At 35.0% G+C, this 72089-nt stretch overlaps 1 protein-coding gene across 2 annotated transcripts; it reads left to right on the forward strand.

Annotated features, from left to right (window-relative positions):
• The first annotated feature begins 30993 nt into the window (after positions 1-30993).
• LOC108452982 (probable acyl-activating enzyme 16, chloroplastic) lies at positions 30994-60643 on the forward strand. 2 transcript variants are annotated; one of them, XM_053028020.1, is made up of 18 exons: positions 30994-31487; positions 44447-44638; positions 44851-44965; positions 45860-45947; positions 46664-46875; positions 47139-47257; positions 47382-47531; positions 47714-47781; positions 49147-49252; positions 50253-50411; positions 50883-50936; positions 51022-51102; positions 56216-56317; positions 57447-57606; positions 59592-59671; positions 59803-59948; positions 60086-60143; positions 60226-60643. In XM_053028020.1, exons 1-18 carry the CDS (start codon positions 31257-31259, stop codon positions 60316-60318), a joined length of 2214 nt encoding a protein of 737 aa, XP_052883980.1. In that variant the 5' UTR covers positions 30994-31256; the 3' UTR covers positions 60319-60643. The 2 variants fall into 2 exon arrangements, with proteins under 2 accessions (XP_052883980.1, XP_017606317.1); XM_017750828.2 differs by having other exon boundaries at positions 30995-31487; positions 56216-56353.
• Positions 60644-72089: the final 11446 nt, after the last annotated feature.

Here is a 72089-nt window from a genome sequence, read left to right on the forward strand (position 1 = left end):
CACAACAAATTCCTTCAACTCAAGAATACCCACTAACACTCTAATATCGTCATTAAGTCCGTCTTCAAACCTTCAACATATTTTATCTTCGGAAGATACACACTCCCGAGCATATTTGCTGAGTCGTACAAACTCTCTTTCGTGCTCAGTAACTGACTTGCGGCCTTTTTTCAAATCAAGAAATTCCTTACACTTTTGATCGATGAATCGCTCACTAATGTATTTTTTTCGGAACTCCTCTTGAAAGTATTCTCATGTGACCCTTTCCTTTGGAACCACTGAAACTAGTGTCTTCCACCAATGATATGCCGTGTCTCTCAACAAGGAAATAGCACACTTAAAACATTCTTCAAGTGTGCATGATAGTTCATTGAATACTCGAATAGAATTCTCAAGTCAAAATTTTGATTTCTTGGGGTCATCATCGGTAGTAGCCCTAAATTTCTCGGCTCCTTGCTTTCGAATTTTATCAACTGGGGTTCTATGAAATCTCATAAAATCCATACCTTATGGCACTTGGGGTACGGGTTGAGGATTTTAAGGGGGTGGAGGAGGTTGAGCGTTCTGATTCGTTTGAACGAACTCCGTGTACCAAGCATCCATCATATGGAGAAAGGCTTCCCTGCCTCCTTCTCCTCTACTAACAGTTATGGGTCTACTATCAGATGGCACAGTTCCTTCAGCAGGAGCAGGCGCGTTACTTTTAACATCATCCGCCACTACTCTATCGGGATTCATTTACTATATGAAAACACATTTATAAATCGTCAGGAGTCATCACACTATCATAATATATGTATGGCATGTATAGTTAGACTCGTACACGTGCTATGTTAGTCTGAGAACTGACTAAATCGTAGCTCTAATACCATTAAATGTAACACCCCTTCACCATGTCTAACGCCGGGATGGGATACGAGGTATTACCAGACTTCATCACAAGCAAACATACAAAATCAGGCCGTAAAATATTGTTCAAATCCATTCCATTCATACATAAGCAAATTATCCCTTATATGGGCCTACGAGGCCCAAAACATACATCAGAAGTAGTTCGGGACTAAACTGAGTACTTTACAAAAACTTAGAAATTTTTTTCTGAAACAAGGTCATACACCCGTATGGGTAGGCCGTGTGGTCACACACACCCGTGTAGCTTGGAACATGCCTATGTCCTCAGCCCATGTAACTCTCTGATTATGACATCATCAACTCAATTAGGGTCACATGGCCAAGTCTGTAATATCCTAAATTAGGGCTTAATCGGAATAGTGGTTTCGTGACCACAAATCCGAGATAGAAATAATTATTTTACAATGATTTTGATGTTTATGATATGATTGCATGATTGTGTGAAAATTTCGTGATGAAATTCTATGCCTAAAGTGCTTAAATTGAAAGTAGGGACTAAATCGAATAAGTTGCAAAACTTGCATTCTAGAAGTTTTTAGTATGAAATTGTTTTGGAATATTAATGAGGAGGTCTTAAATATCAATTTTACCAATTTTAAGTTCATGGACAAAATTAGGACATGGAAGGAATTTTGGAAAGTTTAGCGAGAAGGGTATTTTGGTCATTTAGTTATTAAAATGAATTAAAAACAAAATTAAAAGCCAATTTTGTCCATCTTCTTCATTAGGCCGAAATTTAAAGGGTTCTCCATAGCTAGGGTTTGTTTCAAGCTTCCAAGCTCCATAGTAAGTGATTCCAAGCCCGCTTTTAATGATTTTTACGTTTTGAGATCCCAGAACTCGATAAAGCTTATGTTAGCAATAATTTAACCTAGGGTTTATATTTGGAAAAATACCCATAGGTGAAATTTGTGTATTTTGATGTTTTATGATAGAATATGAAGTTTTAAATTATGTTAGACAACTTGTACTACTCTATTTTAAGCAAAAACGAGTAAAAGGGCTTAATCGGTAAAAATACCTAATAGTCACAAGTACATGTTAGAGTGAGAATTTGATGTTTCCATAGAAGAGAAAAGTGATCAGCATGTTGTAAAACATAAGAATAAGGAATAAAGTTTAATCCAGAGCCTAGGGGCAAAAATGTAAATATGCAAAAGTTTAGGGTAAAATTGTAATTTTGCCAAAATTTGAGTTAAGGATTAATTTGATAATGTGAGTATTAAATAAGCTAAATGTGTTATTTTAGATCAAGAAAGATGTGGAATCGACCTCAATCGAGGAAAAGAAAAGATTGTGGACTAAATTGCAAAATCTTTGTATTTTGGTACCAAGGTAAGTTCATGTGTAAATAATGTAGCATAATTGTTATTTTTAAGTTATTGATATTAATTATGTGTTATGCTGAATTTTATTATGAAATGTATGCTTTGTGGTTAATTTCAAATAATATGTAAATTATGTGAACTACTTGTTAAATATAATTGTTACTGAGTATTGATTTCGGCATTCTACGGAAGACGGCAAGGATAAGTGTTCGAGGAAAAGCCCGTTTGAACCTTAGGAATAGATTAGGATACAAGTGACATGTCACTAGGATGGTTGAGCATCCGAACTCGTTGAGTTGAGTCCGAGTTCACTTATGGATGCGAATGTCCGAACTCGTTGAGTTGAGTCCGAGTTCGTGAGATGTAACTAGGCATCCAAACTCGTTGAGTTGAGTCCGAGTTCACTTATGGATGCGAACGCCCGAGCTCGTTGAGTTGAGTCCGAGTTCGCTTATGGGCGGGTTACATGATTGCTTGATTGAATATGTGGCACTTATGTGCAAGTTATCCATGTATCCAATTATATTCGATGTGTTCAACGGGTAAAGTTCTACTCAAATGGAGGAAAATTTCGAGATGTAAAGAGACGTATTGGTAAGTGATATGAAATGGATATTTTGGACAGGTATGTATTTAACCCTCGGGTTGAGTATTGATACAACCACGATAAGGTAATAAGATGATGAAGAATGATTAAAATGTGATATGTGTTTTAGTGATGTATGCTAATGTTGATGGTATAACTGTTTGTTATGTTACTTATTATTTGCATATGAACTTACTAAGCATTTATGCTTACTCCTCCTTCTTACTCATTGTAGTTTTGGACAAGCCACTCAGAGTCGAGATAGGTCGAAGGCTCACCACACTATCCGAAGATTTTTGGTAAATGGCTTGTAAATTTAAGTATGGCATGTATAGCAATATACCCATTTTGTGTAAATGATCTTATGGTATGGTTGTGAAATGGTTGAGGAAATGCTTGATAATGACAAATTATGAAAATGGTTAGTTTAGATTATGTTTGATGTTAAGGAAAACTATTAAGATACTTAGTGCATAAAAACTCATAAAAGGATGAAATTTACCATAAAAGAATACATGCAGCAACACTAACGCGAGTTTGAAAATTTACTAAAATCATAGAAATTGAATTTGGTGGTGAAATACATATCAAATTGAAGCTTATTATGTCTAGTTTCACATGAAACAAATGAAACAAGTAAAGGAAGTATATATTAGAAGATATTTTAATTTTAGTGAAATAGAGTCATAGCAGTTTCTGAATCCCCTGTTCCTAATTTAGAAATTCACCATAAATTGTAAAGATATAATTAGGTGGTGTATTTTATATACTCAGAATCCTTATTGAGTCTAGTTTTAGTATAAACAAACCTCATAGTAATATGAATTTTGTACAGAGAGAAATGTGGTTCGTAGTAAACAGAGGTCAGACCAATCGAGTCTTGAAACAGGGGTAACTTTAACTGATAAACTGTACTAATTGGCCTAACCAAAAATTCTAGAAAAAAATTAGTAGATAGTTTTATGAGTCTAGATTCAGGGAAAATTTACGGATCTTAATTTCGAGTTTCGTAACTTGAGATATGATTTTTCTTGTGACTGTGACGCAAGTAGCTTAAAAGCTGTGAATGTAGAAACAAATAATTCAAAGTTCTAAAAATGTTAAACTAAGCTTAGTAACACCTCATACTCGACTCCGGCGACGGTCTCGGGTGTGGGGGCGTTACAAAGTCACACGCCCATGTGCTTAGGCCATGTGGCGAATTAAATTCCAAAAATTAAGTGCAGACTTCACAGGGCCTGGGCACACGCCTATGTCCTGAGGCCATGTTCTTCACACAGCCATGTTTTTGCCCATGTATTTACCACTGGGCATTCTGTTTCACCTAATTAGGGTGTAGGGGAAACACGGTCGAATCACATGCCCATGGGGCAGACCGTGTGTCACACACGGCCTAGACACATGCCTGTGTGTTTACCCGTGTGGACAACTTTCAGGCTATTTTCCAAGTTATTTGTCAACCTTAAATGCTCACTCACTCATACATTTTTGATGGCATGCAACATAGTATATTTAGTCACTCAAATACTCATAAACATGATTAATCCATGACTTTGTAATGTCAACATATCACCTAATCAAACCATCATTCTTTCATATGGCATTCCACATCAATTTCATATTTATTCATCATGATAAACCTACTTTTACTCAATAATACCATAACTTTGGTCATACTTATTAGCCACAATTCATTCATTAAGCATATATGTCATTCATCTCACATATCATCCACAAGCATAACACATTGCATGCATGCATAATTAATTAGGGTTACAACCCAAATAATCAATATAAGCCATATCACATGGCCATATACAAAATGAATCAAATATTACCATAATCCAACACATTTGGCTATACCAATATGACATATAACAAAAAAGACCAAGTCCCTATATATGCCATACTCAAAATATTGAGACTAACTATACCCAATTTTCCAATTGATAGTGTGATCGAAAACTCTGACGTCCTCTGATCCCCGAGCTAGCTTGGCGACACTATGAGAAAAGGGAAAGGAAAGGGGGTAAGCTTTAAAGCTTAGTAAGCTCACATGCAAATAAAATGCAATTTAAACAAGCAGTAATCATACATTTAACATAATGAACATAATCTTGCATTTTATTATCAAATCACATAAATTTATTCTTCATATATATATATATATATATATATATATATATATATATATTCTTACCACAAGTTCATCATATCCCATGGTATTCTCATGAGTTCAATGTACATACCTGTGCCCACTTGCACATAGTAACTTATTTTTTCGTCTTTCACGTATTCATTAAGATTACCCATTGAAATTCTCTTTGGACTACCCTTTGAACACTTGGAATTCCATCGGATGCATCGGAATCTTGCACCTAAGTGCCCCATATGTAGCCATCGCTACCTCATATCACATATCACATGTTGCTTGCTTTCGAGCTACTCACGAGTTTGCTCACTCGAGCTATCGGTCAGGATGTAGCTACACGGGCTGCTCATACAAGCTGTCAGGTATCCGCAACAGGACTACCCAGCCACGGGTAGAACATACAAGACCAGCACCCGGAACCCCATAACATGTGTCACATATATCATGAGCTCAGATCGCATAGTCCCTAGTGACATGTCACTTGTATCCTAAACTATTCCTAAGGTTCAAACGGGATTCTTCGATACCACATTTCCGTCAAATTTACTCGTAATGTCGATTTCAATATCCATAACACCAATTGCATACTCATGGAATAATCAAAGCATAATTCATAATAAATTTAAGCATTAAACACATGATACAACATCACATTAATTATATATGTACTTAACATACATGCAATATTAAAACATTAAAAATATGGTACATATTGCATAATTTGCATATGAACTTACATCGGTACAAAACGATAGAAATGAGCCTAATCCTCATAAACCTTGTATTTCCCCCGATCAAGACCCGAATCACGTTTTCTTGATCTATAATACCAAATTTAGCTTGTTCAATACACAAATTGTTTGAATTGACCCATAATTCATACTTTGGTAAAATTACCTTTTTACCCTTAACTTTTCATTTAATTACACTTTAGTCCCTAGGCTCGTAAAATGAAATGCATGCATTTTCTTGGTTACCCAAGCCTAGCTGATTCATATTCTAACTCGTATCAGCCCGCATTTCTCATTAAATCACATTTCTACTACCCATTTCTACATCTTTTACAAGTAAGTCCTTTTTAGGTGTTTTCACTAAAAATCACATAGTAAAAGATGTTACACTCACATCAAACTTGCACATTCTTTCATTAAGCATCAAAATACAAGCATGTCACACATGGGTCAAATTCCAAACATGAACCCTAGCTCAAATAAATGGTAGAAATGGCTAGATCGGTTGATAACAACTTCAAAAATACAAAGAACATTAAAAACGGGGCTAGGATGCACTTACTATTGAGTTTGAAAAGTTGGAAAACCCTAGCTATGGAACCCCTGCAAAATTTGGCTAGCACTTGGAGAAGATGAGCAAATTTTTACTTGTTTTTCCCTTTTTATTCTTTTATTAACCAAATGACCAAAATGCCATTTTTACTAAACTTTAAATTTTTGCCCATGCATGTCTATTTTTGTCCAAAATAATAGAAATTGGTCAAATTTCTATTTAAGACCTTCTAATTTATAATCCATAGCAATTTCATGCTAAAACTTCTAGAACTCATATTTTGCACCTTATTCAATTTTTTTCCTAACTTCAAATTGGACACTTTAGGCATAAAATTTCTTCATGAAAATTTCACACAAACTTGCAATCACATCATGGACCATCAAATGATCATAAAATAATTATTTCTACTTCGAATTTATGGTCTCGAAACCACTGTTCTGACTAGATCCTAATTCAGGATGTTACAGATTCATTAATCCGTCAATTCTTATCGAGGTTACCCCTTAGGGTCCTTAACCAGGGAACACACTCTCGAGCCATAAGTCGTATAATAGGATTACCAGTCCAAGCTAAATCCTTTATATAGGGTATGCTTAAAAGAGCTCGATTAGTATTACCAGTCCAGGCTAAACCCTAATCGTAACGTATACTCTAGAGGTATTATATCAAGATTACCTATCTGGGCTAAATCCTTCCTATAACAAGGTCAATAAGGTTACTCGTCCGAGCTAAATCCCGTCCGCAACAAATGCAGAACCTTATTAGTTTCAGGAAAGTGCATAAAATCATCGGAATTCACATTCAATCGAGACTTAACCCTTTATCACCATTTCAAGCATATATCAATTTTCCATCATAACATACAAATAAGGCACATTAGCATAAATCACATTACATACAAACACAACATTCAATTAACATAACTACATGCCTGGTTAAGTTATACAAACTTACCTCGACACTTGTCCGCGTTATAATCTACTAATCTGAAATCTTTTCTTTCCTCGATCTAGCCTCGAGTTTGTGTTTTTTTGATCTATATAAATGAATTTAGCCATCAATTTCACACATTTTGTATTTAAATTGACTCAATTTATGTCCTAGGCAAAATTACCATTTTGCCCCTAACTTTTCCATAAATTCTGATTTTGTCCGTAGGCCCGGAAAATGAAACTTGTGCAAATTACTCCCTATTCCAAGCCTAACCAAAGCCCCATTACAAATTTTCCAGAACATGTATTCATAAAATTTCAGAATTTTTCATCAAATTTTACAACTTTTCATTTTAGTCCCTAAATCATGTTTTCATCAAAAATCACTTTGTAAAAGTTGTTTATCTATCAACAATCTTCCATTTTCTACCATAAATTTCTAATTTCCAGCATATACATCCATGACTCCTTTTCATATCTTGATAACTTTTCAAATTAATACCTCAAATAGAGAGATTAAGCTATCCCAGTTTCATACCAAAATTACTAAAAACGGGACAAGAGAACTTACCTAATTAGGCCTTGAAAGTTTCTTTTCTCTCTCCTAGGGTTTCCATGTGTTTTAGGTTGAAGATGACATAAATTAAGATGATTTCTTTTATCATCATTTTAATTAATTAAGTATTTTGGTATTTCCAATTTAGTCCTTACCCTTTTTCTATAATTTCATGGATGAGTCACTGAGAAAAATCTACATACTTTTCTTAATGGTCTAATTACCATATAAGGAGCTTAAGTTTTGAATTCCATAGTTATTTGATCCTTATAGCTACTGGACTTCAACTTTCGTATTTTATGTGATTTAGCCCTTCTTGTAATTAAGCACTTAATCTATAAAATTTTCGTGTCAAAATTTTCACACAACATGCCTATTATAATATGGACCATATAATGAAATGAAAATAAACCTTATTTTCGGATCGAATTCATGGCCCCAAAACCACTGTTCCGATTTCACTAAAAATGGGCTATTACAACACTCCCCACTTTAGGGATTTTCGTCTCAAAAATCTTACCAGTAAAAAGATTCGGGTATTGCTTCCTCATAGTATCCTCAGGCTTCCAGGTAGCCTCTTCAATACCGTATCGTTGCCAAAGAACTTTTACTAATGCTACCTTTTAATTTCTTAACTCTTTTATTTCCCGAGCTAAGATTTTGATTGGTTCTTCACTATAAGTCATATCTTGCTAAATCTCTACCTCTGCAAGAGAAATAACGTGTGAAGGATCGGATTAGTACCATCGCAAGATAGACACATAAAAAACATTACGAATTCGACCAAGCTCTGGTGGTAAAGTTAACCGATATGCAATCGGTCCAATTCTTTCATTAATCTCATAAGGTCCAATGAACCGTGGACTCAATTTTCCTTTACGACCAAATCGGAGAACTTTCTTCCAGGGTGACACTTTCAAGAATACTTTGTCACTGACCTGAAATTCTATTTCTTTTCACTTCAAATCAGAATAAGACTTTTGACGATTGGAAGCTGCTTTCAAGCTGTCTCAAATTACTTTCCCTTTTTCCTCGATCTCCCAGACTAAGTCGATTTCGTATAACTTTTTCTCACTGAGTTCTGTGCAATACAATGGAATTTTATGTAACACCCCTTACCCTGTCCGACGCTGAAATAGGGTACCAGTCATTACCGGACTTAATCATTCACAAACATGTAAAAAGCGGGCTATAAAATTTCATTCGTATCAAAACTTTTCATACACATGCATAATGTCCCATACACGGGCCTACAAAGCCCTAAACATGCATTGAAAGTAGTTAGAGACTAAATTGAGAACCTTAGAGAGTTTTGGGAAAACTTAGAAAATTTTTCCATGACATAAGGTCACACGCCCGTATCCTCAAGCTATGTAACTCTCTGACTATGACATCAGCAAATAATTTGAACCACACGGCCAAGCCACACGCCAGTGTTCTAAGGCCATTTTCCCCATACGATTGAGACACACAGCTATGTCTCAGCCCGTATGGCCAACACTTAGACTATTTTCCAAGCCTTATGTTACCCTTAATCTTTCACATCTATATACACACTAAGGACATATATCATGACATCATTTTAATGATTTAGCATCCCATAATAAGACACATTCACAAGCATTAGAACATAACATAGATAGATATGTTCACAACAATAATCCATTGAGCCACACCTCTTGGCCATATACAAATAACTCAATATAGACCAATACATTCGGGTAATCATAATTATACATATTACAAAAACTAAGCCCCTATACATGCTACTCAATTGAAAACGCTTAATATGTATATATCAATATTCCAAAGGTGATGGTTTGATAGTGTGGTACTGCCACCCACGATCTCCAACCCCGAGCTAACCTATCAACACTAAAGAAAAGGAAAAGAAGGAAGTAAGCTTTGTAGCTTAGTAAGACCGTATGAAAATAATAAGCAATTTATCAACTTGCCTCTCAAGGTAATACAACCATATTTCCACTTTTACATATGTTTAGGTCAAGCTATTTTCTCGAGTCACAATCATTAAATTATTTATATCTTGAGCTACGGGATTCCAAATCAAGATCTGCTAATTTTTCCTGAAACTAGACTCACATATCTTCTTGCAATAAAATTTTTAGAATTTTTGGTCTAGCCAATAAGTACAGTTTATTCTTTAAAGTCACCCCTATTTCGCTGTCCAATAGTTCCTACCCCTCTTCCCTAAAAATTAATTATCTCCCCATACGAGATTCAGATGATGTTCCCATTTGTCTCTTTGAAAATATACTCATTAAAGATTATAATAATATAAATTATAACCCATAATTATTTTTTTACAATTTTTAATAATTTTCCCAAATCAGAACAGGGGATTTCGAAATCATTCTGACTCTGTCTCACAACAATTCAAATATCTCATAATATGAAGTTCTTTTGCTTACATCGTTTCTTCTATATGAAACTAGACTCAATAAGATTTAATTTTATATTTTATTCAGCCTCTAATTCAATTTCCATAATTTTTGGTGGATTTTCAAAGTTGGACTGCTGCTATCCAAAACTATTTCAATGCTAATTTTACCCTTTCATAATTATATTTAAATAGGCTTTCATACCAATCAATTTCTCTTTTCATATTTATTAAGCCACGAGGTGAAGGGATAAACATATCATGTCTTAATTTAATTTAACCTAAAAGCATCACACATAATTATCCATCAAATTTACCACATAATTATACACCATAGGTATCGACCTAATATTTACAAGGTCGTCACAAAGTCATTCTCATAGGTATGACTTACTCATTTACATTCTTACCAAAAGTCCAATATACATCGAGCTCATCACTCATGAATATTTAGTACATACCTGTACCCTTTCAACATGATCATAAACATAGCTTACTCATTTTCATTCCTTATTAATCATACAACATACATTGAGCACGCAATTCATGAATTTCATGTAAATACCTGAATCACTCACATTATGGTCATAACCTCTCTTATTCTGACATAAACCGTAAATTTCCCGTTGAACCATTTGGAATACTACAGGATATTCAGTAAGCCTTAAGCATAGGGTAAGATGCTGACGCCATGTCCCGGACATGGTCTTACACTAGCTCACATGTCGAGGATGATGCCATGTCCTAGACATGGTCTTACACTAGCTCTCATCTCCATGTCAATGCCATGTCCAACATGGTCTTACATTGGCTTACAATCAACGCTGATGCCACGTCCAACATGGTCTTACACTGGCTCTCAATCAATGCCGATGCCATGTCCAACATGTTCTTACACTGGCTCTCAATCAACGCCGATGTCATGTCCAACATAGTCTTACACTGGCTCTCAAACAACGCTGATGCCATGTCCAAGATGGTCTTACACTGGCTCTTATAATTGTCAATGCCATGTTCCAAACATGGTCTTACACTGGCAGACGAAATGTAGTCGATGCCATATCCTAGACATGGTCTTACACTAGCGCACATAACACCCTAATACCATGGCATGAATACCCGACCTATTCCTACGGTTCAACCGGGGATTTCCCCGTATCAATTTTCATTATACATTGTTCATAGTCACATTCAAACATTTTCTACGATATCAATCATTCAATGCATAATAACAGTAAAGTTGTAATATTTACTCACAAATTACTCGTTTCAATGGAATATCATATTCCATCAAATTTCCAATGTATTCAATCATTACATAAATGTTATTAACATTTGGCATCACTTTCTCATACTCAATATCATCAACATATAAATCAATATAATCATAGCAAGATAGATTTCAAGAATATTAACAATAACATGGATAACATGCTTATTTAGTCACACGGACTTACCTCAAATGCAAAAACGGCTAATTATTCCCTTCCTGTCCTAAAGCACGTACTTTATCGATTTAAGCTCGAATCTTGATTTTTTTAATCTAAAATAATAAAATTTACTCATTTAATCATCACATTAAATTAAGCGTTTGACAATTCATACTTTGGAAAAATGACCATTTTGCCCCTAGACTTTCACAAAAATTACGATTTTTCCCTTAGGCTTGTAAAACAATTTTTATCAAATTTCCTCACTAACCAAGCCTAGCCCGACCTTTATTACTCTTCTAGAAACTCAAAATTCCAATTATTTCACACAATTCTCATCCATTTAACAAACTTTACAAAATGGTCCCTATTAGGTGTTTTCATGAAAATCCTTTCACAAAAGTTGTTTATTTAACAACCAAGATTCATTTTCTTCCAAAAAAATTCAGAAAAAAACATGAACACTCTCATGAAAAACCCTATACTTTCAACCATTTTGCAAATTAGCCCCCTCATTAGCTAGATTATGCTACAAGGGTCTCAAAAGTACAAAAACTATCAAAAATAATCATCTAAATCACTTACTCGCAAGGGTGAAGAATGGCTGCAAATTTCAAGCTTTCAAAACCTCTATTTTTCTGGTATTTTCGGTGGAGAGGAGGAAGGTGAAAAGATGATATCACTTTCTCTTTATTTTATTTTATTTCTAGTCAAATTAATCATCAACATTTTACCTAACTTTGACCCTACAATATTTTTGTCTCCTTGATCAGCCACTAACATATTTATGGTTTATTTACTCAATAAAGACCCCTAATTATGGTTCTCTAGATATTTAACACATTTAGCTACCAAAATAAAACTTTTTTGCTTTATGCAATTTAGTCCTTTTTCGCAATTAAGCTTGAAATCGCTAAAATTACTTCACCAAAATTTTTATGCACTCATATAAATATGCTATAACACATAAAATAATATTAAAAATAATTTCTCTCACCTCGGTTTAGTGGTCCTGAAACCACCGACTAGGCCCAAAATTGGGCTATTACATTCTACATTTACGACCATACAAGGCTTCATACTGTATCATTTTGATACTGAACTGATCACTGTTATTATAAGCAAATTCAACCGAAGGCAAATACCTTTCCCAGTTACCTTCAAACTCAAGTGTACAACATCGAAGCATATCTTCCAAGATCTGTATTAGCCATTCAGATTGACTATCTATCTGGGGATGAAATGTTGCGCTAAAATGTAAATGGGTACCCAAAGCTTCTTGTAATTTGCTCCAGAATCGAGATGTAAACAAAGGATCCCTATCTGAAATAATGGAGATAGGTACTGATGCAATCCGACAATATCAGAAACATACAATTCAGCCAATCTATCTAAGGAATAATCCATACGTACTGGAATAAAGTGTGCAGACTTTGTCGATCGATCAACAATTACCCAAATGGCATCTTTCTTCCATGGAGATAAGGGTAATCCCGTTTATAAAGTCCATGGTAATTCTTTCCCATTTCCATTCTGGTATCATAACCGACTGTTCAGCTTTTACTTGCTGACATATCAAACACCTAGATACGAACTCAGAAATATCTCGTTTCATTCCTGGCCACTAGTACATCTTTTTAAAATCATTATACATTTTATTACTATCAGGATATATAGACATGTAACCACTGTGAGCTTCATTCAAAATCTTCTATACTAGTTCTGAACCTTTCGGTACACATTCGCTGCCTCTGAATAACAAACAATCATCGGTCCCGATCTAAAATTCTGAATCAGAAGACGGTTCACTTTGTACCTGTTTGACTTACAACTTACTATCATTTTTCTAAGCTTCAGAGATCTGTCACAAAAACATTGGTTTAGCTTTTAACTCAGCTATGATTAAACCATCATCAGATAATGATAATCGAGTATTCATTGCTCGCATAGTATACAAGGATTTTTTGCTCAAAGCATCTGCCACTACATTGGCTTTCCTCGTATAGTAGTCAATAACAAGATCATAATCTTTCAAAAACTCAAGCCATCTGCGCTTCTCAAATTCAAATCTTTTTGTGACATCAAGTATTTCAGACTTTTATGATCAGTGAACATGTGACATTTTTCGCCAACCAAGTAATGTCACTATATTTTTAATGCAAACACTATGGCTGCCAATTCAAGGTCATGTGTCGGGTAGTTCTTTTTATGTGCCTTTAGCTGTCTTGAAGAACAAGCTACTACTTTACCATCTTACATTAAAACACAACCTAAACCATTCAATGACACATCACTATAAACTGTAAATTCCTTACCCGATTCTGGCTAAACTAACACTGGTGCTTCTATCAATAAGGCTTTTAATTTATCAAAACTCTGTTGGCATTTATCTGTCCACTCAAACTTTACATCTTTCTGTAGTAAACGAGTCATCGGAGAAGCTATCATTGAAAAACTTTTTACAAATCTCTGATAATAACCAGCTAGTCCTAGAAAACTTCAGACTTCAGACACATTCTTTGGTGGCTTTCAATTAACAATAGATGAAATTTTATTCAAGTCTACTCTGACACCTTCAGCAGACACAATATGCTTAATGAAACTAACTTCTCGTAGCCAAAAATTACTGAATCTGGCATACAATTGTTTCTCTCGTAGGGTTTGCAACACTATACTTAAATATTCAGCATGTTCATTTTCATTCCGAAAGTAAACCAAAATATCATCTATAAATACCACCACAAACTGGTCTAAATACGGGCTAAAAATTCTATTCATCAAATCCATTAACACTCCAGGTGCATTTGCTAAGTCGAATGGCATCACAAGAAACTCAGTATCCATACCTGGTTCTAAAAGCTGTCTTTGGCACATCCGATTCTTTTACCTGTAGTTGATAGTAACCAAAACAGTGATAAACAAAGTAATTCTTCTGGGAATACATCAGAAAACTTACATACAACCGGCACTGACTAAATCTTTGACTCAGACACCTTAGTATCCAACACATACGCAAGACAAGTATTATATCCCTTTCATTAGGTAGTCCATCTAGTTTATCAGATTCAACACGATGCGATTCACCATTCTGACATTTCAATACAATATATTTCTATTTATAATTAACCACTACATTATATCGGGCTAACTAATCCATTCCCAAGATCACATCAAATTCATCATATGGCAATAACATCAAGTTATCCGGAAAGAAATAACCTTTTACCATCAATGGACTGTTCTTACAGACTTTATCCACCATAACACACTGGCCCAGGAGGTTTGAAACTTTAACCATAAATTCAGTGAATTCAACAGGTAAATTTTTAACAGACACTAGGTTCGTGAATTTGTGTTAATGTGTGGAACCAGGATCAATCAATGCAGTAATATCAGTATCTAGTAGAGAAAATGTACTAGTAATAATATCTGGTACAGAGGCATCCTCTTTGGCACAAATAGCATATATTCTTGCAAGTGCTCGTGCCTCTGATCTAACTGTTATATCATTGGTAATACGTTGACTACCACCAACATTGCTGGGATGGCGGGGTGGTCTGCCCCTCAAGGCAGGATTACTCGGCTTTGGAGCTGGTTCTATTTCCTTTTTAACTCTTTCGGGATTATCCTTGAGAAAATGGTCAAGTGAACTACATCCGAAACAAGCTCCACTTCTAGACCGACATTCTCCATGATGAAAATTATTACAATGTTTACATTTTTGTTTGGGATCATCGACACTACCCATACTAGTCACGGATGGAGATGAAGACCTCAGGTTAGAATGCTAAAAGCCCCACTCTCTTCTAGAATATCCCATAGAAGTGGTCACACGATCATAATACTTCGTTAATTTCTTAAAAGTGAATAATTGTGACTTACTCATAGTCCTTTTCCCAGAAACATGAGTCTCTCTTAAGATTTGTTTCTTTTCTTTACTCAGTTCATCAGCTTTGTGTGCTCGACCGGCTAGCACCGTAAATTCTCTTATTTCGAGAATCCCAATCAATAACTTGATATCTTCATTTAGGCCCTCTTCAAAGCATTTACACATTTGAGCCTCGGCTAAAACCTATTATATGGCATACTTACTTAGTCGAACAAATTCTAATTCATATTCGGATACAGTCATGTTTCCTTATTTGAGCTCTACAAATTCATTCTTTTTCTGACCCATAAATCTCTGACTCACATACTTCTTCCTGAATTTAACTTGGAAGAATTCCCATGTGACATTCTCCCTCGATACTATTGAAGTTATGGTATTCCACCAATGATAAGTTGTATCTTTCAATAAGGATACTGCACATTTCAGACATTTAGTAGGTGTGCGGGATAGTTTATCAAAAACTCGTATAGTATTTTCTAACCAAAACTCAGCCCTTTCCGGATCATCATCTGCAGTAGCTCTAAATTTTTTCGCCCCATGCTTGTGGATTTTATCTATCGGAGGCTTACCAATTCTAATAGGTTCGGCATCCTGTGCTACCTCAGGAATCGGTTGGGGTGCAGGTGGGGGAGGTCGTTGTACAGTAGGGTTTATTCTCAGATACTGAGTAAACCATCCATTCATCATTTGGAAGAAGACTTGTTTTGCCTCCTCACTTCAGCCCTCAGACACGGGTCTTTCACTACCAAACGCAGATGCAACTCTTTGAATTGAAGCTGAAGCACTACTCTTAGCTTCCTCGAATTCAGCTCTAGCTCAGTTGAATGACATTACTATATGAAAAACACATTTAAAATGATCATGACTCATCACACTCTCACAATTTATATAATAGCATGTATAGCTAAACTCGTGCTTGCTACGTCAAATCTGATAATTGACTAAATCATAGCTCTGATACCACTAAATGTAACACTCTTAACCCGTATCCATCACCAGAACAAAGTTACGGAGCATTACCGAAACATTCAAAAACATTTACAAATAATTCATGTAAATTACTATTCATTTACCAAGATCATTCATAACGTCCCTTGATTGGGATTAAAATCGAGTCAGGACTTAATCGAGACCTCTAAAAATTTTTCACGACTTTTCAAAATTTTTCCAAGGTGCAGGGCTCATACGCCCATATGGTCCAAGGGACATGCCCTGTGACATAAGGACACGCCCGTGTTAGAGGCTGTGTTTAACCCTGTGAGATAAACCGATTTAGCTTCGGGCCATGCATATCAACTAATTTGGCTTCGGACCATGATATCAATATTTTAGATAAGATAACTTGATTTGGCTTTGGGTCATGGTATAGGTACTTATCGTGTAAGACCCTTGAGTATCTGACTTTTATTCCGAATGGTTCAACAGGTAAATGAAAGACGAGAACGTATATGAGATTGGTACGACATGGTACAGGTATGTGAATAAACCATTTTAGATTTGAATCGAAGAAATGATTATGAGAGTATATAGTTTTGTGAATGAGTACTTGAAAGGTTTGATAGTTAATGAATGTTACATATTGATTTATGTTTATGTGATTGCATTAAGTTTATCTCATACAACCCTATTAAGCTTAAAAGCTTACTTCGTGTTATTTTTTTATGTTTTATAGTGAATCAAGGCTAGCTCAGATCCGGGAGTCGTCGGGAACATCATCGTACTATCAAATGTCTAAGTTGGTAGTTTTGAATTATACAATTATGGTACATGGCATGTATAGGCTAGATATGGTATTTTGGTTGTGATTATAGCCATGAGATTTGACTTGTAAATGATGTTAATATTGATGTGTGTTTGGCTATTAGAAATGGCTTGTAAATGTATATGTTTTGATTTGTATATATAGCCATGAGTGATGGCTTATTTTGGTATGTTTTGGTATGAATGTGGTAATGGTTTTGTAGTTGCTCAAATGGTTAATTGATTTCTGAAGTATAAATGCTTGAGAAATGCCTTGATGAGCTATGATTTTAAATGTTGTGTTGGTTATTTATAAGGTCAGTGTATGTGTAAATTATGGTAAAGAGCCATATTGTTTGATATTGTTTTGGCATGTATTTGGTTAAGTAAATGGTAGTGATTTAAGAATTGGAATAGATGAAATTATAATGGTATGAATTCTGCATTTGGTTGACAATTTTAGCTGTCTAACTGTATAATGAAATAGTACCATTTTGCCTTATGTAGGTACTTTGAAGTTGGGGTGGCAAATTGGCCTTGCGAATGGCCTATTTTTGTCATGGTCATGTTATACGATCGTGTTTCCCCTGGTGTTGAAATTGAATTGAAGTCAGTATGCTCCACACGGTCTCACACACGGACGTGTTATTGGCCGTGTGGTACAAGACAGTATACCCCTTAATTGGCACACGGCCTAGCGCACGGGAGTGTGACTTGGCCGTATTGCATAAGTCAGTATACCTTACAGATTTGGCACGGCCTAGACACATGGGTGTGCGGTCGGCCTTGTGACCCAAGTTAGTATGTATGCCCTGTTTCCACACGGCCTGATACACGGACGTGTCTGAAGCCATGTGAGGCACACGGCCTGTTCACAAGGGCATGTGACCCCTGTATGGTTGAAAATTTTCTAAGTTTCCAAAACTTTCATATGTTATCAATTTAGTCCTGAACCACTTCTAAAGCATGTTTAAGGCCTCGTAGGCCCTTATAAAGGACAATGTCATTGTGTTGAATGATTTATGAAAATGAATGCTTATGTTTGATACATGTATACTATATGTTGTGAATTGATCGGTAATACCTCGTAACCTTACTCCGACGACAGATACAGGTTAGGGGTGTTACATTTTATTGGTATCAGAGCTACGATTTAGTCAATTATAGGACTAACATAGTGTGTGTGTGTGTGTGTGTGAGCCTAGCTGTACATGCCATATATACTCTGCGATAGTGTGATGATTTCTGACAACTTAAATTGTGTTTTTGTATAGTAATGAATCCTAATCGAGCTATAGCCGATGAGGTTGAAAGTAATGCCCCTGCTCCAACTCAAGGGACCGCGCCATCTAACTCTAGACCTATAACAGGCAGTTAGGAAGGAGAGGCTAAAGAAGCCTTTTTTCAAATGATGAACGAATGGTTCACTCAATACATTTGTATAAACCCGGCTGCTCAGTAACCTTCACCCCCACCTATTCCTCAACAAATTCCTATTATTCATCAAGTTATAGATCTGATATGTTTGAATAAGCCTTCAGTTGACAAGATTCATAAACACGGGGCTAAAGAATTCAGAGCTAATGTTGATGATGATCTTAAAAGAGTAGAATTTTGGCTTGAGAATACGATTTGGGTATTTGATGAATTGTCGTGTACTCTAGCTAAATGTTTAAAATGTGCTATATCACTATTGAGGGACACCGCATACCAGTGGTGAAATACGTTAGTATCAGTGGTGCCGAGAGAGAGAGTCACCAGGGAGTTCTTTCAGACCGAATTTTGAAAGAAATACATCAGTCAAAGATTTCTCGATCAAAAGCACAAAGTGTTTCAAGAATTAAAACAAGGTTGAATGACTATAACAGAATATGAAAGAGAATTAGTACGGTTGAGCAAGTATGCTCGGGAGTATGTTCCTATCGAAGAAATTATGTGTAAGGATTTTTCGACAGGTTGAACGAAGATATTATTCTTCTGGTCGAGATATTAGATTTAAAGGAATTTGTTGTGTTAGTTGATCGAGCTTGTAAAGCTGAAGACTTTAGCCTAAAAAAGAAGAAAGCTGATTAAGAGGCTAGAGATTCGATAAAAAGACCGATGAATAAACCTTATCATTCTTCATTAAAGAAATTTCGAGATTCATATAGTCGATCGAATGCATCTGTAGGGTACCAGAATAGAGATCATGGAAATCAACTTGCAAATTATAAAGCTCAAGCTACTTCTGTTTCAAGTGTTGGTAGTATGACAAAAAACAAACCTGAGTGTCAACAGTGCAAGAGAAGACATTTTGGTGAATGCTGGAATAAGAGTGCTAAAGCTTGTTTCAAATATGGTTCACCGGATCATTTTACTAAAGACTGTCCTGAGATGATTAAAAAAGATAGACCTCAGAATGTGAGATCAAGTATTATGTCGACTAGAGGAAGACCAACAAGAAATGTTGGAAATGTGAGTGGTAGTCGAGGGGCAACAAAGGACTCCGCTATGAGATTTGAGGCCAGAGCATCTGCTAGAGCCTACACTATTCACGATCACAAAGAATTGTCATATCCAGATGTTATCACAGGTATTTTCACTCTCTATGATACTAATATGATTGCATTGATAGATCCAGGATCAACTCATTATTATATACGTATGAATTTAGTATCTAGTAAGACTTTACCTATAGAGTCTACTGAATTTGTGATTAGAGTATCGAACCACTTAGGCAAATGTGTTTTAGTTGACAAAGTCTATAAGAATTGTCCATTACTGAATCGTGATTTCTGTTTTTTGGCTAATCTGATGTTGTTTCCATTCGATGAATTTGATGTAATTTTGGGTATGGATTGATTAACGATGCATGATGCTATAGTGAATTGTAGATGAAAGACAATTGAACTGAAATGTTAAAATAATGAGACTATTAGAATTGAATCTAATAATCTAAATAGTTTGCCAGTTGTGATCTTGTCTATGTTAGCTCAGAGATTTGTAATAAAGGGGTGTGAAGCTTATCTTACTTATGTACTTGATACGAAAGTGACAGAAACAAAGATTGAATTAGTACCGGTTGTGTGCGAGTATCCAGATGTATTTCCCAAAAAGTTACCGGGTTTACCACCTATCAGAGAGGTTGAGTTTGGTATTGAATTAGTACCGGGAACAACACCGATATCGATAGCTCTGTACAGAATGGGTTCGACAAAGTTAAAAGAATTGAAAGCTCAGTTGCAAGAGTTAATAGAAAGAGGTTTTGCTAGACTGAGTTTCTCTCCCTAGGGTGCACCAGTGTTAATTGTGAAAAAGAAAGATGGCACGATGAGAATGTGTATAGACTATCGACAACTCAACAAAGTGATGATCAAGAATAAATACCCATTGCCACGAATAGATGATTTGTTTGATCAATTAAAAGGGGCAACAGTGTTTTCAAAAATTGATTTGAGACCGGGTTATTACCAGTTGTGAGTTAAAAACTCAGATGTGTCGAGGACTGCATTTAGAACAAGGTATGAACATTATGAATTTCTTGTTATGCGTTTTGGACTAACAAATACACCTACCAATTTTATGGATTTGATGAACCGAATTTTCAGGCTGTACTTAGACCGATTCGTAGTTGTGCTTATTTATGATATTTTGATTTACTCTCATGATTAATCTGAGTATGCCGAGCATTTAAGAATCATGTTACAAACTTTGAGAGATAAACAGTTGTTTGCAAAGTTCAGTAAATGTGAGTTTTGGCTACAAGAGGTTGGTTCTCTGGGACATATAGTTTCAGCTGCAAGTATTCGAGTTGAACCAAGAAAAATTTCTACGATTATAGATTGGAAATCTCTGAGAAACGTATCCAAAGTCCATAGTTTTTTAGGACTAGCTAGTTATTATAGATGAATTATGAAAGGCTTATCGATGGTTGCGACTCCGATGACAAGATTGCTTCAAAAAGATGTTAAATTTGAGTGGTCAGAAAAGTGTCAGCAGAACTTCGAACAATTGAAAGCATTATTGACATGGGCACTAGTGTTAGTTCAGCCTGAGTCGGGTAAAGAATTCGTAGTTTTCAGTGATGCATCGTTAAATGGCCTGGGTTGTGTTTTGATGTAGGAAGGCAAAGTTGTAGCTTATGCCTCGAGACAGTTGAAGCCGCACAAAAAGAATTATCCACCGCACAATCTAGAGTTAGCCGTGATAGGTTCGCATTGAAGATTTGGCGTCATTACTTGTTTGATGAGAAATTCCATATTTATACCAACCACAAAAGCTTGAAATATCTGATGACTCAAAAATATTTGAATTTGTGACAACGGAGATGGTTATAATTGTTAAAAGACTATGAATTAGTGATTGACTATCATTTGGGGAAAGCGAACGTAGTTGCTGATGCTTTGTGCTGAAAGTCCTTATTTACTTTATGTGCTTTGAACACACAATTAGCTTTGTTTGACGACAGTTCGATAGTAGATGAGTTGAAAGCGAGACCATTATTTCTATAGCAGATTTGTGAGGCTCAAAAATTTAATAATGAATTGCAAGCAAAACGAGCTCAGTGTGAGTCGACTTCTGATTCAGATTTTCGAATAGGGCCTGATGAATGTTTGATGTTTTGTGATAGAATATGTGTACCAAGAAATTCTAAGCTCATTCGGAAGATTATAAATGAAGCAGACAGTAGTTGTTTATCAATACATTCGGGAAGCACAAAAATGTATAACAATTTGAAACAGCTTTATTGGTAGCACATCATGAAATGAGATATCTCAGAATTTGTTTTGAAATATTTGATTTGTTAGCAAGTCAAAGCTGAGCATCAAGTGTCAGGTTTACTACAACCTATTATGATTCCTGAGTGGAAGTAAGATAGAGTAACAATGGATTTCGTATCGGGTTTACCCTTATCTCCGAAAAAGAAAGATGCGATCTAGGTTGTTGTTGACAGATTGATGAAATCAGCTCATTTCATTTCAGTATGTACAGATTACTCGCTTGATAAATTAACTGAGTTGTATATTTCTAAAATTGTGAGATTACATGGTGTTCCCCTATCTATTGTTTCGGATAGAGATCCAAGATTGACTTCACGATTTTGGAAGAAATTGCAAGAAGCTTTAGGTTCAAAGCTGCATTTTAGCATTGCATTTCACCCATAAACGGATGATCAATCTGAACTAGTTATTCAGATACTTGAGGATATGTTACGTTGTTGCATTCTAGAGTTTGAAGGTAGCTGGGAGAAATATCTACCGCTGATTGAATTTTCTTACAATAATAGCTTCCAATCAAGTATAAAGATGGCACTGTACAAAGCTCTATACAGTTGTAAATGTTGAACACTGTTATACTGGAGTGAGCTCAGCGAAAATAAGATTCACAGGGTTGATCTAATCAGAGAGACTGAAAAAAAAGTGAAAGTAATTCGTGATAGTTTGAAAGCAGCTTTGGATAGACAAAAATTGTACGCAGACTTGAAACGGAAAGATATGGAGTTCCAAATCAGGGATAAAGTGTTTTTGAAAGTGTCGTGGTGGAAAAAGGTATTGCGGTTTGGTCAAAAAGGGAAATTGAGTCTTCGATTCATCAGGTCGTATGAGATTACTGAGCGAGTTGGGCCAGTGGCATATCGACTATCTTTACCATTTGGGTTAGAGAAAATACATAATGTATTTCATGTGTCGATGCTTCGATGATACCGATCCAACCCTTCTCACGTTATTTCTCTAACTAAAGCTGAGATACAGTCAGATTTATCATACAGTGAAGAACCAATTCAAATTTTAGCTCATGAGATCAAAGAGCTGAGAAATAAGAGAATCATATTAGTGAAAGTATTATGGCATCGACACGAGGTTGAAAAAGCTACATGGGAACCCAAGGATGCTATGAGAAAAAAATACCCCTAACCTATTCACTGGTAAGATTTTCAGGGACGAAAATCCCTAAGGGGGGAGAGTTGTAACAACCCGATTTTGGCTAAATCGAAACAGTGGTTTTAGAACCACAAATCTGATGTTGAAAAATTATTTTAATATTGTTTTATGTGTTTACAGTATGATAGCATGTATGTGTGAAAGTTTCATAAAGAAATTTTATTGTTTGAATGCTTAATTCGATAAAAATGACTAAATCGCGTAAAATACAAAAGTGTTGTTCTATTAGTTAAAGGTGTCAAATAGCTTTGGCTTTTAATTATGGTGCCCTTAAATGGTAATTAGACCATTTTAAATGTTAGTGGACTTTTATGGACTTCATTTAAGTGATTTTAAATGTTATAATTTAAGGTTAATATTGGTATTTGATAAATAATGTTAATATTAATAAAACAAAGTTAATTAAAGCTTCATTATCATTTTCATGCACCGAAATTAAAGAACAACAAGAAGAAAAATAGGATTCTTCATTCGGCTAAGAATAATTTAAGCAATTAGATCAAGAAAGGAGAAATATAGATTTGGATCGGGGAAAAGATAAAGTTATCAACTAATCGACTCGATTCGCTGATTTAACATCTGAGGTAAGTTCGTATGTTATATATTTATTTCAAATGTATTTTATGTGCTTTGATATAGCATAAATTGTGATTATGTGATTATGGACAAGTTCAGAAATGATTCAACGAAGATTCGACAGTTAGAATCCCGGTTGAACCTTAGGAATAGTTTAGGATGCTAGTGACATGTCATTAGGGATACCTTAAGTTGGCTTCGGGCCATGATTCAGCACTTCGGGTGCGAAATACACTGATTTGGCTTCGATCCATGCATATCGGTTGATTTGGCTTCGGGCCATGATATCAGTTTTTCGGATAAGATACCTTGATTTGGCTTCGGGCCATGGTATAGGTACTTATCGTGTAAGACCCTTGATTATTTGACTTCTATTCCGAACGATTCAACGGGTAAATGAAAGACGAGAACGTATATGAGATTGGTACGACATGGTACAGGTATGTGAATAAACCATTTTAGATTTGAATCGAAGAAATGATTATGAGAGTATATAGTTTTGTGAATGAGTACTTGAAAGGTTTGATAGTTAATGAATGTTACATATTGATTTATGTTTATGTGATTGTATTAAGTTTATCTCATACAACCCTATTAAGCTTAAAAGCTTACTTCGTGTTATTTTTCTATATTTTATAGTGAATCAAGGCTAGCTCGGATCCGGGAGTCGTCGGGAACATCATCGCACTATCAAATATCTAAGTTGGTACTTTTGAATTATACAATTATATGGCATGTATAGGCTAGATGTGGTATTTTGGTTGTGATTATAGCCATGAGTGATGGCTTATTTTAGTATGTTTTGGTATGAATGTGGTGATGGTTTTATAGTTGCTCAAATGGTTAATTGATTTGTGGAGTATAAATTCTTGAGAAATACCTTGATGAAATATGATTTTAGATGTTGTGTTGGTTATTTATAAGGTAAGTTGTGTATGTCTAAATTATGGTAAATAAGCCATATTGTTTGATATTGTTTTGGCATGTTTTTGGCTAAGTAAATGGTAGTGATTTGAGAATTGGAATAGATGAAATTATAATGGTATGAATTCTGCATTTAATTGATGATTTTGGTTGTCTAATTGTATAATGAAATAGTACTATTTTGCCTTGTGTAGGTACTTTGAAGTTGGGGTGGCAAATTGGCCTTACGAATGGCCTATTTTTGTCCACACAGATAGAGACACGAGCGTATGTCTCAGTCGTGTGTGACACACGGTCATGTTATACGGTCATATGTCCCCTGGTGTTGAAATTGAATTGAAGTCTCTATGCTCCACACGGTCTCACACACGGGCCGTGTGGTACAAGTTAGTATACCCCCTAATTGGTACACGACCTAGCACACGGGCGTATGACTTGGCCGTGTTGCATAAGTCAATATACCCTACAGATTTGGCACGGCCTAGACACACGAGTGTGTGGTTGGCCGTATGACCGAAGTCAGTATATATGCCCTGTTTCCGCATGGCCTGAGACACAGGTGTGTCTGGAGCCATGTGAGGCACACGACCTATTCAAATGGGCTTATGACCCCTATATGGTTGAAATTTTTCTAAATTTCCAAAATTTTCATATGTTATCAGTTTAGTCCCGAACCACTTTTAAAGCATGTTTAAGGCCTCGTAGGCCCTTATAAGGGACAATGTGATTATGTTGAATGATTTATGAAAATGAATGCTAATGTTTGATAAATGTATGCTATATGTTGTGAATTGATCGGTAATACCTCGTAACCCAACTCTGGCGACGGATACGGATTAGGGGTGTTACACAGGCTAAACTTTTATATAGCGTGTGCTCAAAAGAGCTCCATTAAGATTACCAGTCCAGGCTAAACCCTAATCGTAACGTATACTTGAAAGATATTATATCAGGATTACCTACTCGGGCTAAATCCTTTCTATAAATAGGTCAATAGGATTACTTGTCCGAGCTAAATCCCATCCGCAACAAATGAAGAACCTTATTAGTTTTGGGAAAGCGCATATAATCATCGAAATTCACATTTAATTGGGACTTAGCCCTTTATCACCATTCAAGCATATATCAATTTTCCATCATAGCATACAAGTAAAGCACATCAATATAAATCACATTACATGCAAACACAACATTCAATTAACATAATTACATGCCCGATTAAGTTATACGAACTTATCTCGACACTTGTCCGCATAATAATCTACTAATCCAAAATCTTTTCTTTCCCTCGATCTAGCCTCGAGTTTGTGTTTTTTGGATCTATATAAATTAATTTAGCCATCAATTTCACACATTTCGTATTTAAATAGACTCAATTTACGTCTTAGGTAAAATTACCATTTTACTCTTAACTTTTCCATAAATTCTGATTTTGTCCCTAGGCCCAGAAAATGAAACTTGTGCAAATTACTCCCTTTTTCAAGCCTAACCAAAGCCCCATTACAAATTTTCCAGCACATGTATTCATAAAATTTCAGAATTTTTCATCAAATTTTACAACTTTTCATTTTAGTCCCTAAATCATGTTTTCATCAAAAATCACTTTGTAAAAGTTGTTTACCTATCAATAATCTTCCATTTTACACCATAAAGTTCTAATTTTCAGCATATACATCCATGAACCATTTTCATACCTTGATAGCTTTTTAAATTAATCCCTCAAATAGAGAGATTAAGCTATCCCGGTTTCAAAAATACCAAAATTACTAAAAATGGGACAAGAGAACTTACTCAATTAGGCCTTGAAAGTTTATTTTCTCTCTCATGGGGTTTCCATGTGTTTTAGGTTGAAGATGACATAAATAAGATGATTTCTTTTATCATTTTTTTAATTAATTAAGTATTTTTCTATTTTTTCTATAATTCCATGGATGAATCACCAAGAAAAATCTAAATACTTTTCTTAATGGTCTAATTACCATATAAGGACCTTAAGTTTTGAATTACATAGCTATTTGATCCTTATAGCTGCTAGAATTCAACTTTCGTAGTTTATGCGATTTAGTCCTTCTCATAATTAAACACTTAATCGATAAAATTTTCATGTCAAAATTTTCACACGACATGCCTATTATAATACGGACCATATAATGAAATAAAAATAAGCCTTATTTTCAGATCAAATTTATGGCATCGAACCCACTGTTCCGATTTCACCAAAAAATGGGTTGTTACATATTCAGAATCACAGGTTAACTCCCAAGCGATAATGAGTCTACGATGAGGTATAAAGTCGTACATATGGTTCCAAATGTTGATATATTGCGCATAGAATGTAAACTAATTTTCATCGGTTCTCCCCCGCAAGTTGATATTGTGTAGATCTTTGATGTCTTGAGATGCTGGTGAAATCGTTTGTCTAAACTCAAATTGTAACACCCTAAACCCGACTCGATTGATAGGTTTGGTTACAAGATGTCACATCATACTTACATGACTAACTTGACAATTTACTACTAAGTTGCAAAACTAACATGACTAAAACTACTAAATATACTTTTATTAATCAAACTTAACTTAGTTCGCATATTGTCACGCTTAGTTAGTTGAATTGCCAATTGAAAATGCAATTATCAACTTCAAAATCAAAAGACTTAATAAGCGGGCTTAAGGAAAATTAACAATAACAATTTTAATATTTGAAACGTTTTCTCTTCACTATAAATATAAATCTACAATTCATACTTAGTTACAAAAGAAAATCTTGATCCCGAGGCTCAACCTTGATGTCGCCTCACTATATGCATTTTACAGTTAAAAACATAAGTTCGCCCAATCTTGATCGAATTTTGGCTTGATCCCTCTTCGGCTCCTCAAATAAGCTATTATACCTGGAAAAACATAACAAAAACTAAGTTCGTTCAAATGAACTTAGTGAGTTTCTAATATAACATATTGTTTATGACACTATAAATTAGAACTTCATGGGTTTGATCTCCTTTCTAACTGTAACAGACTGTTTTTCAATAGTGTGAGAAACAATGGTTTCGGGACCACAATTTCGACTCGTGAATTAGTAAATATTATTTATTTAATATTTATGAAGTTATATAAGTGTCGTATTAAGGTTTGGTCTAATAATTTTGTCATTTGAATAGTTAATTAAGAAAAAAAAGACTAAATCGTAAAAGTTGTAAAAATCTATCACCGTTGAATTTTAGGTGTTAAAAGGGTCAATTATTATAAATTCAAGGATCAAAGTGGAGATTTCACCAAAATTTAATGTTAGTGGACGATTTTGATGATAATTATGATATAAAATATGTTAATTAAAACTAAAATATGATTATACGTACACTAGTTAAAAAAATAAAAGAAACAAAAGTTAAAGAAACATTTTATAATTTATTAAGTTAATCATTTTCATCAACTTTAAACCCATACTAAAGGGAGAAGAAAACCTAGCTCACGGCTAGCTTTATCTTGCAAATTGGTAACCCGTTTTTGATTTGTTTATTGTAATTTTTATGTTTTTGGAATCCTAGGAGTTTGATTTAGCTAAATTAAGGACTATTTTGTAAAATTTTAAAATTTTTTTAAAGTTTCCATTGATGTTTAGAAAATAGATTCATGTTTACTATAATATGAGTACATTTCCTAACGCACTCACTGTATGAAAGATGGAATGTGTATGTGGGTTCCAATTAACACCTTCTACCCATATGGACCATGTGCAAAAATCTTGCATCTCTCAAGCATGGTTCGATTAAAGACGATGGAAGAAAGAATATATTGTGAATATATGTCTCCAAAATTTGATCTTCTGGCTAATTATAAAAAAAAAATACAAAATCTTAAATTTCAATATACCAACAAAATAATTAAATTAAATTATATTTAAAATAAAAATTTCTTACCATTTGCAATTGAACGATTGAAATATGCTTGTGATCCAAACGAATAAGAGAATTTCCCATTAATAATTTTAATAAATATGAATAAAATTGTAATACAAAATTAATTAAAATACTTACTACAATTTTAATAAAAAAATTGAGTGAACTGAGAGAATTGAATGAGAATAAAGAGAGGATTGAGAATGAATTGAGAGATAGTTGAGAGTGAATTGAAAAAGTGGGAAATTTGGGGTTTAAATAGCAAAAAAAAGTTAAAGTTGGAATTTAGCCGCTGAGGGTAGCATTTGCGAGGTAGTTGCGTCCAGTTTAACGCACTTTGCTGACTGAGTAGGAAAGCATGTCTTGCTGGATGCTTTTTTCCTTCTCTCTCTTCAAAATCGGCTTAATTCACTAATTTTCAAAAAAATCGATCTAATCTAATAATTTTTATAAAAGGAATAAATTATATTAGTATCCTAAAATGCATAGTTTTTAGGTATCAATAAAATAGTATCACGTCATTAAATTTTAAAGATAACAAAGTATTATTATATACTCATCTATATCTAATATTTTCTCCAACTTAATTTAACTTTAGTTTAAATTACTTAAAATAATTAATTTTTAAATTATAAACAAACATCTTCTCTTCTTTTACAAATTTTAATCATTTTGTTTTTTCATAAGTTAATATTTTTTATTTTTGTGCAACAAAATTAGTAATTTTGTGAAATTTTTTCATATCATTGACACATAATTTTGATAATTATTTTACCATGAATCTTGAGCCTTGAACCTTGGACTCGAACCTTGAAACTTAAACCTTGAACCTTGAACCCTAAACCCCGAGGTTCAAAGTTTGGATTTGAGATTTAAGGTTTAGGTTTAATGTTTAAAGGTTTGAGGTTACGAGTTTACGATTTAGGGTTTAAGGATTTAATATTACAGGTTACGAGTTTGAAGTTTAAGATTCGGGTTTAAAGTTCAACGGTTCAGGGTTATGAGTTTAAGTTCTATATTTTGGATTTAAGGTTTAAGATTCTAGATTCATAATTTTGATTTGGGGTTCGATAGAAAAAATTGTTAAAATGTTGTTAAATAATTGAAAAAGATCATGAATAATATGATGGAAAGTATGTATAAAATAATTTCATATTTTTAAAATTTGACGATTGACTAAATTTTATTGATACCTGAAACCCTTAATTTTTAGAATTATTCTAATTTAAATTATTTCGTTTATAAAAAATCAATATTTTCATAGTAATTCACCCGTTGTTTATTGGCTTTTTTACTTAAGCAATAAAAAAATAAAATTAATAACTGAAATGGCATGCCCATTAGATTATTTACTAAAATAGTATGGTTTTACTGGTGCCGCCTGTCAAATTAGCGGCACTGGACTGAAATGTAATGATCTAAAGTATTCAAGGACTTGATATGAAATTTACCATTTTAAGTGGCTACTAAAAAAAAAAAGTGAAAGGGCGGTGCCTAATAGTGTGGCGGCACCAAACCTTAAATGTGGTTAATTGTCTTGTAAGCCCTCCTTATTTATTATTTTCTTTTTATTCCCTTTTAACTCACTACATTGTGTTTAAACAAGCCCTTTACCTATTTTTGTAGTTAAATAAACCCTTAACTTATGATTTTAATATTAAAGTAAATATATCAAAGTAAAGCTATTTTTAAAAATAAACTAATTAGCATTTTATTTTGATGTGAATTTGATGAGAATAGTTTATTAAATAAAAGATAAAATTTAAAAATTTTTGAGAGCACTTATATACATGATATTTTTAACTACTCTTTTAAAATTTTGATTACTTTTTAGATTTTATATTGATGTTAAAGTGTATAAAATTTTTATTGCATAAACAAAAAATTAAGATAAGAGCTTGAAATTTAAAATATATTTACTTTAATATTAAAATAAAGGGCTTTTATGAGTAAAAATCATAGGTTAAGAGCTTATTTAACTACAAAAACATTGAGGTTTAGAGTTTAGGTTCGAGATTTAAGATTCAAGATTCGAGTTTAGAGTTTAAGATTTAAGTCTAATGTTTAAAGGTTTGGGGTTATGAATTTATAGTTTAGGTTCAAGGGTTTGGGGTTAGAGTTTGAGATTCTATGTTTTCATGTTAGAGTTCGAGATTCTAGATTTAAGGATTTTAGTTTGGAGTTCAAATAGAAAAAATTATATAAATATTATTAAATAATTAAAAAATTATGAATAATGTGTATAAAATAATTTCTCTATAAATAAATATATAATAATAATTTTATATTTTTAAAATTCGATGATTGGCTAAATTTTATTGAACCTTAATTTTGTATCCCTTTATGAAGAATCGATAATTTTAAAGTAATTCACCAGCTGTTTATAACTTTAAAATTATTTTTAAACTTAAAAACACTCTAAAAAAAAGCACTGCTTAAATAATCAAATACTAATAATAATGTCCGGCAAGCAAGCTGGGTTTGAAAGATAAAAATAATGTGAAATACTTGATATTATAACTGCAAATGTCAGTGTCAGTAGTATAAGTAAGTGGGCCGTTTTGTCGTGTATATAATTTTTAATTTGTTTGCATCGTCTCAATTCCCTATCATTCCCATATATCACGTTAATGTTTCTTCTTCAAGATACTTCGTGATCCCCTGCACTTGCTCCTCTCACCTACCACCGCCACATCACTTCACTTCCTTTGCTTTCGCTTTTTTCAAAAATGTTGGGGGCTCCGATCAAAATATCTTCTTCGCCTTCTTGCTGTTCTTCTTCTGAAAATAGAAAGGCGATCATGTTGTCGCCGGTTTGTTTAGATAAATCGAGGTCTTTTCAGTTTCTTTTCTCGGGTTCTAAATTGCGGTGCTCCAAAACTTTGGATACCAAGCAGCTCTCCAGCGCCAAGTTCAAGGTCTCCCGAGGATCGAAATTTCGAGTTTTCTGTGACTCCAAGGTGAGTTTCTTTGGAATTCTGTACTTTATTTTTATGGGATCATCGGGGATCTGTGATGGGTTGGGTTTTTGGATGTGTTCAACTGTTCATTCAATGTTCTTCTCCTGCAAGTTGGCTTTATTTTATTTTTGGTATTATATATATTTTAGTCAAATAGTTTTGGAATTGACGATATTGTTTGTCTGGTAATGAGTAATAGTAGTTCGTAGTAGAGTTAATTGGTTGGACGGTAGGGCTCAGAAAAAGACCGATAAAGCATTACAACTATACCATTCGGCTCGGTTTTGGTCTAAATTTATTAGTTTTGGTCTGTTAAGTTTTTAATTTTTGGCTTATTAGGAAGATAGACCATCAAACTTTAAAAAAAAAAAAATCAATTATACTTTTCTAATTTTTTACACCCACAATTTTAATCAATGAGATCTTTGATGAAGGTTGACCGTTAGAAACAAACAGCAACGTCAACATGATAGTTAAAAAATTCCACACCAGCAAAAATAAAGAAAATTCTATTTTAAAAATAAGTTAGTCACTGAACTTGGATATGGATAAATAGTTGTCTTTTATTTGAATTTGTTAGTGATAAACCCGACTAAGTAATGAATAAAGTGAAGAAAATAATAATAAAAAAGATCAATATGGAAATTTACTTGGAAAAATTCCTCAATTAAGGATAAAAAATTACGGGTAAAAAAATATTCCACTACAATAAATAATGACTACAAGAGACAGAATCAAAGGAAAATCTGAAACCCACAAGAACAAACCTTTCAAAAACAAAATTCTCTCAATCTCAATATTTTGTTGTATGTCTAACCTAGAGTAATTGTGACCTATTTATAACTTAGAATTCATAGTATAATATGACTAGAATGTCTCTAGATTAATCAGAGTTTAAATGGGAAACTGAAACAAAGTTTAACTAAAAATAATAAAGTCGAAAGCTTGGACTGGACGTCGCGTCGTTGTGACTCTGCTTCTCTGCTCGTCGGGACGTTAAGACAATTGCATCGTTGGGATGAGTCTTTGTTCCTCGTCGGGACAAGATTCACTATTTGGGCGAATAGAGGCATTCTCCCACAAAATTTGAACAATCATTTATACATATTCATTCTAGAATTATAAAGAACATAAAAATTATAAAAAATTATTAAAATTATTAAAATTTATAAAATTATTAAAAATTAATTAATGACCATAAAATTTATAAAAATATTTGATTAGAAATCATAAAAAATTATAAAAATCTTAGACATTAATCTAAAACCATAAATTTTATAAAAAATAATTTTTATATAAAAAATGCTTCCTCATATTTGATTAAATAATTAGACTAATATAACTTGCACAAATTAAAAAAAAATGAGAGGAAAAATATAACAAAAAGTTGTTGATACTGATTTTATGATATAAGTTGTTGATGTTTGTTTATAAATTATTTTTTATAAATTTTATAAATTTTAATTAATTTCTAATAATATTTATAATTAATTTCATGACTTTTTCTTATTTTTTAATTTTTTATTATTCTAAATGTATCTGGGCAAGGCAGCTATGCATGTGGATTCCTTGTGCACTTATTTTTAAAATAATTTAAAAATATTTTCTAATATTTTTGAAACTTTTTATTTTTATTGATGTGTCACTGCCATGTCAGCCATCAACATTGATGTTGCATCTATGGATAGTCACGTTAGTGTTACCGTTAGTTTTTAACTGTCAACTTTTGTTAAAAGGTCTTATTGGTCAAAATTGTGAGTTCTTGAGCTTTAGTTGGTGCACAAAGTTAGAGAGATTTAATTGATTTTTTTGAAAAAATTTGAAGGCTTATTTCCTTAACTTTTAAGTTAAAAGATTTGTAATTATCTAATTTTATTTTTAGGTTTAAAATAAGCCTTAAATTTTAAGCGAAAAGATTTGCCATTATCTAATTTTATTTTTAGGCTTAATATGCACTTTTGTCATTAAAGTATAATGTTTTTCCATTTTAGTTCTTAAAATTTTTTTGCCTACTATCAAATGTTTTCAGTTTACTCTTTTAGATGTTAAAAACTAACGAATGAGGTATCCAACCAATCATATGTTGTCTCGTGTCATATAATGTCGTCACAGCGATGTCATCATTAGAAAAGAAACTAAAATTCTTTAAAAATGTTAAAATTATTAAAATTATAAAAATTAAAATATAAAAAATTTACTAAAATTTTAAAAATATTAGATATTTTAATATTTTAATAATTTTTAAATTACATTTACTAGAACTTGAACATTCCTGACTCTTAGAATGATACCACATGCAATAATTGACTTATAATTCAATAATCGAAATTTATAATTAATAGATATTTTTAGGTGATAAATTTGGACTCGTTAAAATTTTCAAATTATTAAAATAATAGAATTAATGTTATTTCAATTATATAATATTTTAATTATTTCAATTATTTTTAGACAAATTATTTACATCTAAATCAATATCTTAAATCACAAATAAAATTTTTTAAAAGAGAAGTGGATATCTAAAAGTTAAGATGGGCATATATTGCTTTAAAATATTTGAATTTAATCTTTAATATTTATGGTCACAACTACAATCAAATGTGGCAAATATCTTAATATACTATTGTTCTCCTAAACCCACCACTATTATTGTTGAGTATTTTCTTCTCTAAAGAACTTTTGTATAATTTTTATGAAGATTGATTATATTTTTTTAATATTTTAAATGTGATTAGTGAATAAATGTCAGTCATCCTAATATAAGTATTAGGCTATATTTCCTTGATAAAATAAGAATTTTTCCTTCACCAAAACTTCTCAATATCTATGCTCCAACTTTAGGAGGAATGTTACAGATTGTATATAAGTTGATTTGTTGGGATTAGATGGGCTGATTAGATAGTTGATATGTAGGTTAAATAATAGGAATTAAAGTGCTGGTTTATTGTAATTTATATAGGGTATTTTACTTCATATTATAAGATTTCTATAATGCTACATATACCCTTACTATTGATAAATAAAATACAAAAATTCATTCTTTTCTTCTGAAATTTACAATATTTTTCACCCACATTGTGGGTGTGCTGTAATCTAATAATTTCTTTAAACAAATTTATAATCCTATTGTGCATTGTTTAGATAATTGTTTTATCCTTGCAAAATGTAAAACGTTATTGGTTTCCTTGTATGTTCAAGACTCCCTTTATTAAGAATTTACATTTCAACCCGTTATTCTAGGAAAGATAATAGGACAATCCCATAAAGTTAGGAATCTTAATAAATTAGGAAAGCAACTATTTAGGAATAAATTAATGACTTATACTATATTTCTTAGAAAATTAAATAATAAAGCCTAATCTACCAGATTACAGCCATTGAGTAATTTCTACTAATTCGGCTCCTTTCTACACTCCTCCTCAAGCTAGGGTGTATATGTTTTACAATCCCATCTTGGAGTTGAATTCATCGAAGCTGACTCTTGGAAGAGCTTGGTGAGAAAGTTGCAGTTGAATAGGGGTATAACTTAGTTAGAGTGTTACATTGTTGATCTTTTCTGAAATGAAATATCTGTCAATTTCCACATGTTTGGTCTTGTTGTGGTGTACTGGATTTTTAGCAATGCTCATGGCGAATTGACTGTCACTGTATATTTTTATTTGGTCCTTAAAATCGACTTTCAATTCCCTTAGTAATCTCTAAATCCACATTCCTTCGCAAATGCCCAAAGCAAGAGCACTATATTCTGGCTTTGCACTACTTCTTGACACCACAGGCTGCTTTTTGCTTCTCCATGTAACAAGATTGCCCCAAACAAAGGTGTAGTAACCACTTGTGGATCTTATTTCAGTCAATTCTCCAGCCCAACTTGCGTTGGTGTAAACCTTTACTCACGAATTTCACTCCTTTTGAAGAGTAAACCGTGACCTGGTGTCATCTTTAAGTATCTGAGAATCTGATTCACAACTTCTAAATGTTCCTCACGCGTATTATTCATGTGCTGGCTAACAACACTTACTAAGAATGCAATGTCTGGCCTTGTGTATGAGAGATAGATCAGCTTGCCCACTAGTCTTTGATACTGCCCTTTATCCACTGGTATACTCTCATTTTTCCTTAACTTTAGGTTAGGGTCCATAGGCGTCTCTGTAGGTTGCACCCAAGCATGCCTAGGAAATATTTGAGTGCTAAGATCTTTAATTTCAAACTCTGTAGCAAGTAATCTTTTGAGTTTGATAGTTTCCTTTGAGTCATCTCTAGTTAGAATGATGTCGTTGACGTTGACAATGAGAATAACAATTCTACCTTTTGATGAGGATTCCACAAATAAGGAATGATCTGCCTGGCATTTATTGTATCCATTTGTGACTACTGTTTTGGAAAACCTGTCAAACCAGACTCGAGGTGATTGTTTTAGCCCATACAATGACTTCTTTAGCTTGCACACTTGATGGCTGTTTGAGGAGGTTTCTAAACCTAGAGGTATTTCCATGTAAACGTTGTCTTCAAGATCTCTGTTCAAAAAGGAATTTTTGATGTCTAGTTGGTACAAGGGCCAATCTTTATCTACTGCTAGTGACAACAGTACTCGAATCGTGTTTACCTCGGCAACAGATGCAAAGGTTTGCTGATAATCGGTATCATATGACTGAGTAAAGCCGTTTGTCACCAGCCTGGCTTTAAACCTCTTGATACTTCCATATGCTTTATACTTAACTGTAAATATCCACTTGTAAGCCAGTGGCTTCTTCCCTTGAGGTAACTCTGTAAGAGTTTAGTTTCTATTTAGAGCTCTGATTTCTTTCTCGATAGCCTTCTTCCATGTTGGATTTTTCAAAGCTTCTTGAATTGAATTTGGTATTTGTATACTGTCAATAACTGAAATATATGAATCCATACCCGTGTGAAATTCTGAAGCAAGAGGCTCCGGTTCAAGTTCTTGACCATCTCTGATTTGAGTGTCGTTCTCTAGATTTTCAGCAGGTCATCTCCTCTCAGAATAGACACGAAGTTCCTTATGATTTACACCAAGTTGTGGTTGAGTGGACTCATGGAACTGAGACTCGGATGGTGTGTTGTTTGGACTTGATGTGGAATTGGGATTCGAATTTTGAAGACTCAGAAGAAATAAGATATTTGAGAGCTTGAAAGAGGGTAAGGATGCTAGATTGACACTTTGGGGTGAAATATAAACGGATTGCTTGAAGAATGTCCCAAAGCTGAAATTCACTCAAGTTCTCCCCCTAAATTTCAGATTTGGAAAAATAGGATTGGTGTTCAAAAAAAGTGACATCCATGGAATTGTACATCTTTCGAGTAAGATGTGAGTAACACTTGTACCCTTTTTTATTAGAAGAATATCCTAGGAAAATGAATTTTATTGATTTGGGATCAAGTTTGATTCGATGTTGTTGGTGTACGTGAACAAATGTTGAACAACCAAAGACTCTAAGTGGAAGATCAAAAGAAAAGGATTTAGCATGAGGGAAGACTTGTAGGAGGACTTCACGTGGTCTCTAAAATTGTAGCACTCGACTAGGAATTCTATTGATGAGATAGGTGACAGTAAGGATGGTTTCACCCCAGAAGTGTTGAAGTACATGATTAGTAAACATGAGTGATCTAGCTAGCTAAAGTAAGTGTTTATTTTTTCTCTCACCTATTCCATTTTGTTGAGGGGTGTCAACACAAGAACTCACATGAATAATTCCTTATGTTATGAAATGAATACCCAAGGCTGATGTAAAATACTCCCTGCCATTATCGGTATTAAGAATCTAAATTTTGCTTTTGAACTGGGTGTGAATCATGGAATAAAAAGACTTGTAAGTGATTCTAGTATGATCATCTATGAAAGATTTCCTCATTAATATTTTTCACTCGTGAGGGTTCCCAAATGTCACTATGAATTATAGAGAATGGATGTGAAGGCTTATATTGAATGCTAGGAGAGGTTTTGCAAGTTGACATATTTCACAATGAAAAAACTTTGAATTTTTATTGATGAATAAATGAGGAAGCAATTTTTCAAGGTATACAAAATTTGGGTGACCAAAGCGGGAGTGCCATAACATGACTTGATTCTCATTTGAAACAGAAACATAATTAGAGAAAGAGTTGGAAACAGACTCAGAAACACAACTTGAATAAACTTGTCCATATAGTGGAGAGTTCTTTTGGAGCAGGTAGAGACCACCACACATTTCAACACTACCAATCACGTTCCCCGAATTCGTTGCCTGAATTTCACAAAGATTTGGATAAAATTTAGTTACACAGTTTAAGTCACGATTGAGTTTACTAATAGAAATCAGATTGCAAACTAATTTTGGAACATAAAGGACAGACGAGAGAAGATTGCCACTTTTGAGATTGATCCATCTGCTATTTGTACTGTAAAGGGGCTTGAATATGGACTGAACTTGTGGAAGACATTGATATCTTCGGTCATGTGATCCGAAGCTTCAAAATCAACTATCCATGGTCTTAATTTTCTAGTTGCTACAATATGAGCAGAAGAAAATGTACCTTGATGTATTTGATGATATTGGTTGAGAAATTTTCATAGTTTTGGCTGAGGAATTTTGCTTGGGTTTGGAATTGACTTCTGAGGAGGAGATGGTTTGTGTATCCACGCCGAATTAGGGTTTAGAGTCTTGCTCTGATGTCATGAGAAATTTTGGTGAAGTAAAAAATTCTTATTCTATCAAGGAAATACAACCTAATGCTTATATTAGGATGACTGACATTTCAATCCATTATTTTAGGAAAGATAATAGGACAATCTCACAAAACTAGAAATCTTAACAAACTAGGAAAGCAACTAATTAGGAATCAATTAATGACTGATTCTATATTTCTTAGGAAACTGAATAATAAATCCTAATTTACTAGATTACATTCTATGAGTTGTTTCCTAATATAGACAAACTAATTCGGCTCCTTCCTACTTGTATTAATCATGCCTAACTTGTTACATATATAATCAATCTGGACCCTGTTAAAAGCTTTTGTGACTATATCACCTAAGTGTTCTCTAATTTTCACATAACCTGTAGTAATCAAACCCTGTTGAATCTTTTCACTAATGAAATGACAATCAATCTTAATATGTTTCGTTCGTTCATGAGACTGGATTGGAAGCAATATAAACTGCAGCTTGATTATCACACCATAGCTTTGCAGGTACTGAGACCTTAATTCCTACTTCTTTGAGGAGCTAATATACCCACATGACTTCACACACAGACTTGGCTATAGCTCTGTATTCAGCTTCTGCATCCGATCGTGATACTACGTTCTGTTTCTTACTCTTCTATGAAATCAAATTTCCCCCAACAAACACACAATATCCTAAAGTAGATCTCCTATCTTCCTTACATCCTGCCCAATCAGAATCTGAAAAACATTAGATCCTAGTATGAGCATGATTTTCATATAGGATTCCACGTTCAGGAGCACCTTTTAAATAACTTGTTCTACCGCCTTCCAATAATCAACAGTTGGTGATGACATATATTGACTCAGCACACTCACCGAATAAGCAATATCAGGATGCGTCACAGTAAGATAATTCAACTTTCCAATAAGTCTTCTGTACCTCTCAAGATTTGCAAATAATTCACCTTCTTTGGTTAATTGTAAATTAGGAACCATTGAAGTACTACATGGTTTAGCATCCAATTTTCCCGACTCCGACAATAAATCAAGCACATACTTCCTTTGAGATGGGAAGATTCCTTTCTTACTCCTGCTAACTTCAACTCCCAAGAAATACTTTAACATCCCAAGTCTTTGGTATGAAATTGAGTATGAAGAAAGGGCTTCAGAGATGAAATTCCTCTAGAGTCGCTACTAGTGATTACAATATCATCCACATATACAACTAACAGTATAATGCCTCCATCAGACTGTCCATAGAAAACAGAATGATCTGACTTGCTCTTCTGCATCCCAAACTTCTCAACAGCCTTGTTAAAATTTTCAAACCAAGCCTGAATACATTATTTCAAGCCATATAGGGATTTTTGCAGACAACATACTTTCCCATACTCCCCCCCTGAGCAACAAAACCAGGTGGTTGCTTTGTATATACCTCCTCCTGAAGATCACCATGAAGAAAGGCATTGTCTAATTGTTGCAGAGGCCAGTCAGAAGTTGTTGCAAAGGAGATAAATAACCTGATAGAAACAAGTTTAGCAACAGGAGAAAATGTATCATGATAGTCCACTCCATAAGCCTGAGCATATCCTTTAGCAACAAGTTTAGCTTTTCATTGAGAAATGGAGTCATCAGGATTAATTTTGACAGTAAATGCCCATTTACATCCTATAGCTTGTTTACCAACAGGTACGGTAACCAAAGTCCAGATACCATTGACATCTAGAGCATTCATTTCCTCAATCATAGCATTACGCCATCTAGGATGATCTAATGTCTCTTGAACAGTTTTAGGTACAGAAACATTATCTATGTAAGAACAGCACAAGAAGAGGAAGACAAATGATTGTAGGAAACAACTGAAGATATTAGAAATGTACATGTATATTTACCTTTTTCGAAGAGCAATAGGAAGATCAAGATCATTTGTGGTAGTCGGATCTGATGACGAAGATACTTGTTCATCAGGACATGATTCTAAAGACTTGAGAATCAAGCCAGAACTAAGTGGATGTGGGCGACACGAGTAGGTGTGTTTGATGGGAGGCTTAATTGGTGTAGAGGGAGGCGGACCCAAATTTGGTATGATATTATAGATTAACAAATCATCCTCTCCCTGACTCACAGTACTTGAAGAGTACTTGAAGATAATGGTGTTTGTTCCAAAAAAATAACATTTGCAGACACAAGATACTTACCAAGACTTGGACAATAACTACGATACTCTTTTTGTACATGGGAATATCCCCAAAACATACATTATAAGGACTAAGGTCAAGTTTTGTAACTTAAGGACGAACACCCCGAACAAAACAAGTATAACAGAGTAGCTTTGGTGCTATAAGAAACAATTGTTTATTTGGAAATAGAGCATGGAAAGGAGTATTACCAAACAAAACAGAGGAAGTCATATGATTAATTAGACAACAAGCAGTTGACACAACATCATCCCAGAAGCATTATGAACCTTCTTTGAAATAACAAAGCTCTAGAAGTTTCAAGAAGATGTTTATTCTTTCTCTCAGCAGCCCCATTTTAAGAAAGGTGTCAACACAAGAAGTCTGATGGAGAATACCCTGCTCAAGCATGTATTTTTGAAAATTTCCTTAAACATATTCTTTAGCATTATCGCTCCATAAAATTTGTACAGGTTTACCAAATTGGGTTTGAATTTCAGCACAAAAGGAAGAAAAATGAGAATAATTTTGAGCGATTTTTAATCAAATAAAGCAATGTCATTCTAAAATAATCATCAACAAATGTAGCAAAATATCTGAAACCAGTTTTAGAGGTAACTGAATAAGGGTCCCAAACATCAGAATGTACTGACTCAAAGAGAGCAGTGACTCGCTTATTGACTCTAGAACTAGAACTAAGATGATGATGTTTAGCAAACTGACAAGACTAACACTCTAAAGAAGTAATGTTTGAAAACTGAGGACAAAGTTTCTTTAACATAGAAAGCGAAGGAGGTCCCAATCGACAATGTTCTTCAAAAGGAGTGATTCTCCCAACACAGACTATAGACTCTGGTTTCTGGGTATCAAGAATGTAGAGACCATCAGACTCATGTCCCTTACCAGTAATCTTCTTTGTCATGAGATCCTGAAATAAACAATAATCAGGAAAAAATAAGACACAACAATTAAGGGCACGATTAAGTTTGCTACCAGAAATCAGATTAAAAGATAGTTGTGGTCGACTCAGAACAGATGATAAATGGAGAGATGATGTGGGATTAGTGGTTCCAGACCCAATGACACTGGATATTAAACCATCGGCTAAGGTAACAGGAGTGATAGATTTATGTGGCTGAAAGTTAGAAAGTAAACTGGGATTACCTGTCATGTGTTCCGTAGCACCAGAATTAATGACCCATTTTGAAGAGGAGGAAACAGGACATGTATTGGGTTTACCTGACTCAACAAGAGCAGTAATGTAACTGGATCACTGTTTTACAGTTTCTTGAAGCTGAGTCAATCTGGCATACTCATCTGCAGGTATTTTAACAGACTTTTCAGAGGTCTTAGAACTAGATGGCAAATGAGCAGATTGAGCTTTCTGATACTGCAACTTCCTACAATTCCGCTTGATATGGCTTGGTTTATGACAGTAGTGACATACAATTTCTCCTTGCTCCTGTTTACGAATTTTGGCATTCTTATCGGAGTTGTAGGATCCCAAGCCCATGCTCTTATTGTTGTTACTAGTCTTGTATTGTTGTCCGCCCGTGTCAGATGGGGAACAAATTCTCTGTATGGAGGGCCCTTTGAAAAGCATCTTAAAGACTGGAATTTCTGAAAGGATTTGAGATTTGGCAGTCTCAAATTCAGACGGAAGACTGGCTAGAAAACTCATTAACAGCCATCTTCTCTCGCTAATTTTGTTGCACTCTACATCGGTACTGAAAGGAAGCAGCATATTGAGCTCTTCATATATTAAGTCCTAGTTCATTAATTGTTTCACTGTCTTACAATGAGTAACCAGACCAACCTCCTCACTATCAATAGAATTACGAATTTATATATACAAACGAGTGTCTTCTCTTACCCAAGACAATCTAGAGTCATCCGTAGGTGGATCATCAGTCAGAATACCATCAATGGAAATACTGAGCAGATATAATTCAATAGTATGGTTCCAATCAAGAAAATTAGTTCCATTTAATTTATATTCCGTGAATTTTGAAACCACCAGAACTATATCAGAAACAATTTCAGTCTTTTTGTCAGACATAATTGCTAAAAAAAAATAACAGATTACCCATAAGAGAACTAAACATATCGTAGCCAAGTCCCACACATATATCCATGTTGACCCAAAAACAAGTATGCAAATAGGGTTTAGAAACAGAGACGAGTCAAACATAGAACCGAACTGGCTCTGGTACCATGTATATTTCAGAAGAATAGAATGAATTTTTGTATTTTATTCATCAATCGTAAGTGTATGTACAGCAGAATAGGAATCCTATAATAGGAAGTAAAATATCCTAATTAATTACAATAAATCAACCCTCTAATTCCTATTATTTAACTTACAAATCAGCCTACAAATCCTTACAAATCAGCCTACAAATCCCTACAAATCAGCCTACAAATCCCTACAAATCAGCCTATATACAGTCCGTAACAAATATAATTATGTAATAAATATATTTACTAAAAATTGATACAACTAGCAAATGGGGTTTCAATTGAATGATAAAATATAACTGTCGAAAATTGTAGACACTTAATCTTATTATGTGTTGTAATATTTATATTTTTCTATATAAAAGATATGAATTGACAAAACACCTTTAAATAATATTGATATTTTATATAGTAAGAGTATTTTATCATTACTTTAACTGAGAAATCCAATGGTATGTTCTATGTGTATTAGAAGATATAAGGAGAACAAGTGAAACTTTATTTCAACTGAATTCCAAGTTATATTTATAAGAACTTTCTTTTCGTTCATCTAAACACAACTATCTATTTAGATGTCTTTTCTATAGTCACTCCTACTAATAGAGATAACTACAATTATTGCTTATTAACCAAGAGACATAATTTTAATAATTAGGATACTTAATTTGTTACTTCTCCCCATTGAGTCAATTCTTTAAAAATTATAAATAGTTTGAAAATATTCCGAAAGGCATGACTATCCAAAAAGATAATGTTTGAATAATAATTATTTTGGTTAATAACTAAGAAAGATAAATTTTATGAACTACTCTTTTACTTGTAACTCTTGAATCCAAATTGGTTGTCAAGGTTGTGTATAAATTATTGATTGAAAAATGATTGTTTTAAGTTGGAAGAAAGTGGAATCGGAGGAAGAAAAATATATGTATGTATATGTCTTCTTCCATCAAAGCATAGATTTGCTTTGTCGCATCAATTAAATCCTAAAAATTGAAGTGCCAATAATCACAACTAGTCTCCATTAGATCAAAACCTGTCTAATTTGACAAAAAAATGGAGGGTTCATTTGGTGCTAATAAAAGAAATGATTAAAATATCTGAAATTTGTGTAATAGGGAAAAAAGTTCAATTGCATTAAAGTGTTTTAGCAAGTAAAATAGCCTAATATTGAGGATTGGATAATTTAAGACATGTTCCATTGAGGTTAGTTGGGGTTTGATTTTAATGGCAAAGTTGGTAATGCTGGACAGCAACACCTCTCGATAACCTGCATTCTATTGTAAATGGTTTAATCCTATATTTCATTTTATGGCAACAGCTTTTGGACCGTGCAGTTGCACTGAAAATTCACTTGTAATGTGGATTGCTTATTTTTTGCATCATTGCTATCAATAGGCCTGCTCCTCCTTGGCTTTATCTGGCCTAAACTTTTAACCGTTCAAGCTTCAATATTTTTATTTCCATGTAGCTCCCTGTAACATATATTACTAGCTTGAGCTTGGTAGCGTTATTCTCATTTTCAAAAGGTTGTTAAAGTGCTTCTTCACAAAGCTCTTAAAATTTCCTTTCCTTATGAAGCATTTTATACTTGTTTTATGTGTTGCTATGACTTTATTTTCTTGAAGTTCTTGTGTCTTGACACTTATTTCCGTTGTATAACTGGACCTAGGTATAGGGATGTGAGTCTCCAAAGACCCTCCAAATACATGGAAAGCATTCAGAAATTCATTATACTTATGTATGAAACATACCTGTATCTGACACTCAAACTGAAAGATACCTGTATCTGACTCTCAAACTCGTGTAACATAGCTTGTTCTAGTGGAGTTAGAGAAAGGATGTGTAGTCTCAACATCTAGCCATGTTTTTTTTTTCCTGTCCTAGACACAAGAGTTGCAGATTAGAAGGTGTTCGCCTTTACTAGAAAAGGCATCACTGCCAAGTAATGGTGCACCGCTCTCAGATGAATGGAAAGCAGTCCCAGACATTTGGAGGTCTTCAGCAGAGAAGTATGGCGATCGAGTAGCGTTGGTGGATCCATATCATGATCCACCCTCTACCTTGACATATAACCAGGTAAATTTTTGCTTCTATTCTTCTATAAGTTCTTACAAAACTAATTAGAGTACACATTGAAGTAGAAAATGTAAAGCCCATTTATTAAATTAATATCTGAATACTTATTTCTTTCATAATTTCTTTGTATTTAATTATCCCAAATTGTATCTATATAGAACAAGTCATTATATCTTTTCACTTGCCTATTTTCAACTCCTTCCCTATTGCAGTTGGAGCAGGAAATATTGGACTTCACCGAAGGTTTAAGGGTTATTGGAGTAAAGCCAGAAGAGAAGTATGCACTTTTCGCTGATAATTCGTGCAGGTGGCTCGTTGCAGATCAAGGTGTGTATCGTTTTTAATTTTCCATTAACTTTCTGTTAACATTTCATTGCTAGTTTAAAATACATATATATTCTTGTTATGGATTTCTATTTTATAGGTTTATCTTGGAGTTGGGCTTTTTGGATAGACTCCTCTATTTTCTTTGAACCAGAGGCACTTAGTTCTGTTTCTCTAGAACTAATAACGGATGAATATATTATGTTCTATATAAACAAATATAAACAAGAAAGACCAGAATGGCACAAAGATTGGGAGAAAAGTTGAATAACTTCCTCTTGAATTGATTACTTAAAACATGAGCACTTTGATTCTAGTCAATAACTATGCACAACTTTTAAAGCTCATGCAGCCATGTTTACATGCATTCTCTCTATAGTAAGAACTAGTTATGTATCTTCTATTTCATTTCTAGATGCGCCACTTCCAACTCATTGAAAACCCAATTCACTTGTTCACCTGATTTTAAACTCTTATCTATTTTAGAACCGGATGACTTATGGTTGAGCCTTATTGCCACATTTTATTCAGTTTTCTCTGGCATACTTGTTTCATACTGAAATACTGAGTTCGCGTACGAGTTGTTGAAACATTTTTTTTTTGAACTTCCATGCTTTAGATTATAACCATTGATGGCGTTCGTCTGGTTTTATGACTTCACTTTTTCTTGTTGGCAGTAAGGGTTGCCCCTGTAGACAGCAGGCCTCTTCCTTTTTAAGCCTAGAAACTTACTGTGTTTTTATTGTGAAAGTAGTGAGGTTATTCATTATTATATCTTTAAATTGATATAATATTAGTATCTGATGTAGGAGCACTTTATCTTTACTCCGTTACAGCCTTATTAGTTGTTGAATTTATGAAAATCTGAAATAATTTTGGTACTTTATTTTGGCCTAGGTATAATGGCAACAGGAGCTATTAATGTTGTCAGAGGGTCAAGATCAGCTGTGGAAGAGCTTTTACATATATACAATCATTCAGAAAGGTTTGGAAAATAAGTGCTTTTGTAATATACTTCGATTTTTCTTTTCTGGTTTTTTTTTTTTTTTTGTTTCAAAAATAAAAGATTTTTCATGTTTGAAATTGACTCTAGTTTTGTACCTTTTTAAGCAAAAGATGTCCTGAAATAATGTATGCGATGTCTTTGTATACTTGCTATTGTTGTTTATTGGTGCATTTGAGTATTGATTTGCACTTTAGTTTACATCAGCATGCATGTCTCCAAGCTATGTTACTTGGATTCAGGTGTGTGTGTCATTTACAAGTATTTGCTTGTCACGAGTATGGTCATTTTTTTTCTTAGTTTTTCCATGGTTTTAGAGGGTCCTTGGAAGTCTTATCTCTATATCCAATTGTCAGGCACAAGTGTTGTACATGGATATTTTAAGAACAATTAAGAGTGAAACAACATAGGCTCCTTGGGTTTTCCTCCTGTGGGATTTACCCCTTCATCAAGCATAATTAATTTTAATGATTAGTAATATTATCTACTGCTAAATTGATAGTTCAAAAATATTGATAATTGTTGTTCACAATGTATAGAAAACATGGAAACTCACATGAACCTCATGTCTTGGGGTCAGCCCAAGTTCTTAATTTCTGAGATATAAATGCTTCTTCAGGTTTCATTATCAGGGCTATGCTGCCTTCCTTGTGATTAGTAGTACAGAAATTGCTGATTTTATGTTATTGTACTGGCAGTGTTGGGCTTGTTATTGACAATCCAGAATTTTTCAATCGTCTTGCTGGCAAATTTTGTTCCAATGCAAGGATGAGATTTATTGTTCTACTTTGGGGGGAGAAATCACGCTTGGCCAACAATGAAACACTTGGTGTACCTGTATTCAGTTACAAGGAGATCGTGAAGTTAGGAAGAGAATACCGTGCTGCCCTTATCGATTCTCTTGATGCTAGTAAGTTTGACTACATTTTCTTGCAGAACCAAATTCTCTTTTTGTGATTACCTGCCATATTGCTTTGACTCTACATTTTATTTTTTCTGAAATTTCATTGAGTCCTAAATAGCCTCTTCATACATGATGATACCGGAGTGGTTGTTTGCATGTTGCTTTTTATTTAACCATGCACCTTGTACAACTTCTCTAAATCATATGGTGTTACTACGAGTTCCCATTTCCTTGATAGAATAATAGGAGTTTGATAAATTTGATTTCAGGAAAAGGTTACAGATATGAAGTGATTGGCTCAGATGATATTGCTACCCTTGTATATACAAGTGGAACCACTGGTAACCCGAAAGGCGTTATGCTTTCACATAAAAACTTATTGCACCAGGTAACTTCTTAATACTGATTCAAGTATTTTAGTTTTCAAGAGTTTCATAAAAATAGTGTGAAGTAATGTCTTGCTTAACTTAATCTACTGTGTAATATTGTTTGTTGTGTGTTTCATTTTCCAGATAGAAAATTTGGGGGTTCTCGGACCTGCTAAAGCGGGGGATAGATTTCTAAGTATGCTTCCTACTTGGCACACATATGAGCGGGCTTGTGAGTATTTCATATTTACGCGTGGAATTGAGCAAGTATATACAACTGTGAGAACTTTGAAGGTATTGTTTATTTTAGGTTTACATTCTTTAAATTTATATAGAATAAATTGATAAATATAAACCACTTTGACTTATCCAGAACCATGTTCACTGGTACATTCAACGATTCTCTTCTTTGCTTAATTGTTAGTTTATACTGATTTAAATATGTTGATTATGTATATCTTTATTTTGTTTTGTAGGATGATTTGAGAAATTATAAGCCAGATTACATGATTTCAGTACCTTTAGTGTATGAAACACTCTATAGGTATGCCCTTTACTTGGGGACATCGATGACCTTAATTAATTAGCTTTGTTGGAATGTTTATCTTTGCAACAACTATATATTACTATTATATTTGTCTGTGCAGGAAATTGAGTTCCCTTTAATAAACAAATAGAAAAAAAAAAAAAGTTAATGACCTTAATTAATTAGCTTCGTTGGAATGTTTATCTTTGCAACAACTATATATTACTATTATATTTGTCTGTGCAGGAAATTGCGTTCTCTTTAATAAACAAAAAGAAAAAAAAAGTTAATTGTTTATGTTGCATTGCATCCATATGTCCTGTAATTTTATGTGTTCCATCAGTTTTCGGTCATGTTGCATTCCTAATGAATATTATAAACTATATTGTGGTATAATCGTTTTGTGGAATTTGTATAGTCAGATCAAAACTTCCAAGTAATCACCCGTAAAAAAAAGCTAACATGGAGAGAAAAATGTGAGGTAGATGGTTTTAATTGGTGGGATCATTGATGATGTTGTGGGAAGGATTCATGAAATAATTTTTCCAGAAGAATGGGATCTTAAATAGGGGTGCAAATGAGTCGAGTCGAGCTGAAGTTTTTAAAAGCTCGATCTTGAGCTCAACTTCAACTTTGAAGATTAAAGCACTGCTTGAGTTTGATTGAGTTTCATTTTTCAAAAACTTGAGTTGAATTCAAGATAAAGATCGAACTGCTCAAGCTCACTTGATTTGGCTTGTTTACCTAGTATAAAATGAGCTTGATTCCCATGCTCAACTTCAAACTTACTCATTTGTGCTTGAGCTTGAGTTCAAATTGAAAATTTTCAATATTAACTAAAAATAAAAGGTTCGATTAGGCTCACAAATCACTCAAGTTGAACATTTGGGTATTGAAGTTCAACTTGCTTGATAGCTCAAGCTTGAGCTCAACTTGACTACGACTGATTTGAGTTTTTTTTGTTTTTTCTTCTTTTTGCCAAATTCGAGTAAGGCTATCAAGCTTGAGTTCAACTTGACTATGACTGAATTGATTTGAGTTTTACTTGTAGCCAAATCCAAGTGACTTATGGGCACATGTATCTGGTTTTTACCCCTAATATTGATGTTCACTTTTTATGTACGAGAGTTACACGTTTGTAATTTTAGATTAATTCTAGATGGTTGAGCCATGTATGATTAGTTGATTAAAGACTTTACTTACTCTGATGAATCAAAATAATTTTCTTTTGTGATAAATGTTCTCTCTCTCATTCTGTATGTTGGATTGATCTTCATGTTTGAATTATCCAAATCTATGATAGATCTCTGGTTAAACTTATTGTGTAGGGAAACTATTTGATTCTAAATGCTGCTTTTAAAATATTTTTGGATTACCTTGCAGTGGAATTCAAAAGCAGATATCTTCAAGCCCCAATGCCATTAAATTAATAGTATTTTCATTCATAAGGATCAGCTTGGCATACACGGAGTTGAAGAGAATTTATGAGGTGATGGCAATTTTTGTGAAACTAAAGTTGAATTCTGCGGATTCCTTGATAATGCTTTATGTTCTTATGCACTCTCCCATGGCTTAACTTCATTCTTTAATGCCCTAAAACTTGAGATAAATGGGGATTAGATGCCAGTTTAACCTGATACCCATATTTCTTTTATAGATATAATGCTTAAAGTTCAACTAGACTTTCTTAAACTTAACTTACGACTCGTTTCTGGCAAGACCACATAACTTCATTTCTAGTGAAATTGTTTAAGCAATTGGGCCTTTATATAAATTGTTAAAATTCTATTAAATGTACATTCAGGGTTAAACATGGTTCTACTTATTAGGGAATTCGATTGACAATAGGGTTATATTGATAACGCTTTCTGCAGAATATGGTGACTAGTCTCGCAGCCTGTAGAACCGACCAAACTGAATAAAGCAAATTAAAAACTATCATCCTGTGTTGCTTTAATTTTCTTTTTTCTTGAAGCATCCGTGTTCAACACATTCCCGGACGTGGGTATAACATATGACCCTCCAAATACATGAAAAGGTTATGTTACTTGGACTTGGGTGTAAGTGTTGGACATAGGCATCTGACTTCAGTATTTTTAGTTTTTTCTAGGATTGCATGTATTTGGAGGACTCTTGGAGGACCATATCTCGATGCCCATGTCCAAGCATGTGTTTGGAGATGAATTCAGACACAGTAGTTATTTAGGCAAAATGAAAGGTTGGGTTAATATAGTGAAAAACTTAACAAAAAAAAGTCAAATATACCCATATAAGATGCGTGCCTCTAGTCACACCCACTTGAGTCCAAGTAACATATCTATAATCTATTTGCCCCATGCTTTGGATGTCACACGTACCGAGTGTTGGTGCACTCATATGGTCCTTTGACTGTATTTTTCGCTACAAACTATCAAACTGGATGAATTCTAATGTTTGTTAGTCAGTTGTTTCAACTCAGTTTTGCCCTTTGATTTTTATTTGATCAACAGGGACTATGCCTAACAAGAAATCCGGAGGAACCTTCACATATTGTATCCATGTTCGACTACTTATGGTCTAAAACTATTGCTACAATATTGTGGCCATTGCATGTCTTAGCAACAAAGTTTGTCTATAAAAAAATCAGCTCTGCTATCGGGTTACAAAAGGTTTGATCTATTAGCTACATAAATTTGTTATTGAAAATTTTTCTTTCAGCTTTAGAGTGAACTCTATTTATCAACCAATAAAACCTGTATGTATTGTCTATGTTTTGCCACTCTTTCATTTTTCTTTTCTTGAAGTACTTGGGTTTGACACTTGTGTTTGACATATCACTGGACATTGTTTGGGGATATTACCCAGCCCTTCAACTATATGGAAAAACATATGCAAAATTAAACATATCAGTGTTGCTTACGTACCCTTATTTGACACTCACACCCGTGTCATATAACGTAGTGTCTTGCAATTGAAAAAAAAAAGAAACGTTTCAAAGGAGAAAAAGAAGAGGAACCCATATTATATATTTCCTTTTATGTGCAAAGATCCTTGTTGGTATGTTCCTTTTATTTTTCTTTGTTTAGCATTTCTAGTATTTCTGTTCTGGGTTTTATTAATTATTTTCAATCATCCTCTAGACTGCCAAAAGCGGAGGTGGAAGTTTGCCAACGCATATTGAAAAGTTTTATGAGGTTAGATGTTAATATGTTTTTAGTTTTCAAATAAAAAGGTTACTAGTCAATTTATCTCTTATTTTATGGAGGCTCGTACGTGCAGGCAATTGGTCTGGAAGTGCAGAACGGATATGGCTTAACAGAAACATCCCCTTGCATTGCTGGTCGACGACCCTATTATAATGTAAGACAGCTCTAGGTATTTCTATTATAATATTTAACTGTAACTATTCTCTTTCTTCCATGCTACCTCTGATAGAACATGTGATATCTCCTAAACAATGTGAATAAATTCGTAAAAAGAGAACTAATAGTTATTTATCGGTAATCTTTGTTGCTCCTACTCTTATTTTTTCTTGAAGTACACATGTCTAACTCTTAGACCGACTTGGATACATAACATTCCAAATACATGGAAAAGCTTAAAAAAATTGAACATATGTACATTGGATACATATCCGTATATAAGGCTTGCACCTGACTCCAAGTAACTAGCTAAAAATCTATTTTTTTAAATACAGGATATTGGGGAAAAATGTGTTTGAGATCATTTGAAAAGTAAACATGTTATGCTGGTACTATCTTTTCTTGCTAAGTTCCTTAATAGGATCAACGGAAAGGATCTATGTATGTGCTTTGGTATTAAAGTCTTAGTTGAGTGGCTTGGACCCTTTTTGTTTCTTTTTTTTGGTTAAGTGGATTTTAAAGAGGTAGCCTTAATTTTTTTCCGTAACCTAGAATTGCTGGAATTCTTTATTATGTTCAAACGAATGGTGGCAAAATCAGCTCATAAAATCATCAAAATGGTGACTGCATGTGTCACGGGCCGCAGTTCAAAGCCCGTGACCATCACACCAAATGCATCTGATGGAGGTCTATTATGTAGATGAGGATCATTTGGCCCGCAAGAACTGGACTGATTCAGTAACCTGTTGGAGAAGCCTGTCAGATTGAAGCTTGATTGGCCCGATAATAAAGATATGGCAACTTAGGCTATTTTGGTAACTAATCTTAGAAGATTGATAGAATCATATCTTATAAAGATTAGATTTGATATGAAATATCTTGTAATTCCCTAAAATCAAGGGATATAGTTAATCTCGTCTGTCGATGTAAATGTATCTTGACCATCGATTTTGGAGAGTTCAACTATAAATAGAGAGCCTCCCCCTCATTTGTACTCACTCCATTCATTCTTTCATGATTTTTTGTGAATAAGAGAATATTAAGAGCATTTACTCAAACACCTTATTTGCGCTCTTTTTGTTGTTCTTTTTAAGCTTTTTTTGGCATAAATCGCTTCTGATCTACAAATTGATGCCTTGGAGGAGTTCTTAAAGAATCCTCACTTGAGTAAAGGTTGACTTAGGCGAGTTTGGACGAACGGATCGCCTAAGGCCTCACGGATCGCAAGGTGAAAGATCTAGCCCTGTGACAAGTGGTATCCGAGCTATTGGTTAGAAGGCGCCATTAGGATGTCGAAAGAAGAGTTCGAACAAATGTGGGCTAGAAAGTCTTTGAGGGAGATGTTGTCGGTTGTTAAGGAACGCGTGAGAAAACTTGAGGTGTCCATGGAGGACGCGAAAGAGTTAGACAATGTGCTTGAGGAAAGCATAGATGACTTGAGGGAGTAGTCCAAGGGCCTTGTGACCGTGTGTCTCACTTCCCAGAGGGATAGCGTGCAAGAGTTGCCAGATTTCCAAAGGAAGAAGCTGACGGAGAGGAACGATACTCTCAAAGCCATGGTGAAGGCTTTGAAGGAGGAAACAATAGCCACGACGATGGCTTTGAGCACAAGAATAGAGGAGCTCGAGGGAGAGCTGGCCTTGTGTCGAGCAGTCGTGGGGAAAGGAGTGTCAAGTGTAGTGCTTAATTACAAAGATGTCCCGAAGCCGAAAGTTTGTGGGGACAAGGTCTGCATGCGATGTGGACAATTTCTTTTGGAGGATGGAAAACTACTTTCGTGCCAAAAGGCATTGCGGTTGATGTGGTTAAGGTAAATACCACTTCAATGTTTCTTATTGATATTGCACTTTTATGGTGGCGAGGCAGGACCACAGATAAAAGTCAAGGTGAGATTGGGATGTGGCAAGAGTTCCAATGTGATTTGAAGAGGCAGTTTTACCTAGAGTTTGCCGAGGAAGAAGCTCGAGCAAAGTTACCAAGGATAACGCAACCGGGCACAGTGGGGAAGTATGTTCGAGAGTTCAAAGAACTCATGCTCCAAGTTTCAGATGTGATCGAGAAAGAAACATTTCTTGCTTTTCAGAATGGATTGAAGCTGTGGGTCAAATATGAGGTAGAACAAAGAGGTGTCCAAAAGCTGTCGGAAGCCATGACGGTAGCGGAATCTGTGGTTAAGCTTAGTCTAGGGAAAGACAACTTGGGTCTTCTAAGTCCGAGGAAAAGGGCGTATGTGAAAAGGATCATAAGGAAGATGTTGATGGCAATGGCAACGGCGACAATGGTGGTAATGGGAAACCACGAGTTGGGAAGAAGAAACCCAACAGGAAAAGGATCAAGTTGAAATGCTTTCTCTATGACGGTGCACACATGTTGAAGAAATGTTCGAAGAAATCCACACTTAAGAAGAAGCCGGTGGTTAAGGCATTGGTACTTGGTTCGAGCGCAAGGGGCGTCGAAGCTAAGGAGGACGAAAATGAGAGGAAGTTAGTGGAGTGCTTCTTATGTAACGGTCCGCATAGGCTGCGGAAGTGTCCTAAGAAGTCCGTCATCGAAGGGGATGATGGAGCAGACAAGGAGCCCAATAAGCTTGGTTCGAGCAATGGAAAAGTCGAAGCCAAGAGGGCAAAGAGAAGAAAAAAGAAGCGAGTAAAGTGCTTATTGTGCTATGGTCCGCACGAGTTGCGGAAATATCCAAAGCAAGCTGTAGTCAAAGGAAAGACAACGTCTGAGCTTGATGAGTCATCGGAATGGCTTCCACCCAAGGAAGAGGTGAGTTTGTCATTGAACTTAGAGGAAAAAGTTGTGATGAAAATAGTGAAGTTGGGACCAATGAGGCTCAAGTTAACTGAAGCGTCGGAGTTGGCTGAGTCATCGACAAGGCTTCCATCTATAGGAGAGGTGGGTGATGCATTAGACTAGAAAAAGTTGTGATGAAAATAGTGAAGTTGGGACCAATGAGGCTCAAGTTAACTGAAGCGTCGGAGTTGGCTGAGTCATCGACAAGGCTTCCATCTATAGGAGAGGTGGGTGATGCATTAGACTTCAAGGGTAAAGAAGTGATGCAAGTAGGGCAGTTGACTAGAGTAAATGCAATGAGTAGGACGGTTCGAGTTAAGAAGCAATGTAAGCCGAAGCAAAAGTCCCGAGGGAAGGGAAAAGCTAAGGTGTCGAGACGAGACCGAGGCAAATCAAGTCAGTGCCATTCGAAAGTTGCAACGAGGGCGTTGCGAGAATGGGTGGGGAAGAATGTCACAGGCTGCAATTCAAAACCAGTGACCATCGCACCAAATGCATCTGATGAAGGTCTGTTGCGTAGATGGGGATCGCCCGCAAGAACTGGCCAGATTCGGTAATTTGTTGGAGAAGCCTGTCAGATTGAAGCCTGATTGGCCCGATAATGAAGATATGACAAATTAGACTATTTTGGTAACTAATCCTAGAAGATTGATAGAATTATATCTTATAAAAATTAGATTAGATTTGATATGGCATATCTTGTAAATCCTTAAAATCAAGAGATATAGTTAATCTCGTCCGTCGATGTAAATGTATCTTGATCGTCGGTTTTGGGGGAGCTCAACTATAAATAGAGAGCTTCCCCATTATTTGTACTCACTCCATTCATTGTTTCATTTTTCTTTGTGAATAAGAGAATATCGAGAGCATTTACTTAAATACCTTGTGTGCGCTCTTTCTATTGTTCTTTGTAAGCTTCTTTTGGCATAGATCGCTTCCGCTCTACAAATTGGTGCCTTGGAGGAGTTCTTAAGGAATCCTCACTGTAGTAAAGGCTAACTTAGGCGAGTTTGGACGAGCGGATTGCCTAAGGACGCACGGATCGCGTGGCGAAAGATCTAGCCCCATGACACATGCATGTACTTCAGATTTTTGATAATTCTTTACTCACTTAGATGAAAATGCATGGGACTATTCTTTTATATATACATTATTTATGTTGCACTGCCTCTCCTTTTTCTCGGGATATCTGTGTCCCACATTTGTCAAATACGACATTGGAGGTATGACCTCTAAAAACCCTCCAAATACACGGAATAACTCCGAAAATAGTCAACATGCCTGTATTGGGCACATATGGTGTCTAATGCTCAAACTCGCATCTGAGTAACTTGGCGTTTTATCCAACAAAGAATTTGATCAGATTGATATTCTTGAAATAGGTTAAAATCTAGATTTTGCGGGTGCAACCACTATGAAGTTTGTTGGCCTAGCAATAACCGTCTAGGTGTTGGTAAAACCATGTTAAAGACATGCTTGCTAAAAATTGAAGTAATGAGAGGCTCATGAGATGACTTCACTTGATTTATTGATAGAAGAAACCTCTATTTATAGAGGTAAAGATAGTTACATAAAAATTTAAATTACTAATTTATTTGAATATTGCATTATTACGCCTTGTAAGATTGATGATTGGTAGAGCAACAATCTTGGATTGACAATGACATTAAAAAACACGAACAATTGGTGTAAAAAAGGTGCATTTTCCAATTGAGGATGTTGTAATGACAAACTCTTGTGAGTTACGGCAGTGTAAAACTGAATCCAAGATGTGGCCCTCAACTGACTACTAAGATAATTAGGCGTGAATCTCACCACTTTGAACTAAGAAATAGAAGTCGATGATTGACTAGTATTAATGAAAACTGATTGGTTGGCTTTGGTGAATAAGAGTTGACGCTATTTCAGCTGAAACATAAATAGTTGGAGTTATATAAAGATCTAAGAATATGCTTGTTTGAGCGAAAGGGTTAAAAAAACAAAAAAAAGACATATAGAGCAAGATCGAAAACCATGTCCTTAGACAAAAATGAGAGACTTATGAAATGACTCCACTTGATTTATTTATAGAAATTTCTACTTATAGAGGTAAAGATAATTACATAAAAATTAAAATTATTAAATTATGAATGTTTTAAATCTAAGATATTAAGTGTATTTTATTGGGTTCACTGTCTTATTTTTACGACGTTTTCTTTTTACCCTTTTTTCATCTTTTTTCAATCTTACTCGGTTCTTTTCTTTGGTCTAAATTGTGCTGACCTTAAGAAAGAGTGTCCTATCATATGACGATCTCTCATGTTTGACTTTTGAAGGTTCTTGGTTCTGTTGGGCATCCAATTCCACTCACAGAATTCAAAGTTGTAGATTCCGAAACTGGTGAAATCCTCCCACTTGGCTCCAAGGGCATTATAAAGGTCAGGGGACCGCCAGTGATGAAAGGTTATTATAAGGTAGTACTATATTGAAATATGCTTATTGAAAATGTTGTCAAATGTTCATATATTGTGCATTTCTTACAACATGTAGCCTGAGCTATTAACCTTTAATTATTTATTTTTATAGAGAGAAGGAGCATTACATAAAGAAACTTTAGGCATATAAGAAATTAGTGAAATAAAAATGGGATTAATTATATTTTGCGCACCCGATGTATACTTGAATGTTTGATGCCAAAAGTTTAAAAAATCGCAATAAGATATGCAAACTTTTCTTCTGTTAAATAGCTTGCACCTAAGGATAACTTCATTAGTCAAACAGGTGATGTGGCAAAAAACTGGGGATAGCAATGTTCGACATACTTGTCTAACTTCTATTGACTGTTCTTTTTGGCCTCATCACCCATTTGACTGAGTTAGCGAGTTCTACAATCTGCTAAACAAAGTGAAGTCCTCGATTACAAATTTGGCTTCTTTAGGCACCAAATGTGTATTAACCCATAAGATGTTTAGAATTGGTCCTGTTTGTAGCAAATGCCTTGTGTCATAAGTTATGCTTTTGGAATTTGTACAGCAGTAGAATTTTCACTATTGCGAGTGCTAGGGTGGCAGGTGACTTAACCAAGAAACTGAATCTGCAAGGTTTTTGGCTTGGACTATTTCCAGGTTGTGTTTAAGGGTTCAATGTTGGTGAAGAAAAACACGTATAATTTCTATTTTGCATTTAGGAAACACCAATATTGTCTCAAAGAAAAAATATTTACATCAACAAGTTGTTGGGTGTAATGGTAAGATACATTGTACTCCCAAGGGGAGGATGCAAGTTCAAACTTTAGAGACGACTTTGTTGAGAAAAGTAGTCATGAACCACAAATATGGATTGTAAAATGGACATAAAAAATATAAAACAAAAAATATTTGCATTATTTGTTGCGTTGGACCACTTTTGTTAGTTTAAGATGGAATAATTATGAGAGCATAAGACTTCTATTCCTCACTTCTTGGGATTCCGTAATAAACTTTCATTGTTGACGAGTGTCATGCTACATGCAATTGATCAGTTATTGTGGCATCTCAAATGACATATTCTGGTTGTTGTTTGAATTAGAATCCATTGGCTACGAGGCAAGCCCTAGACGAAGATGGTTGGTTAAATACTGGTGATATAGGTTGGATTGCTCCTCATCATTCGGTAGGGCGAAGTCGTCGATGTGGAGGTGTGATAGTTTTCGAAGGACGTGCCAAGGACACTATTGTTCTTTCTTCTGGTATATTTTAAACCCTGCGTAACTCCTATAACCTACATGGTGCAATCTTTATACCAGTAACTGAAAACAATCATCCCTTTTAGCTTTGAGTTGGCCAATTAGGTCCTTTATTGCGTGTGGTTTTATATTATCTCAGTTACGAATATCAGGGGATTACATTATTTCTTAGGAGACTTAATAGAATTTTTGAGGGGCTAAAATACAATTTGACCATATGTTAATTTATAATTTAAACAATTTACAATTTAGGAGTGTAATCTAGTTGAGTCGAGCCCGAATAATGTCAAGTTCGAGCTCAACTGAAAATTCGGAACTCGGTACTCAGTTCGAGCTCGATCAAACATTTATTTTTAAGCTCAAGATATAATCGAGCTACTCAAGCTCGATTAGGCTTGCTTAACTTGAGCTCGGGTTGGGCTCAATAATTAAGCTTAAGGTAATAATATATATTAAGAGTAATAACATAATTTAATAATATAAAAATATGAAAAATTTGATAAGGCTCGCAAACCAGTCGAGTCAAGTATAACTAAGTTCGAATTCGGTTTCAATTGATAGCTTGAGCTCGAGCTCAGCTTGATAATTACCAAATCGAGTTAGAATATTTTTCGAGTCGAATTTGAGTTGTTTGCGAGCACTAGTATCTCATTTACATCAATAAGTTGCATAATAACTTTTTCATTTTGGAAGGGCAGGCAAGAAATTCGCTACTGAATGTTTTAGTTGTCAGCCTTCTCACTATTTTTTTTAATTGTGGGTCCACATCTCTTTACTGTATAACTATAGTTTTCACTTGCTTAAAAAAAAAAGTAAACTACATAGTTGGTCACCTAACTTATCTAACTTTTCATTTTAGACATCAGAAATAAAAAGTTTGCAATATGGGCACTGCCGTTACATACTTTCATCGTTCTACTCACCTGCCGTTAATTTGTAATTACATACTCATTTTAATCACATAACTTTAGTAAGTTTTTTATTTGGGTCACTCATTTCATCTTTTTAATTTTCTTTATTTTTTTCATTATTTAAGAATTAATTTTAGTTTTTCAAATAAAAGAGAAAAATCTGGGGTTTTTAGGGAAAAACCTAAGTTTTTACATGTAATTGTGTTACTGGTGAAGATTTTAAGCTTCATGTAAGCATATGAATGAATCAATTTCTTGTAAAAACTTCCAAGTTTTATTTAAGAAAAAAAATTCTAAAAGGGAAAATGAGTAACTAAAGTGAAAATTATTAAAATTGGGTAACTAAAATGAATGTATATAATGATAACTTAACGGAAGATGCCTAAAATTGTATAAGTATGCAACAGCAGTAATTAAAATGATAAAAATATGTATCGATAGTGCTCATGTTGTAAACTTTTTATTTTTGGTGTTCAAAATGAAAATTTATGATAGTTGAATGACCAATTGTGAGATTTACCCAAAAAAACTGTAGTTGCCAATTGCAACTTGGACAGAGTTATGTCTCATAGTTTACTTAGGGACTCAAATCTGATTCCGACTTTCTATCTTTGATATGACTATAATAATACAAAATTCTAATTCGAATTTGGCGTTGTCAATATTCGTCCATAAAAGTCACCTAGGCTCAGATCATTTGGTGATAAAAGTCACTTTGTCTCGGATCATTTGGTTGGACTACAATGTTTTTGGTTGAGGTCTGTGTCACTTGGACTTGGGTGTGAGTTGTTTGACCTTTTGTTTGTTTTCGTCTTTTTGAGGGTCTTCGAAGGACTATATCCCACATCCATGGTCATGTGTTGGACCCAAAATAAATAAATGGAGACTACAGGTTTAAGTGATGCTGCTTTATCTTTCTCCCGGTAGTCGGAAAAGAAAAACTATTGTTGAAGTTTACTAAGTTGAATTTTGATGTTGCAACCGTACTTTGAAGTCTTTTTTTTTCTAAACTCCATTAAGCATTCACTTATCATGCTTTCCATTATTAACCAAAACAACCTTCTTTGGAGAAAATAGGTGAAAATATTGAACCTTTAGAGATTGAAGAAGCTGCCTTAAGGAGTCCTCTTATTCAACAGATCGTTGTAATCGGCCAGGCAAGTTGGACACCCTCTTTTCACGGAGTTGCTTGTGGCTGTTGCACATAAGTTCTTTACTTACGCATGTATCGTTTCCATCTTTTGATTTGATTTTTAACTTTTCATTGTTGATTGACATATTCCTCCAGGATCAACGACGCCTTGGCGCTATCATTGTCCCAAACAAAGATGAAGCACTCCTGGCAGCAAAAGAGGCATCTATTGTAGATGCAGATGCCGTCGATCTTAGCAAGGACAAAATTACAAGCATGCTATATGAAGAATTGAGGAAGTGGTAATTATTCATTTGCAATTTAAGGGTCTCTTCTGGTTTTCTCTTTTCTTTCATCATGTTGCAGTACCTAAAGCAGTTTGAAGAGTCGATTAGAGTTCGAGTGGTAGGCTGTTATCTGACTATTGTCTTTTATGCAGGACCTCCGAGTGTTCATTTCAAATTGGACCAATTCTTGTTGTGGATGAACCTTTTACGGTAAGACTCAATGCTGCCATATCCGATCATTGATCTCGCATACTTTATGTTGGACTTATGTATACCTTTTTCTGATTTGTAGATCGAGAGTGGCTTATTGACCCCAACCATGAAAATCCGAAGAGACCGAGTTGTGGCTCAATACAAGGAGGAAATAGCCAATCTCTACAAGTAGGTTCCCTTTGAAAAAAACATGACTAAGACTATCATAATGTCCAAAACTGCAATAAGACTAGTCATGTAAGTTATTCTCAACAAAGTTGTATGAAAATGTACATTTTTATCTATTTCCAATTGTTAGGATCTTGTTGTTGTGGTGTTTTTTTGGATTGAAATTCCCTCTACGGTTCTCCTAAATTTGGGTATTTAATCAATTGATCACTCTCAACAAAAATCAGTGTAATTTAATTTCTATCAATTTTGAACATGAACAACTAAGGATAATTAGTAAAAGTGTAATTTCATCAATTGTAAATAAATTTGATTAGTATGACAACAAATTTAGTCTTTGATGTTTATATGTTTTTCGTAAATATTATGGGGTAATTTATTAAATTGGGACCAAATTGACACAATATGGCAGGTGGCAGAATATGAATTTTGAGAGCTAAATTTGTTATTATACTAAAAAAAATGTACAATTGATGAATTATATTAATGTTGTGAGTAATTGCTTTTAGTTTCTTATTTTTGAAGTTGGCAAGGACTAAATTGCTCTGGTTTTGTTGAGAGGATCAATTTATTCAATATCGAAATTAAAAAGGGACTAGAAAGGTATTTGGGGTGAAGGACAAGATACATTAAGACAAACAAAGGCTATAATCTCAGTAAGAATGGAACAACATGTTGACAATCGATTTTGTCACAATTTAAGCATGACATATTTGGGTTGACTGTAATCACTTAACATGATAAGGGAACCAACTTTGAAGGGGTGTAAAACAATAAGAAAACTTAGGATTCCCCAAACTAAATTGGATGATCAGTACGTCCTTAAAAAGACTTGGATAAGCAGGATTAATACTTGTACATAACAAGATAAGATTTTTTTACAATTTTCATAAGGAAATACTTATTAAATAAAGGAAAACAACACAAAACACGTAAGGTATAAAGCAACCTAGGTCCAAATCTACATGTGAAATCAATTAGTATTCTAAAATAATTTAAAAACAGAAAAAGATTAAAAGTTGACAAAGAGCTACTATTTAAATATCTATAGACAACTCGCTTTCTAAGAAAAAGAACTTGGAGACATTGGTGCTTGTCAACCATAGCCTATGAAGACAACAAAGGTGCCACACTAATAGATTTGCAAACTGAGATGAGCGAAAGCACATGGAATGAAAAAGAAGAAAAGCATGGAGATCAAACCCTTCACAATCTCTTACATGTCATGCTTACAATCATCTCAGATATTTCATGCTTCTTTAGTTGTGAAAAAGTTGGTTATCAAAGTTGGAAATATACTGTTTAGAAAATGGTTTTGCTGCAAAGCGAGAAGTTAACTTTTTTTTCTAAAATTGAGCTTTTGTGTTATTTATAATGATACCCTTTACCAAATTTAGTACTTGTGTTTTGAGTTAGGCAAATTAGTCATTTCTAGGCTTTTTACTAACACGATATTCTTTGCTATTCTTAAAACTTTGGTTTGCTTAAAGAGTTGGCTTCAATCACACAAATCAATAAACACCATGAAAACTCTTTGATAGGAGTAAGATCTCCTTCGAAATACACGTATATGCTTAACTATTTGCTAGTGTCTTGGTCTTGGATTCGCCTAATATCGACTTACCAACCCCACTACAAAATAGATATTTAGACATGTGCATAACATAATATACATGAGACTTTCTATTGCTGAAACATAAAGAATATTTCTTATATTCTCTTTTTCTTTCATTGTCTTAGGACAATCATCTAAAGAGAGATAAAATCACGATACAGAGGGTTAAGTTTCCTTTTTCAAGTCAATTATTGCATAATGCTCTAATGTGGTTTCTATGTATGAAGCATGAGACATTGTGTAACACCTCTTACCCGTGTCCGACGCCAGGACAAGGTATGAGGCATTACCGGACTTAAACATACACATACACGCAAAAACCGGGCCTTAAAATTTCTTTCAATTCAAAACTTTTCAAATACATGCATGTTGTCCCTTATTTGGGTCCACGAAGCCCAAAACATACATCGGGATTGATTTGGGAATAAATCGAAAACTTTGAGAAGTTTCAAAAAAAACCTAGAAAATTTTCCCATGAAATAGGGTCACACACCCGTGTGGACATAGGGACACGCCCGTGTCCTCAGGCAGTGTAACTCTCTGTTTAAGACGTCAGCATTCAAATCAAAATACACGATCGGGCCACACGCCCGTGTCTCCAGGCCGTGTCCCTCACACGGTTGAGACATGCAGCCGTGTCTCAGCCCGTGTGGTCAACACTTAGGCTATTTTCCAAGCCTTCATGTTACCCATAAACCCTTACAACCTTATACATATTAAAACCACAATTCATGGCATCATTTTAGTGATTAAACACTCTTTATTAAGATATATTCATAACATTAACATGTCCTCTTACAAGCAATGCATCTACTCATGCAATACCAAGTCTAGATTCCTTAATTCACATTCATAAGACTTGTTATTTTGATGATCACTTTTACCATTATATTATGGTTATCAACTTATTTCCATGTTACACATTTAATTCATGGCCATGACCATTTCGATTGGTTATAAAGCATTCATCATGCACATAATTCATAACACCAACCATATTATGGCCAACAAGCATAATCACATCATTACATCACAGGCATTAGAACATAACATAGATAGATAAGTTCACATACCATAATTAATATGAGCCACACTTCATGGCCGTATACAAATAACTCAATATAGGCCAATACATTTGGCTAATCATAATAAAACATATCATAACACTAAGCCCCCATACATGCCACTCACTTGAAAACGCTAACATATGTATCAATACTCTAAAAGTAGTAGCTTGATAGTGTGATGCTGCCTCCGACGATCTCCAATCCCGAGCTAACTTGACAACACTAAAGAAATGAAAAGGAGAGGGTAAGATTTATAGCTTAGTAAGTCCATATGAAAATAATAAGCAATATGCCAACATGCTTCTCAAGGTAATACAACCATAATTACACCTTTACTTATATTCTGGTCATGCTATTTTCTCGAGACATAGTTACCAAATTATTTATATCTAGAGCTAGGGAACTCAAAATTAAGATATGATAATTTTCATTGAAACTAGACTCACATATCTCGTTACCATAAAATTTTCAAAATTTTTGGTTTAGCCAATTAGTACAGTTTATTCTTTAAAGTTACCCCTTTTTGCAGCCTGATAGTTCTGACCCCTCTTCACTAAAAATTAATTATCTCATAATAAGGGACTCGGATGATGTTCCCGTCTATTTATATTAAATATAGACTAATCAAGGGTTCTAATCATATAAATTGTAACCTATAATTATTTTTTTTACAATTTTTAATGATTTTCCAAATTCAGGACAGAGGATTTCGAAGTCATTCTGACTCTGTCTCACAACAATTTAAATAGTTTCATAATATGAAACTTCTTTATTTACACCGTTCTTCTATGTGAAACTAGACTCATTAAGATTTAATTTCATATTTTATTCAGCCTCTAACTCAATTTACACAGTTTTTTGTGGATTTTCAAATTTGGACTATGGCTGCTGTCCAAAACTGCTCTAGTGTAAATTAATGATACTAAGTTTATCACACCTTATTAATTCATTTTCACCATATTGGTAAAAATACATGTTTATACATCATAAGTATAGACCTATAACCACAAGGTTATCACAAAATCATTCTCATAGGCATGCCTTACCTATTTACATCCTTACCAAATGTGCATAATAAACTGAAATCATTCCTCATGAGTTTGGCATACATACTTGGGTTACTCAACATGCTCATATACTTACTCATATTCATTCCTTATTAATCATACCACATGAATTGAGTTCACATCTCATCAATTTCATGTAAGTACCTGTAGCACTCACAACATAGCCATAAGCTCTATCATTTCGATATAAATCATACATCTCCCGTTAAACCATTTGGAAATACTATAGGATATTCAATAGCCCCAAACATGGGATAAGATGCCGACGTCATGTCCCAGACATGGTCTTACATTGGCTAGCACATCAAAGTCGATACCATGTCCCAGACAGGTCTTACACTGACTTTCATATATCGAGACCGATGCCGTGTCCCTAACATGTCTTACACTGGCTCTCATCTGTCGGTGTCGATGTCATATCCTGCATGTGTCTTCTGTTGACACACAACAAGTCGACGCCGTCCCCTGCATGTGTCTTACACTAGCTTGTATATCTCAAGGCCGATGCATGTCCCAGACATGTCTTACACTAGCTCTCGTCTCAATGCCGATGCATGTCCCAAACATGTCTTACACGGGCTTGTATATCTTGAGGTTGATGTATGTCCCAGACATGTCTTACATTGGCTCTCATAATGTGGCCGATGCATGTCCTAGACATATCTTACACTAGCACACATATTACCCAATGCCATGGCATGAATATCCCAATCTATTCCTAAGGTTCAACCGGGAGTTATTTCTACGTAAATTCTCATAATTTACATTCACAACACAAGTAAACAATTCAGACCATACTAATTGTACAATACATAGTAACATTATATTTGCATTATTTACGTACAACTTACTTGTTTCAATGGAATATCATATTCCATCAATTTTTTAATGTATTCTATCATCACATGAGTGTTATTAACTGTTGGCATCACTTTCTCATACATAACTCCATCAACATATAATTCAATACAATTATAGCAAAATAGATTTCAAGTATATTAACAATAATATGGATAACATGCTTATTTTGTCACACGAACTTACCTCAAATGCAATTTTGGCTAATTACTCCATTTTAGTCCATAATCTCGTACTTTCTTATTTAAGCCCAAATCTCAATTTTCTTGATCTAACATTATGAAATTCACTCATTTAATCATTACATTAACTAAAACATTCTATAATTCACAATTTGGCAAAATGACCGTTTTGCCCTTAGACTTTAAAAAATTACGATTTTGCCGTTAGGCTCGTAAATCAATTTTTATCAAATTTCCTCCTTTACCAAGCCTAGCCAAATTTCTTTTATAACTATAGCAACTCAAAATTTCAATTATTTCACACATTTACAACTTATTTTACAACTTTACTAAATAGCCATTTTTAGGTGTTTTCATGCAAACTTATTTCACAAAAGTTATTTATTACACAACCATGACTCATTTTCTTCCATAAAAATTTAGTAAACATCACAAATCCTTTTATGGCAAATCCCTAAACTATCAACCATGTAACGCCCCAAAAATATAGGGTTTGTAATTTTGCATGATTTGGCGTAAATTCCACGTTTACTTTAATGGCTAGGTGATTTGGGTGTGTTTGGGAGTGTTTGAGAAATCTTGGGTTCAAGCTCCGACTCTTGCAGAATTTTTGATTTTGCTCTTAAAAGAATCTGGATACTGGCATTTGGGCTTTATAAATAAATGTGGTAGATTTATGTCACAAGTGAGCTTCTGGTCTAGTGGTGGTGGCGTGACATGGTTATTGTGAGAGCTTGGGTTCGAATCCCATGGAAGACAAATGCATATTTATTTTATTTCTTTGTGGTGAGAGAGGTGGAGTTTGACTGAAACTCTGCTGGATGAGGTTTGAATTGGTCAAGGAGGAGAGAATTAGGGGATGTGGTTGGTAGTTGGGTGATATGGAGGAGAATTAGGAGGAGGAAATCAAGGAATTAAAAACTTGGATAGTTGTAGCCGATTGGGGAAGCTTGTGTGTGCAAATTTGGCTAGGGGTCTCTTTTGTGTGTATTTCGGCATTTTGAGAGAGTTTTGGGGTATTTTTTCTTTGTGCCAATTTCGAGTTTTGGTGTTGTGACACTTAGTTTCGGTTTTTCCTAAGTGCCAAACTTTCCTGTTTTCTCTTCTCATGCGATTTCGTGTTTTACCTTGGTCACCAAATTGCTTTTGGGCATTTTCTTTACTTCCTTTTTTTAAGCCGAACCTTGCCTTCTCCTCTTCTCAATCTTAATTCTTCATTTGGCCGAACCTTTGTCCCTCTTCTCTCATATTCAAGTCGACTATAATTTTCTTTCATTCTCTCTCTCTCTTTGTTCAAGTTTCGATGGTGGTGGTTCTAATCATTCATTTCGTATTGCAATCTTTGACCCTCTGTGTGATATGAGGTTCGTTGGGTCCTAAGTGTCCCAAAGGGTTTATTAGAAGTACTAAAGTTTTCGAAACCTCTTTGTTGATTTCGATCTAAGGTAATCCTGTTCTCAATTATTTGGTTCAACTGGGGATAGATGTGGTTATGTTATATTGTGGCTGAGTACTTGTTCCCTAATCTAGGGGTTGTGCCTTTTGGATACGTGCATATCAACCCTTGGGTTAAGCAGTCATAATCGGTAGATGACTCTTTTATCGCAATTAATCAACAAGGAAGGGTGATCGGTTCTAGCCAACTATCATAGAGGAGTAGCGGTATTTTCTCAACCAAGGTGAGCAAGGGTTGTCGATTTAGGGGTAAAACTGATTATTAACCCTATTGGTTGTAAAGCTGATATGTGTATCTTGGTTGATTATAGGTTCGGAGAGCGTGGATCTTAGCTAGTTTTCACAAAAAAGGTGTGTAACCGTACACCCAATTTTGCTACTGTCAAAACATTGGATAAAGCTGTGTAATCACACCACTATGTTACTGTGAATCGACAAAAGCCGAAAAGCCAAAAAGCTAAAACTTCGGCATTTGAGGCCTCACGAACGTGCGAATGCTCGTGTGGTAAACTGAACCCACAAATCATGGGTGATAGACTGTAGAGGCCACCACATGCGATCTTGTGGGCTTGGGCCATTATTGGCCTCGTTGGGCTGAGATGGGCCGTGTGGGCCCAATGGGCTTGTGGGCCCCACACGAATAAAATTTACGGTAAGTGACAAATAATGGAGTGGGCTATGGTGATCACATAGTCGTGACTGAATTTGGCTAAATGGGCCACATGAGCATGTGGGCCCACTTGGGCCGAGTAATAGGCCTTAGGCCCATTCATACTATTTTGGCCATATGGGTTATCTGAGTCGTAAGAGATAACTGTAGACCTTTTGAAGGCTCATTATCTGTACTGAGACCCCAAAATTAATTAAATAACCGAAATACCCCTGAGGGGTAAAATTACTATTTTACCCCTAATTGACGAAATGACCATTATACCCCTAGTGGAGGTTGTTAGTCCTAAATACAAGAGAAAGATCTATCGCCCCACCATCTAAGGGAACTTGAAATGAAATAGGATACGCTATGTCTGGAGATATGAGAGTAGAACCACCTCTTATATAAGACACTGCTTTAAAAGGGATCTATCCCGATTCTTGAACAAGAACCATGACATGAGATCCTTCTTATTATATGTAAATTCCTTCTGTCTTGAGCCTTCCACCAGCTCTCTAAGAACCTCTTTATTTGCCCAATCCTTTTACTTAATGTAATGCCCTATTCCTTTCGAGTTAGGATCTCGATTAGCCTCTTCTATTTAATAAAATAATAAAAGGCAAATTGCCTTCATTCCCCTTCTATTCCCAAGAGCTGATTCCATAGGAGCGCATTCTTCCTTTATTGATTCAAAAACCTTCTTGCTAACCGCCCTTATCCCGCAAAGAGCTTAAGCTTATTCTCTTCCTCGACGTGCCAAAGCCCCATATAATGTAAAATTGGATGCTTCCTCTACTTCCCCTGCGACTCCTATTGCTTATCCATGGGATTTTTATTTCCTACGCCCACGACAAAAGAAGGGTCCGAAGGAGTTTTCCACTAGTTCAAATAGCCTTATCTCAATTCAAAGAGTGACTTGTCTTTTTTGAGTCTTGGAGTAAGAGATATTCCTTGTCCGGTTCGTACTCGGTAGTAGGACCGGCATAGAAGGTCTTCTGTCATGTAGGAATAGGGCCAGTTAGGTCAGTACCAGTTCTCCCGGCAAGAGCAGATCCATTTCCATATGCGGGGGCGAAGGAGCGGCCCCATATAATGTCATACTGCATACACGTAATGCTTATGACATGACATACTGCATGGGGTTGGGTTTCTGATTTGGAGGAAGTACTGATTAGTGGCTTTACCACGTAATTACTGCTCTGGTGGCTTTGCCACGTTTACTGTTATTAGCATCTTTGTTGTGTTACTGTTAGCAACTTCGCTGCGATATTGGTGTGTTGGCTGGGTGGGTCGATTTAATCCCCACATGGTGTATTGGTTGGTACAGTGGTGTGTTGGTTAGATTGGGGTGGGTTACATGACTGCACTGTACTGATACTGAATTGGGCTAAGGCCCACACCTCTACTATATAGGGCTAAAGCCTAGACTGTTCAGTTACTAAATTGGGCTACGGCCCCAACTGTTCTGCGTATACTGTTTACTGTCTAACTATTTGGGGGATTACACACTGAGTTTTCGCAAACTCACTTTTTCTTTTAATTGTGCAGGTATTCCCCAGTCTTAGACGGTTTGGAGCTACGAGGGACTCGGAGGTGGCCACACGATTGCGAATGATTTACTTATGACTTTATTCATTTAAAGATTTTATATTTGGGTTTTACTTATGCAATAAGGCCGTTAGTGGGTTTTAATTTTTAATTGGGCTTTGGATTATATATTTTTAAATTGTTAGTATAGGTAAAGACGAGTTTTAAAACAATTACTGTTTTCTAAAACATGCCTTTTAAGCTTCATCACTTAAAAAGCTTCTGCGTTTTTAAATCAATTTAATAAGGTAAACATTTTGGCGAGAACTTTTGTTAAATAATAATAAAAGGATTTAAATTTAGAAACGGATTTTTACCGAAAAGATCAATTCCAGAAAAATACTTTGATGTGACATGCCAGATTCGACCATAACGTCTAGGCCGGTTTGGGGTGTTACATTTAGTGGTATCAGATCTATGTTGCAAAATTCGGCTGTGGATTGGGTTTTTAAAAATTTGAATTTTTAACGTTATGATTGGAAATGTGGCACACTGAGTCTCCGGCACCATATTTGTAAGTTTTCTGACATTGTTTATTGTTATAGACTGAAAGGTATTACTGAGGGACTACTATAGGTAGTAGGACTACACTGAAACTCTTTGGTTAGAGTAAACTGAGGCTATAGAAGATTAAAAACTGTAGTAGGATTCTGTTCTGCGGAAACAAACCCTAATTACTGACGTTCATAACACATTGTTAATAATTACTGAAATTATAAACTAAAACATAAGACTTTTAAACAGATAATTCTCTATCGAAATGAGCATAAGCGGTACTCGCGAAAGGGGTACATGAGGCCGCAGTAGAGGCTGAGGAAGTGCTAAAGTTGGGTCTTCAGCATCGGGTCACATGCCTGCTAGTGAGGCACCAGCCTCACCAGTAACTGAGACAGGGTCTCATGACCGAGTAGCTGGGGATGATGCTCTATCCCAAGCAATGCTACGTGTTCTTGAAAGGGTTGCTGGAGCGAGTATTGGATTAGTGGGTCGAGGGTCAATTTTTGACCGACTCTAGTCTAATGGAGCGGAAATCTTCAGGGGTGTTTCTGGTGTAGCCCCAAATGTGGCAGAGTATTGGTTGGAGGCTACCGAGTGGATAATGGATGACCTTGATTGTACTGTAGAGCAAAAATTAAAAAGAGCAGTGTCTTTATTGCGAGATGAGGCCTATCAATGGTGGCTCACTGTGAGAGAGGGTACGCAGGTTGACCGCTTGACATGGGATTTCTTCAAGGCGGCCTTTTAGGGAAGTATGTGGGCGCAAGTTATGTGGACGCTCGAAGGATGAAATTTTTGAACTTGACCTAGGGGAATAAGACCGTGGCAGAGTACGAGGCAGAGTTTCTTCGGCTGAGTTAGTATGCTTGCGGGATAGTCGTAACTGAGTATAAACGCTGTGTGCGATTCGAGGATGGCCTCCGGGATGAGTTACGTGTACTGATAGCTTCGCAGATGGAGTGAGTCTTTGCTGCCCTTGTTGAGAAAGCAAAAATTGCTGAGGATGTGAAGCGCTCTGAGCGCCAGAATCGCGAAAAAGATAGGGGACAAAATAAGAGGGACTTTGAATCCTCGGGTTCTTTTGGAAAGCCTATAAAGGGGGACAGATTTGATGGGCCAGTTCAAGTAGTTCCTATTATTGCTGCAAGACAGCAGCCTTGTGTTTATTGTGGAAGAGCTCACTAGGGTGAGTGCTGGAAACGAACTGGGGCATGCTTCCGATGTGGGTCCATGGATCATCAGGTTAAAAACTGTACTCAGAGGCTTGTTTAGATGCAACCATGTTTAGCCAGAGAGAGGTGGTAAGCAGCCACCGAGAGGCCGTAGACTGGCCAGGGGTGGAAATGGTTTGGGACGAGGTCGTAGAGTATCGGGCAGAGGTGCTGGTAACACTAAGGTGAGACAGCCAGCCTTGGTCTATGCTACTCATAGCTGAGAGGATGGTGACACCCTTAACGTCATAGCTAGTACGTTCCTGATTTATAATGTACCATATACTGCTTTAATTAACATTAGGTCTACACACTCGTATGTTGCATGCATTGTGTCTGGGATGCTGGGTATTCAGTTTGAAAATACTATTAGTGAGATGACTGTGTTGAGTCTACTGGGACAGTCTGTTAGGGTGAATAAGTTGTTTAGAGATGTGCCCCTAGAGGTCCAAGGGGTTTTTCTTCTGGCGGATTTGATGGAACTGCCATTTGGAGAATTCAATATTATATTGGGCATGGATTGGCTAGTGAAACACTGTACAAAATTAGATTGTGTTGCTAAGCATATGGTGTTGAAGTCTACTGAAGATGAGGAGGTGACTGTGATAGGGGAGCGAAGAGATTATCTGTCTAACATAATTTTAGTGTTAAGGGACGAGAAACTGGTTTGCAAGGGTTGTGAGATATTTTTAGCTTATGTCAGCATTTCTAATTCTAAAGGTCCTTCTGTTGGAGATGTCAGAACTGTTAAGGGGTTTTTGGATGTATTTCCTGAAGAGCTTCCTGGGTCGCCTCCAAACAGTAAGGTTGAATTCGGTATTGAGCTCTTATCTGGAACAGCTCTGGTGTCCATCGCCTCTTATAGGATGGCACCGAAGGAGCTGGTTGAGTTAAAGGCTCAAATTCAAGAGCTATTGGATCGAGGATTCATTTGACCAAGTGTGTCCCCATGAGAAGCACCAGTGTTATTCGTGAAGAAGAAGGATGGATCCATGCGCATGTGCATCGATTATCGTCAATTGACCAAATTGACTATCAAGAACAAGTACCCTTTACCGAGTAATGATGATCCGTTTGACCAGCTACGAGGAGCTTTGATTTTCTCCAAGATAGATCTTCGATCTGGGTACCATCAGCTAAAGGTTAAAGAGGCTGATATGTATAAGACTGTGTTTAGGACTCGTTATGGTCAGTACGAGTTTCTAGTGATACCGTTTGGGTTGACGAATGCACCAGCGACTTTCATGAATTTGATGAACTGAGTATTCCAACCTTATTTGGATCGGTTCATAGTTTTGTTTATAGACAACATCCTGGTGTATTCAAAAACTGAGGTGGATCATGATGCACATCTTCGAATTGTTTTGCAAATTCTGAGGGAAAAACAACTTTATGCAAAGTTCAGCAAGTGTGAGGTCTAGCTGCGAGAAGTGACATTTCTGGGTCACGTGGTGTCTGCCGAGGGATTAAGGATGATCCTCAAAAAATTGAAGCCGTATTGGATTGGAAACCACCAAAGACGGTATCTGAGATTCGAAGCTTTCTAGGTCTGGCTAGGTATTACAGACATTTTGATAAGGGGT

Source organism: Gossypium arboreum, chromosome 5 (assembly GCF_025698485.1).
Source record: "Gossypium arboreum isolate Shixiya-1 chromosome 5, ASM2569848v2, whole genome shotgun sequence".
Classification (NCBI taxonomy): Eukaryota; Viridiplantae; Streptophyta; class Magnoliopsida; order Malvales; family Malvaceae; genus Gossypium; species Gossypium arboreum.

Bases quoted from the DNA above. Each gene is read 5' to 3' on its own strand.
- LOC108452982 (XM_017750828.2), top strand. From the start codon at position 31,257: ATGTTGGGGGCTCCGATCAAAATATCTTCTTCGCCTTCTTGCTGTTCT. The intron at 59,672-59,802 runs GCAAGTTGGACA...ATATTCCTCCAG, and splicing joins AGATCGTTGTAATCGGCCAG to GATCAACGACGCCTTGGCGC. The intron at 59,949-60,085 runs GTAATTATTCAT...TCTTTTATGCAG, and splicing joins TATGAAGAATTGAGGAAGTG to GACCTCCGAGTGTTCATTTC.